This window comes from Serinus canaria, chromosome 4 (genome assembly GCF_022539315.1).
Source record: "Serinus canaria isolate serCan28SL12 chromosome 4, serCan2020, whole genome shotgun sequence".
Taxonomy (NCBI): Eukaryota; Metazoa; Chordata; class Aves; order Passeriformes; family Fringillidae; genus Serinus; species Serinus canaria.
The window spans coordinates 4,002,575-4,074,663 of NC_066317.1; the positions used below are offsets into that span (position 1 = coordinate 4,002,575).

At 43.5% G+C, this 72,089-nt stretch overlaps 1 protein-coding gene and 2 long non-coding RNA genes across 4 annotated transcripts; 1 reads left to right on the forward strand and 2 right to left on the reverse strand.

The window, feature by feature from the left end:
- The first annotated feature begins 314 nt into the window (after window positions 1-314).
- On the forward strand, window positions 315-2,196 carry LOC127059522 (translation initiation factor IF-2-like). Its single transcript, XM_050973654.1, has 2 exons — window positions 315-532; window positions 1,443-2,196. Exons 1-2 carry the CDS (start codon window positions 315-317, stop codon window positions 2,194-2,196), a joined length of 972 nt encoding a protein of 323 aa, XP_050829611.1.
- A 10,557-nt stretch (window positions 2,197-12,753) lies between these two features.
- Window positions 12,754-17,788, reverse strand: LOC127059493 (uncharacterized). Its single transcript, XR_007777407.1, has 3 exons — window positions 17,642-17,788; window positions 13,313-13,449; window positions 12,754-13,145 (listed from the first exon to the last, which is right to left on the reverse strand). It is a non-coding gene; the product is annotated as an uncharacterized LOC127059493 (long non-coding RNA).
- A 5,634-nt stretch (window positions 17,789-23,422) lies between these two features.
- On the reverse strand, window positions 23,423-51,382 carry LOC127059491 (uncharacterized). 2 transcript variants are annotated; one of them, XR_007777405.1, is made up of 6 exons: window positions 51,295-51,382; window positions 41,984-42,151; window positions 39,167-39,265; window positions 35,949-36,147; window positions 32,365-32,459; window positions 23,423-23,508 (listed from the first exon to the last, which is right to left on the reverse strand). It is a non-coding gene; the product is annotated as an uncharacterized LOC127059491 (long non-coding RNA). The 2 variants fall into 2 exon arrangements; XR_007777404.1 differs by lacking the exon at window positions 51,295-51,382 and adding an exon at window positions 44,155-44,281.
- Window positions 51,383-72,089: the final 20,707 nt, after the last annotated feature.

Consider the following 72,089-nt stretch of genomic DNA (forward strand, 5'->3'; position numbering starts at 1 on the left):
GGTCCAGGGTGGGAGGGACTAAGGGGGCGGACCCCCCAGCCCCTCCCACCCCGGACCCCCTCCTCCGGAGGGGGCCCGCCCCAACCCCCTCCCCAGGACCCCCTCCTCCGGAGGGGGCCCTCCCACCCCCCTCCCCGCCCCCTCCCGCCCCCCAACCCCCCCCCAGGGCCCCCTCCCAACGAGGGGGCCCATCCTGAACCCCCCAAGCCCAGGACCCCCTCCTAACGAGGGGGCCCGTGCGGGACCCCCCACCCCTCGCTAACCCACCCAGCCCAGGACCTCTCCTGAGGAGGGCCCGCCCTGACCCCGGTGTGATGCAGGGACGGCCCAAGGCGGGCGGTGTGGGGCGGTGTTGGCATCTGCAAGGGGGGACCCGCAGAGCGGGCCCCGACCCTTTTGGAACCAAGGGGCGCCGGCTCCGGCCCTCGGGGCTTTATTGTGCGGCGCCCCGAACCCCGCGGCTGCGGGACAACAGAGAGGGGGAAAGGGGACAGAGGGACAAGAGAGAGGCCAAAGGGCAGCAAGAGCGGAGGTCAGGAGGGGACACTGGGGGAATGGGGAAACAGAGAGGGGCAGAGGGCAGAAAGAGGAGAGGTCAGGGGAGGACACAGGGACACAGAGGGAATGGGGGAATAGAGAGGCCGAAGGGCAGCAAGAGGAGAGGTCAGGAGGGGCAGAGAAGGTGGAAGGAGAATGAGAAAAATGAACAGAAGCGGGGTCAGGGTTTGTAGGGGAGCGGGGGAGGGAGGTGCAGGTAGGAAAGGCAGGGGGGGAATGGGGGGCGGTCGGGCTGGGTGCCCGGGGGAAGGAGAGGGGAGGAAGGAGGGCTGGGAAGGGTCGGGACGGGTACGCAGGACGGGACAGAGGAGGGAAGCGGGGGTTCAGGAGGGGAGAGGGAGCGAGGTAAGAAGGAGAAAGAAGGAGAGACGGAGCGGAGGGTCGAGGTGTGCAGGCAGGGGAGGGACAGGGGAAGACCAGGTGCGGAGGAGAAAGAGGAGAGCAATGGGGGAGAGAAGTGGGGGCTCTGCAGGAGGCAGGGAGGAGAGAGAGCTAAGGCGGAGAAAGGAAGGGAGGAAAAAGGAGAAGAGAGAAGCAGGGCTGGGAAGCCGAAGCTCCCGCCCCTCACCTGGGCCCCGCCGGGGAGCCCCGACCGGCCGCTGCCGACACCACCGCTCGCCGGGGAGCAAATGGCGGCCGCAGCGCTTTCCGGGGTTTAAATCACCTCGGGCCCGCCCCGCGCAGCCGCCCTGGAGCCCCGCGCACCTGCCCAGCCCCGCCCCGCGCACCTGCGCTGGCCCCGCCCCGCGCACCTGCGCTGGCCCCGCCCGCCCCTGAGGCGGGGCCGCTCCCGGCCCGGGGCCGCCGCTCGGGGGCGCTCTCGCCGGTGCCGCTTCTCCCCGCGGGTGATGGGACTGCCGTGCCCCGTCCCGGCCTCTCCTGAGCCCGCAGAGCCCCATCCCGGTGTCACTCTCCGTGTCCCGGTGTCACCCTCCGTATCCCGGCGCCGCGGGCGGGGAGCGGGAACCGCCGGCCCCGCGGTCCCGTCCCGCTCTGTCGGGCCCGGGGTCGCCGAACGGGCGCGGCGGCTCCGCGCAGGCACCGCAGAAAGGCTGGAAAGGCCCGGCCGGGGCCGCCCCCGCACCGTGTGCCCGGGCCCGCCGTGCCCGCAGCGGGGTCCCCGAGCACCGTCCGGGACCCGCCCAGGCCCGGGAACGGACACCGCGGCTCCCGCACCGCCTCCTGTCCCGGCACCTCCCCGCCCTCCCGGGAACGGCCCTGGGGCCTCCGGCACCCGAGACCGCGGCGGGGGCTGGGCCCGAACCCCCAGAGGGCGGCCCCACGGGCCCCGCGACGCCGCGCTCCCGGCTCGGCACCCACCGCCCATCGGCACCGGGGAGAGGCCCCACGAGTGTCCCGGCTCTGGGAAGAGCCTCGGCCGGAGCTCGGGCTCCGCTGCGGAGCCCCACGAGGGAGCGCCTGAGCGCTGCTCTCAGCCCCGAAGCCGCCCCCGTGAGGCCGGGACCGAGCCCGGACGGCGCCGGGCCGGGGCTCCGTGCTCCGAGCACTCGCACGCAGGATTTGGGCTCTGTCCCTGGGCCCCGAAATGCAGGACTCGGCCTCTGTGCTCAAGGCCTGGGCGAGCCTCGTTCTGCGCTCCCAAAACACCGGGCTCAAGTCCCCGTGTCACAGCCCTGAGCCCGGCCAGATGGGACTGGGTCCGAGCGCCAACAGCGGAGCGCCTTGTCCCTGAGCCCTCCTCACCTTCACCCCCACCAAAAAAAAAAAAAAAAAAAACCAACAAAAAAACCAAACAAACCCCACAGGACTTAAGACTCCGATTCTGAGGCCAGAAAAATGCCCAATTTATTTAGTCTCAGTTCACAGGGTCGTGGAATTGGCTGTGGACATCCCCACGGATGGTGACGGGGAATGGACCTCTCACACATTTGATTCTGTTGTGAGAACTGCTTCAGACTAGCAAAAAACCACACGTGGGACAGATAGGAAGGTAGGAAGCCTCCCCCGAAAGGATGCCATAAGCTGCAGCCTATCTGCAATACTCTGTTATCCCAGCAATGAGATATCCCATTATCCCCACCCCGGGTTTGCTGTGCCGCCTCCAGCTCACCGAGCGATGCCGCTCGTGGCTCCCGGCGCTCCCGCGGCGCAGGAACACCCACGGATCCGCTCGGCCCGAGGGAACCGAAGGGGTGCCAGGTGCCCGGTCCGGAGCGGGCAGCAGCCCGTGACGATCCGGGTGCTCCTTCCCGGGCCCTGAGCTCAGGCTGAGGGAGCTCCCACCGGCCGCTGCCGGGAAGGAACACCCCCAAGGATGGCCGCGCTCCCGTGCCACGGCAGCTGCCCTGCCTCTCTCAGGAACAGCGTGTGCTTTGGGAGAGGAACCGGAGCCCCAGCGGTCGGGGCTCGGCATCAGCCGGCACTGAGCCCCTTGCACCGAGCAGGGGCAGAGGGACGTGCCCGAACCCGGGACTCGCATCCTGCACGGGGACTCGGGGACGCGGGGTCCCTGCTCGGGCTCCGCCAGGAGGAGGAAGAGGATGGGAGTGCCCGGGTGGAGCCCGGCACTGGCAGCCGACAGGTCCTGAGGGGAGAACTTGCTCTGTGTTCCTTGAGCGGGATTAAGGAATAGGATGGCCAGAAGCTTTATTATTCACTTTACAGAGTATCACACTCCGACCGATACCAATGTGCATTTTGCTAAACAGCCACAATGTCTGCAGGCTTCAAAACAAAGATAAACAATGCTGTTCCTTTCCTTCTTTATGCAATTACACGTAGGTTAGATTAATACACCTGATGCCATTTTCTTTTTAAAACTCTGGCCAATACCATGCCACTGACTAGGTTTCAAAAGCAGAAAGATGACAGCCATAAATGAAACCCGATGCCAGATCTCTGCATATTTAGCTTTCCATTACAGTAATCCCTGGATGGATCCATATGCTCCTCTGCTCCTATTATCTGAGATTTTGTCTCACTCTAATCTCATTAGAATGCCCTAAATCCAACCTGTTCTGCTTCTCAGACCAATGCCTGCTGCCATCTCTGCTCGTGACATGTGCATGGCACACGTTGTCACCACACAGATAATGGCAAAACAAATTCCATCTCCTTCGTTCTGCAAGAAACAGTTCAGCTTTTGGGGAGCTGGAGTGCTCTCAACATCATCTACACGTGGAGCTGCTTTTTTTCCAAGTCTTCCCCTGTAGGAAATAGATATTGCTGTACAATGTCACCAAAGCAGGAATTGGTGCTGAAGCTCTCTTAGCACACAAGGGAAGAGCCATTCATGGGGCTAAAAATGTCTCATTCCCACTTTTCACTGCTCTTGGATCAACCTATGTACTAATTTAGATCTTTCTGTTAAGTCTCGATCTTTTGTAGTGGAAAAGACATGAAAGCAAACCACAGGTGAGCAAAACCCCACCTGTTGGTATGATCCTTCCAACTGCTTATATTTATGTGGTTCCAGCTGTATTGATTCCATTAATAAAAGGCAAATTAAAGAGTCTTTTTATCTCCAGGGTTTATGTTGTCTTTTGCTTGCTTGGGCTTTTGCTTTCTGCCCTTTGCCAGTCGTGGCACGTTCACCTTTCAGGATTCCCATCCTCTGCCCTGCCCGGGCTGCCTCCGGCTCGGCTCCCTGGGCAGCTGCTGCTTTCACCTGAGCTGTTTTCCTTTAGCTCGTGTCCCTTTCCATCGGCCACGCCTCCCAACTGCTCCAGCCCGGGAATTCCCGCCTGTGAACAAGCAGGGATTCCCTACCCGGGCCCAGGGAATCCTCCACCCCTGCACACATTGCCAAGGGTCAGGGGGCTGCTCCAAACCTTTGGTGTCCCGGAGCTCCCGGATCACTCCCAGGGCAGAGCTGGGAGCCTGTCCTAAGGACCGGGACTGACGCACGCGGTGACTGCAAAGTCACCTGTGGATGCTGGATCCGGTTGCCAGGAGCAGGTGCAGCCAAGGCAGCCCAGTTCCTGCCCACTGAGAGATCTCCAACACTTCGGCCTGGTAAGGCTGGCACACAAATCCCGGCCCGGGGCACGGCAGTAACTGCAGCGCGTTCAGGAGAATGCAAATGCAACGATCTGGCTCTCGGTACTGAGGCTGTGATCGAGATTCCTTCTCAGTCATTTCAGTGATTTCAGCCCCTTGCTTAGTTCTTTCTGCAGCTGGGACTCCAGCAGGAGGAGAAAGGAGGCAGTTTACTGGAGTCCCTTTCCTGCTGAACACTGAGGCTCGTTCAGTCCTGAGAGAAAGCACAGCCAGGGAGAGCTGCCCTGCTCTGCTGGGACTGCACCCTGCACTCACGAGGGAGAGGTGTCTCTGTGAAAATCGGTCTCAGTATTTCTGTGTCTCATAGTTCCCACTGAAATGATTTTGGCCAGAACTGAGACTGCTGAGCATCACTGAGCAGCAAAGGAGACATTCAGCAATCCCCATGACCTGGCAGAAATTATTGCTGGTGATGGCCTGAGCCCTGGGCTGAGAGTTACAGTGGTACCAGCAGTAACAGCCACCCCGATATTCCCCAGAAATACGGGAAATTGCCTCTTCCCTTTGTTGGGAGAATGTCTGTTGTGCATCTCCCAGTTTCACCCTCAGCATTCACTTGGCTTCTACAGACATTAATTCCTTATACCTTCCTCACAAGGCATCTCCACCAGTTCCACTGTCTGCCTGCTGGGCAATGCTCTCTCCTTATTTCAAAGGTGAGAGCGAGGAGCTTTGCAGTTGCCCCTCACTGCGCTCCTCTCACATCATCTCCCACTCCTTTCACTTCCTTAGCAGTAAGGAGAAACATTAAAGGGGGGAAAAATGTGTCATGATCTATGCAAGGCCTGAAAGTGGCCTGAAGAGACAGATTTTGGAATAACTCTGCTCTGGCTGTATAAAACCAAAGTCAATTAGGATTTCCTCCAAAAAAGAAATTCAGTGAGGAGATACTGACGTTATTTAAATAGACTGATTAGGGCCTGCTCTTTGTGTTCCTCAAGGTTTTGGCTTTTGGCACTTCTGTAAGCAACACGAAACAGACTGTGGGCAACTGTGACAGACTGCACAGAGGAGGACCCGGAGGAGGAATTCATTCCCCCATCCAGATCAAGTGAATTGACTTGGACAAGGACAGGAATTCCCTCTGGAGTGTCAGTGCTGCCCAGGTACTGGCAGGGTGACTCACAGTGCCACCCCTGGCACCTCTGGTGCTCAGTGGGCCCGGCTGAGGGGCTGCTGGGCCTCACTGAGCTCGCTCCTTTGAAGGGAAACTTTGTGGCATTGCTGAGAAGATGCCCTTTCCTTTTTTCCTTGTGTCTCCCTCCCAGAGAAGCCCCTGCTGCTCCCACAGGGCCCAGCCTGCTGCTGTGAGCCAGCAGAGCAGAGGCCTCACTCCCCTGCAGTTCCCGTTCCCCTGCTGGGATGTCCCATCCCAGGGGCTGGGCGGGGGGAGTGGCACAGGGGGAATGACCTGCTCGGGTGTCCCTGACACTGCTGGAATTCATTGTCACAGGACTGTGTGGGTGTCACCTCACCATCAGAGGGACTCCATGGACCCCATCCAGCACTTTAAGAGCCTCTGCCTGAGGGCTTTTGGCAACGGGGACACGGCTCTGACTGAACTCCTTCTGAACTCCAGTACAGGAAGGAATTCCAGTGGATGGCTCCTTTGCTGTAGCACTGTCTATCAAGGGGCCCAGGTAGGTTTTTCTGTGTCTCAGTTTTAGGTTGAACCTTTATAGAGCTAAATTCCTTTTTTGTACAGGATGATGTGTCACATCACTCCTGAGCTGGGCTCAACTTTGAACAGCCTCAAGTGCACGGCGCTGCCGAGACCCAAGGCAATAATTCCTTTGGAGGCAGCCCAAAGCCCATTCAGTATTTCACCACTGGACCCAGTGACCATAAGGGGTTTTTTCCAATCTAAATGATTCTATGATTCCATATTCCCAAACTCTGAGAAGCCCAAACATCCATATTAATTTTACTATGCCTAATTTGTCTCTTTCTCAGCTCTAGAAACATAGAACAACATAAAGTACCTTTTTTTGGAGCTCCTTTGCCAGTGAGGTCCTGCAAATCCTGTTCTGTCTGGAGGGCACCTATGCAGATTTAGTGATGCAGTCAGGTTCATTGACAGAGTAATCCTAAGTGACTGGGAAAACTTGGCATCTGCCTTGATCCCCCAGTGTTTCTCAGCCATGACATTGATCAGCTCTGGTCTGCTTCAGCAAAGCTCAGGCTGAGCTTTTGACAGTCTCACAAGTGCCTGTGGTCCATGTCCCCAATCCCTTTCCAAGAGCACCCTCCCAGGCTCAGCTGATAAAGAGCAGATTAACCCATCACAGATATTCTCATTTGTCAGATGGGGCTGGCAAGGAGCAGCTTTGCCCTTTAAGGCAGGAATGTGTCAGGTGCTGTCAAAATGAATCAGAAACTCAAACCAGCTGTGATACAGCCCTTGCAAGACTGGAGAGAGATCACTCCTCATGCCCCCCAGCAGACCCCTTCTCTAGGAGCAGCAGTGGCAAACACCACTAAATCGCTGCTTTACTCAAATAGATCTTGGTGGATTTTACTGTGCTTGCAAGGAGAGGTGACACTAAAACAATGAGTGGTGCAGACAAAGCTCTGTCCCCTGGCAAAGGGACCTGACCTTCTGCAGCTCTGTCACCTCAGCCCTGGAAGATTCCAGCCTTGGCACTGAGGATTGCTGTGTGCCCTGGGGAGTTTGTAAGGTGAGTTACAGGAACTGACAGGGAAAAGCTCTGCTCAGGTATCACTGAGTTCCACACGTCCTCAGGTTTCTGTGGACAGAATCTGTTTCTCCTGGAACTGAAAGGACCCCTTTTACAGCACCCCCACCTCACTGGGCCCAGCTGTGCCCTGCTGAACAGAAATCCTGCCCAGAGTTCTGAATATTCCTGCAGGCCCAAGCCACAGCACGTGGCCATTGCATCTCCAGCCTTCAACAGCCCCTGGGGAGCAGGGGGTGATTCCTGTTCCTGCCTGGGAAATGTTCTCTCCTGGAAGGGGAAGGCAGCATTTCCTTGCCCATCACGGACCATGGCAGCCCCGCCCCTCTGCCTGCCAGCACTGACACCGGCGCTGCTGTGGCTCGGAGGGAGCAGAGGAGAGGATGGAAGGTGCTGCTCCAGTGGGGTGCCCACAGCTCCTGAACTGCCTCTGGCCCTTCTCAGCAGAGGTTATGGGATCTGGGGGATCTTTCAGTAGGGTCAACTCCTTTACCTTCTCTTCTACCTACTCTAAAAGAGAAGAGTTACCAAGGGGCTGTGAAGTGTTAGGGCAGAGGTGATGAGCTGCCTGGATGGGACCTCTGCAGGCTGCCTGACACCAGAGGTCTCGAGGCACTCTTCAGTGCTCTGTGCCCAGCCAAGGTTCCCAATCCCCAGCTGGAGGCACATGGAAATCCACTGCTGCCACACCTGAGGCTGTCAGGGGTTTTGGCTGTTACCCTCAGTCATATTTACCCTATTTATGGTAGCCCAGTCTTAGGAAGGACAAGTTCTGTCACCAGTCCTGGTTCCAGGCTGTGCTTTGCAGTGTGCAGAAATTAATGCTGTGTTTTCAAGGCAAAAGATCTATGTTTCCCAATTTGATTTGTAAAAATCTGTTAATTTTAATTTATTAATCCTAATTTTAATACAAGGTAAAACTAAAAAAGGCAATACAAAGTAGATTAAGATGGAAAGATTAAACAGCCTGTGAGTGAATCAGGAGCTTGGCCTGGCAAGACAGGTGCTGAGGGTGCCAGCTTCAAGTAAAAAGTCCCAGACAGTGCCCAAGAGATGCTGTGTGTGCAGGGGGTCTCTTACTCACATGGCTGGAGTTGTGCTCTCCTGGTCAGGACCAGAGTCTCCATCGCTGCTCCAAGGCTGGTAGGTGAAACCAGAGAGGAATTATTTGTGGCTCCAACACTGAGGCAACAAAAGCATAATGGAGAAGTGTTGTTCCTTGTCCTTGAGGCAACTGTAAACACAGCTATGAACACAACAAAGCAGGCATTTGTAGGAGGATGCTTGAAGCTGTGTAAAAGATAATGCAACAGTTAATTTTCTGTTTAGCTGCGCTTTTCCTCACCATCAGTTGCTACTAAGTAAGCCCCTAATATTTTTCAGGGGCATAACTTGCAACAAGACAGCAATAACCATTACAATATTGTTTTCAATAAGATGCCATTTTCCTTTCTGGCAGGCAGTGATGGGCTTTTAATGGGTAACATTTGTTTCATAAAACTCCCAGATGCTGCCTTGACAATTGCAAGGGAAGAAAAGAGAAGAAAACAAACCCAAAGCAAGGGCAGAAAACACCAAGAGCAAATGAAATTTTCAGTTTCCACTGCAATGATCTATATTGTGGCCCAGGCTGATGCAGAATTTTGCTGGATCTGACATCTCTGGTGGACCTGTGCTGCAGAGCTCCACTGAGATCCTGGCCCTCCAGCCATTCTGAGCCACAATGGGAAATATTGGAAGGGAGTCACCATGCAAGTGGAACCAGTCAAGTAAAACCAAAAATCATAGGGGATAAGCTTTCCAAACTATAAAAAATTCCAAATATAGAAAAAAATACAGATGATGAATGAATGGCACCAACCTCATTCCAGGAGATGAAGTGCACTGTGAAGTAGCAGCAGTTTAACCTGAGGAATGGGAAAGCCAACATCTGTGAAGAGCCAGGACAGAAGCCATGGCCATTGCTTTTCCATGTCTATTTTTTGAGCCCTCCAGCATATCTGGTGAGTGGCAAGAGGCACATTTTTTTTCCCTGAACAGACCCAAACCACGAGACTTTGAAGAGTCTGTCAGCACTGCCTCATGACTGGTGCCAGGGAACTAAAGACAGGCAACTGAATGCCTTGGTCTGAGTGGCTGGACAAAATCCAGGGGCTCCACATTTTCTGTGCTACAAAGGAAAACTGGAATTGCTACCACATCTGTTTGAAGCAGTCCTGCTTACCTGCAGAGGTTCTGTTCCCCAGGTCCATGGGGAGGCAAGCCACAGGAGATGGATTTGTTTGCACACCCTAGGTCAGGTTCAGCCAGCCCTGCTCCCCCTCAGCTTCCCACACTTAGTCCAACCAGACTGGAGAGAGAGGGAGCATTTCCACACTCGCTGCTTCTCTGCTCCTGTTTCTTCTTTTATGCAGAAACAGGAATTTCCAGAGAAGAGCTAAAAGGGTCATGACTAGCACGTGTCCACACCTTTGTTTTGGATGGTAAAATCTCTCACACCTTGTGAGGTGTCTGAGTGTTACACAAAGCAGGTTTGTGAATTTTCCCTCATCTAATCCCACTGTCTTTACTCTGAATGACTGTCTATGCAATCCAGTATTTACTCACCACAGCAGGTCCAAGAAATACTGCACCAAGAAATACTATTTCCTAAATTTGGGTACTCTGCTAAAATTCACAAATTCAATTTGTTTAATAATGTGATAACAGCACATCATAACTTTAAATTAAAAACCTGTATCCTCTCATTACGTCTGCAGGTCTTTCATATGGATGTCACCCAGAAACAAGGCAGTGCAAGCTGATCTCCATGGAGAGAGAGACACTGCACCCTGACCTTGGTGCACAGAGATTTTTTTTCACTTGTCACACAAACATTTTACTGGCACAAAAAGTAACTGGAGTGGAAAGGGAGTAGTTGCCAACTGACAGAGCAGCCATACTTCCTTGAATCAGCCCATAACTTGGGATTAAAAAATTGTAAAAGTGAAAGTAGACTTTTTCTTAAAGCAGAAATGCCCAGTAAAGCCCATGTTCTACTTCATGTAAGTCTGAAGAATTTTTAAGCCCTCACATGCTGAGGATGGGACAGGGGAGCATCAGCCAGAGTCACTGCTGTCCTCTGAGGCCTTGCTGCTGTATCAGCCTGTAAGATTCCCAATAGTTTAATTGCAGGCAGGATTTAAAGCTCTGCAGATCACAGCTACCTGAGCACCACAGCAGATTTTACAGGACAAGAACAGGTTCTGTGTATGGACAATGGACATTCCCACACAGACACAGTCCCTGTACTGCCATGGCCAGGCCACGCTGCCTCCTCAGACTCTGATTTCGTGGAGCTTTGCCTGATGCTGTTTTCATTCTCCACACTGAGGAGCTCCATCACTCACTCACCCTGGGAGATCATTCCACAGTTTAGTAGACATTACTCTGGCAGTTTCACCCCTGATATTCATCCAAAATTCTACTTTTCCTAATTTAATTCCATTCTCTACTAATCTTTTTTTCCTCCATGGGCATTAAGGAGTTCCTTTCTTATTCCAGATAAAGTCAAGCTATTAGCAACTAGAAATCAGTCTTACTCCTTAGCTGGGGAGATGTAACCTTGAGCAAGTACAGGTAGGTAATTATGGACTGCACTTAGGGGTCTGCTAAAGCTTTCTGCCTGATTTCCCATCCCTGCAGGGATGATAATTGGTGTTCCACATGGAAGTATCCCAGCCCCTCTGGCAGCGAGCAGGGCAGCACTGAGAGGCTCCAAGAGCAGCTGTGTGCAGCCCTCCAGGCTGGGAGAGGAGAGGGAAGTGTGTCCCAGCTCTGCAGAACACCAGAGACCAAACAGAGCTGGGAAATTCACTGCCCAAGGGACCAGGGTCAGATGAGCTTCTCTGCAGGCCGTGGTGCCCCGCTGCAGAAACAGGGCAACGTGACTCTGGGAAGGGAAATTCCTCAGGAGAGGAAGGAATGGGTTCTGTTCTGATTGCACACTGGCTTAAATCAGGAGCTGCTGATCCCATCTGTGGAATGGGATGGGTTTGAGTGCCAGCTGAAGTGAAAGGCAGCTCAGGCTGAGGCCACGTGTGTCCCAGGTTTTCTTTTACTTTCTACATTATTTTTCCTTAATATAAATATCAACCACAACAGGTACTAACAGAAGACTCTGGGAGCCTTTCCCAGCTGCTTTGGGCTTCGTTCCCCAAAGCTTGCCTCTCATAATTCAGTTTCACCTTCAGGCACTTTAAAGTTAATAGACTCATTTGAGCAAAGGGCTTATTGGAAATCCACGTTGGAAAATAGTGAGTGTAAGTGTGCTGGTGCCAAGCTATAAACACATTTATACAGTGCAGTAAATCAGTGCTGCTGCCTCTCTTTGGAAGGGCCAGGCCAATTAAGCTGAATGTACAGGATATGAGGATGGAACCTGTTCAGCTGCAGGCAGGTAGCAAAGGCTGCAGCCACACCACCCTGCTGGGCCTCATTTTGACATTGCCCTGCCTGGCCAAATTTGATACCATTTGCTTTTGGCTTGTCATTCACTGACTGCTGAGAAAGAGCAGGGGTTTGGAAAGGCACTGGCAGCATTGTGTGGGTGCTGCACGAGGACAGGCAAATGGAAGAGGCAGGAAAGGTGATGCCTGTGGACATCTACTGGTACAAGGTCCACAAATGAGCTTGGGCTCTGAAATGCAGGAGTGCTGCTGGACTCACTCTCAGAATTTCTACATAGGTAGATGTTGCATGATTTGACCAATGACTTCTTACAAACAAGAAAATGTTCTTTGTTATCAGAGCATTTCATCCAACTACCTTAATTACTCCCCTGCCTTTTAAGTGTTATCTAAAATATAAAACGAGGTACAAAAATTGGATGGGATGTTACAGAGAACTGGTTGGCTTTTAGTGTGTTAAGTCTCTGGATATTATTTATATTTTCTGCTTGTGTAAAACCTGTCACTGACTATTTAATGTAAAGTTACCATTGCCTGAATAGGTGCTCAGATCATAGAAGCTGTAGCTGGAAGCGGACAGCTGGCAGAGCTGTCTTGTAAAAACTCTAAAATGCATTAGAATGCACACAAAAAAGTAATTTTTTAAATGAGAGGGAAGAAGAAAAAGAGCCCTTTGTCCCATTTAAAAGGGGAGAATTCAGACTTTAGGAGAGAATTAAAAAGGGGGATTTCAAACATTCTTTTAAAGGTTTTGTTTTCCTTTTGAGATTCAAAAAAGTCAAGCACTCTTGCTGCTGCCCCAGTCCCTCATGCAAGATGGTCTCGTGCTACTCTGCCAATACCTAAAGCAGGAGGAGGAGATTTCCAAATAAAGTGCCAAAAGCAACTACCAGGTCACCAGCAGTGCCTGCCCAGGTCCTAACCCATGGCACTAATTATCCATCTGCCTTGTCAGCTGCCTGAACAGATTCTCCATCCTGTGGCTGGGCACAGGAACAGGCTGCCTTCCCTCTTCTCACACATCTTACCAGGGTAGGTTTGTTTGGAATGATTTCTAAACTTTGTTCTTGCTATTCTGTTTGCACCTTCACTCCTCTCATTACTTGTTTCACTGCTCATTTACTCACTGGAACAAAAATTGTTTGAGACAAGCAGTAAAGAAGAGAATGTCTGTGAACAGAAACCAAACTCCTTCCCCTCAGGAAGTTGGCAACTCACTGCACCATGATAAAACAGAGGTACTCACCTCTAAATCCTGGCATTTGAAAGCAAGGAGAGGATCACATAAGCACAAAGCCCACAATACAAAACCCCAAATCCACAAATATCTCCTGCAAGCAGGGCAATGCACTCACCATGGTGGGGAGCAGCATTCATGAGCAGCTTGGCACTTGGCAGTCCTTTGCACAGGAAATGCTGTCACCTGAGCAAATAAAGGAGATATCCTGGCATGGGCCATGGAAGCCTTTCTTTCTGACTTGTATCAGCATCATCTGGGGGAAAGGGAACCACAAAGAGGTGGGAAGAGCAGTGGCCTTTGACTGCAACTTCCCTCTCACAGCCCCCTGGTCACAGGCTGCTGCTGCCTACCTTAATCTTTTCATTCTTCACCAAGGTAAGGGGATGTTTTCCACCTTCCCAGCTTCTTCACAGCATGAATTATTGAGCTGACTCTACCCTAAAGTACATCCCAGCTCCCATCCTCTCTGCACCAAAGGCATCATTACCTGCAAAGCAAACAATAGCACAGAGTGAAGGGTAAAAATCTCTGCTGAGATGTAGAAAGTGACTGCTCCTGGCTGCTCCTGGCTGCCTAAGGGGCTGTTCCCCTCAGCATGGCACTGGCTGTGCAATGCATTTCCTTTCACACACAGTACTCTTGGTTTCTTAATATCTCGGCTGGCTCTTCCAGTACATTAGTCCCATTTGCTTCTACAGCCACATCCCTAACCAGCCTAATTTGTCCTCTTTATCATCTTGAAGAAAGTTTGAAAGGCAGCTCAGAAATTTTTCTGTCTGAGTTTTCCAAGTGTGTTTCATTATTCCAGTGTCTGTCATACAGAGCTTGGAGCATCCTCATATCTACAAGGTGTGAGAGATTTCATTCAGTGCAGATCCTTTATAAAGTCTAAAGGCTCCACTCAAACACCAGACTGGGGTGGCTCCACATTTGCTTTTTCACACTCACATTAAAGAGACTTTAAACAGTTGACTTATTTGTGGTACATGATGTTGCATGATCTGGAAATGAAATACCAGGATTGTATTTCACCCCCAAGTCCCAAGGGGTTAATAAAGGAGTCTGTTTGCTGATTGTTTTCCTGATATATAAACTTATAAAAGTACATTAGTTCCTCATCAATTTGCAGTTTATCTCCACATTTTCCCTGATGCCCTCCCAACAGCATCCTGGGGAGGAGTGAAAGGGCTACAGGGATTCCAGAACAAATCCTTTGCAGAACAATTTACAATATGTACATTTGTTTACTTCTGCCATAATCGCTACATCTGCTTTCCTGACACTAATTAATTAGGCCTCGTTTAATTAATTGTGTTCTCTGAGGAAGGTGCTGTTGACATTTTGCAGCTGGTACTTGAGGGGGGAGCTGTGCAAGGCAGAGTTCCTGACAGCATCCCTGGTTTGAAGTCCTGCAGCTCCCCACACCCTGCCAGTGCCCGCTGGGCCACGCAGCTGGAAGGAACCCTCTGGATCTGAGCCTCCAGCCCTCCTGGAACTGCCAAAAAAACTTCAAGTGGAGAAGTAACAGCCCAAAATCTGACTTGAGTCTAAATAAACCCCAAACACAGAAACACAGATGTAGATAGCATACCTTGAGTTTCCTCCCAGAGAGGCCTGCTCCTCTGTTTATTTACTTACACAGATTTATCTCAGCTTCCTTGGGTCACACTTGGATGTGATGGGACAGGGCTTGTCCTGGAGCAACTTAATAAAAGCCCCACAGGTCTGCCCTGCACATCATTCCTGTGTGTGACTGCACGTCTTGTTTTGCACAGATGGGCAATCATGCATACAAATGCTCCTATAATTCATCCCAGAGTTGCTGAACTGTTTGTTCAGGCAACTTTCCATCTATTCCTAGCACTCCACATGCAACAGAGGTGTTTTCTCTTGGTCCCAAAATATTATTCTTCATTAATTGAATTTTGGTAAAACAGCTATACCTTTGAGAGCTGGAGATTCTTAATCTCCTAACAGGCTCTTTGAGGTCAGGGGAAGAAGAAAGTCTAACATTTTCCACAGTGCTATGGAACCTACTAACTTCTTGTCAAAATGGCATGTGTTTACCATCCCTCACTGATACTCTGACTGGACTTTGGCAAGGAAACCTTTGCCAACAACCACTTTATGAGCAAAACCTGCACATTTCTCCCCCAGAGCTATTTTTTAAGAACACTTCCTCTAAGGAAAATTCTTCTCACAAAATTTCGTGGCTGACTGAGGTGTCCTGCTCCCAGCCTGGCTGCACCATTTCAGCAGCATCACAGCAGAAATAAACGGGATTGTTTTTGGTGGCACGATGTCACATGCATTGGCCATATCCCTGGCAACAGCCAGCCTGCCCTGTGGCTGTTTGAGAAAAAAGAAATGGAGTGAATCAGAATAAGCCACAGTCCCTGCAAAAAGGGGGAGGAAGAAAAGAAAGGAAGAAAGGATCAGCCACAGAGTGGGGTCTGGGAAGATTAGGTGCTGGTTTGAAAACACTGAGGAAAAGGACTGAAACCCAAAAGATTACTTGTCTACTTTCTAGCTGCAGCAATAATCATTCTCTGCTAATTACCTTCCCTTTTGTGCCATGGGTACCATTAGCAGTGTCCCAGCAGTGCCCAGGGGTGCACAATGCATGTGCTGGGGGATGTGCCATGGCATAGCCACATTTCAGGAAGGAGTTTCAATGCCTGAGTTTATTTTGTTTTGCTTGCAAACATCTGAGCTCTCTGTTTTGAAAAAAAGAAAAAAAACCAAAAAAGCACTGCATGTCATTCTCTTTAGGGCTCCACATAAAAATCCTATCAGTGCTTTATAGACAGCAGCATGGTGGTTTTCCTAGCTTCAAATGCTTTCCTGTTCCTGCTACTCATCCAGATGGAAACATTCTGCAAACAAAAGCAGTACAGTGAAGGCATGTGTGAGTTTGCTCCCAGACACTTCAGATTGCATGTATTTGTCTTACTCTCTGCTGTTGGCCAATCTGTCACTGAAGGCCATAACTACAGGTTTATCAGAAATGCAGAAAAGCCCTCTGTTCCTGTCTCTTTCACTTTGTTTTTCCTGCCAAGCAAGTTGTCAGCAAACAGCAGACAACACTCAACTGCTGTAAGACAGGTGATTACAAAAAGTAAAATATTTGATTTTTCTGAATGTTTTCCATCTTGGTCTGTACCCAGGGTGCTGCTTCCACCTGAAATTGTTGTTCATGGCTGTTATCTGAAGCCCACAGCTCATAACAAAAAGAACAGATTATGTAAAACCAAAATGCCATGGGGCTGTCAAAGCCCAATACCCTGAGTTCAAAGCCGAGGCTGGGCCTGGAGCTTCTGCACTCGAGTTTCACAAGGGCTTTTGCTGGCTTCCAGATCAGAAGGGGCACACAATGTAGGGAGCACTGGCATCCTTAAATTTTTAACTGCTACGGCATCTTAATCTGATGTTTTGTTGGGTGATTTTGCAGTACTCCTCCTCCATGTTACCATAAACAGTCTAAAAATGTGTGAAACTGCTCCCTCTTGCAGGATAAGGTTTGAATTTTAATTTTTAACTCATTACTAACAGAAACTACCTTTTCAGAAAGGCTGCTATTACTGTTAAATTAGGAAGTCAAAAGTCACTTTTACATAGAGGAGTTTGGTTTTTAGTGGAGCTTATTACTAGAATGAAGGCATGGCTTTGATAAATTTGGGAACACACCCAAACTACAAATCAGAAGTTAGCATGCAGTCAGCTCCCTTTGTTTTTTTTGGGTGTTTTTGTTTGTTTGTTTTTTCCCAGAGCTTTGGTAACTTCTACTCTAGTTATACAAATTAAGAGTAGTGTTACCAGCAGGATTACTGCCAGAATTATAAAAAAAAAAATCATCACTTTAGAGTTTTGCATCAGAGAAGCCCTGTCATGAAATGCATCTGAAGAGATCTTTCCCCTTGAGTAAAGCAAGGGAAAAAAAGCTGAGAAATGCTGTTCAAAGCCAACATCACACCCTGGGACAAGATCAAGACTCTGGAAGGTTTCTATGTCTTGGAAGGCTGGGTTCATAGGAAGGGTGGTAAAATCCATTTTAATATAAAGAAGAAATCTCTCAAAAAAGAAGATTGAATGAGTTTAGGTAAGTACATTTGCTTTAGGCTCTCTTCAGGACTTGGATGCCTCTCTCATGAAAGCTCCAGATGCTCCTACCTCCTGCTTGTCTCTGGAAGTTTCAGCTCCAAATTTTGAACATGGTAGTGAACATCAGTGAAAAAAAAAAAAAAAAACAAAACAAAAAAGGAATAAAGGGCTTGACTGGGAACCAGGCAGAAACTCAGGCAAAGCACCTCCCTGGTCACATCCCACTGCTGCCCAACAAAGGCCCTGTCTGGGGTGAGGTGCAGAGGAGGGGCAGCAGAGAGGAAATCCTCTCTTCCTGCCTCAGCACCATGTTCTGCCTCTGCAGACACCCCTGGTACTCCTTGGCAGCTCCTCACACTGAGCTCACCTCCAGTTTGTACTGACTTGCTGTAAACACCAGCCCATGTCCCAAAGCTGGGCAGGAGAGATGTTTTCTTTACTCTCTGTCCCACCAACCCTTGTCTTTATAGTTACCTCCAGTGCACTTAAATTATATTCCTACTATGCTTGCACAAAATATTTATGCAGGAATAGGAGGGAATTAACAAAAAAAACCCCAAACAAACCAACCAACCAACCTCAGGCTATGCAAACTGCTCCTCCTCTCCCTTGCTGGCAGTTTGGAGGAGTCCTGACAGTGTCACACAGGTGGCACCTGAGCAGCTGCTGCACTGCCATTCCCAGGTTTCCACAGATCAGGCTTTGCTTCACCTCCAGCATGGCTAAGTCAGCCTCTGTTGAGCAGAAAATACACAAGATTTTGCTTCTTTGCTTCTTGCAAACAGCTCCTTGCTGCTGGAAACTGTCTGTGACATGCCCAGCCCTAGAGGAGTGCCAGGCCCAATTAATATTTTTTTAACAAAGCATTTGGCTCGCCTCTGATGAACAGCAGAGGTCAGAGGGCAGGGACCTAAGCTGAAAGCTAAGTGCTGAAGTTATTTGTCTGGCTTGTGTTAGGTGCTGGGGTCCTGCTATAGAAGTCAAAAGTGTAGAGTGCCCTAAGTGCAACAGAGTAATTTAAATGCTACTAACACAAGAGAGAAACAATTCACTGATCATCTCATTAGAGGCTTAGCTATTTACATCTGGACAGCTTCTCCTCTTTGATCTTGTAAGAAAAGGGAATGGAAGTTTAAGACACATTCAATTGCTTTTGTAAAGGTTTGGATCCAAGCAAAACACACTTAGAATCTGGGAAATAACAATGAGGGGTTATAAACTTATTCAATACCCTCTGACCGGTTCTAGACCAGAGAATTCCAATGTTAAAGAATACAAGAGTGCTGACTCCTGGTTTCTATTTGACTCCCATGACAAACCTCATCTGTATGCTACTAAACAAAACAATTTCCTTCTCCCTGTGGACACATGAATGAGTTATATTGACACTGCTTGGTTTTATTTTTTGCCCCTCACAGTGTACTAAAAACTGCAAGTGCCGTAGCCTGAAAATTTCCTGAGTAGAGAAATCTCTGCTCCCATCTATTGGTGAGCAAGAGAAGAATGCCCATAAAACCAGCAAATCTCTTTGGTTGTTTTACCCAGGTCCCTGGATGGACAGATAATCCAGGAGTAGGGGCTCTCTGCTACCATCTGCTTGTTCATAAATGTAGTGGCTTTTCTTTTATTTCACTCCTTATTCTTCCAGTGGCCCTTTTGGGGATATGTCATAGTTACATTTCAGTGACCACAAAGACCTACCAGTCTTCTCAGTATCCTATACTGGCATGTTGGAACTAACTCTGTGAGTTCTTCCTGAAGATTTAATGAGTAGACAGGATGGGGAAACAGATCCATGATGGGGCTGAACAAAGGAAAGGGTTTTTTTAATGCAAACCATGCTAACAGCAGCAGAAGTGAGACATCTTGGAGGCTGGACTTCCAACCCAAACCATTCTGTGATATTCACTGAAAATTCTTACTCAATCACTAAATGATTAATTTGATTTTAGATTAGGTTTTAGGAAGGAGATTCCAAAAGCAAGAGAATATCCACTTGCAGCTGGCTGGCCAGGCAGAAATCAGAACTCTGGGGCTGTGGTATCCAAACTGTTAAACAAGGAAACAAGGAAATTTAGCACAAGGGCAAGGAGAAACAAGGCTCATAAGGAATGTGTGCCTACAGAAAAGTCATGGCATCAGCTGGAAACCAAATCACTGGAGCGTTGCCAAAGATGCTGAATGAAATAGATGGTTCTGTTTACTGTGGACTGTTTTCCCAAAGTCAATAGTATCTTTGCCTTGTCACTAGCAAAGGCCTTGTGTTTTCAAAGAGTTTCACACTTGGAAGCGATGAACTGTTGCCTGAAGGTGCTTGGAAGACATTCCAGGTGGGAAGGGACACAGTGCTGTACACAGCTTTAAAGGGCTGTCATTTATTGAACACAGCCTGATTGCTAGCAGTTGAGCTCTGCCTATCCACTGATTAGGGGTGATGGCAAAAGTGGAGGAGAAAGCAGTCAAAAGGAAGTGAATTACTGGATTCATATGGAAGGGCTGAATTTCTGAGCTCACCAGCATCTTTGCTGGAATTTTCTCAGCATCTGAATCTCAAGTGAAGCCTCACTGCCATTGTCATGAGCAACATTCAGTTCTTGCCATGCTCTCATTGGTGGTCACTGCTATTCCCAGATCATTAGGAAGAGGAGCAAGCACAGTAAGGAATGTGAAAGAGGGCTGGAGGGAAAAGATGCTGCTGAATAAATCCATACCAGGGTGAACACAGTGCTGAGACAGAATATCATTCAGCAGGAAGGTTTATCACTACAAACTGGCATGGTGCACTTGAGCTGGGGTTTTCTAAAGAGAGCTGCACCCACAGACAGCTGACTGATGAGTTCACTGGATAAAAGACTGTTCAGGAGTTCATCCACTGAAAGGCTCTTTACAGGCTCCACTTTCTCACGGTCCCCCTCTGGAAAGAGTTACTGTGTTTGTAAGAGTTCCACAGCCCATGCCTGTCCTCCCATTGTTTCAAGTTAAGGGAACATCAGCTGGTTTTGCTATTGTGAGCAGGGGCCACGATGGAGGGCTAATTGCTTCTGTTCAGCTAAATGTCTGTTTTATGGGGCCAGGCTATTGCAGGCACCCAGCTGGACAATGGGACAGCGGCCTGAGCCTGTGATCTCCCTCAGACAGTGGGCATTTAGGCCACTTCTGAGGGAGCTGGCAAGAAAACTCCTTGTTTCTTTTTCCACACAATAAACAAAACTCCCAAAAGATAATTAGGTAATTCAGAGAGGATAATGATTATCCATGGTTTGGGAGGAAATTCTTTCTGACAAAGACTCCTCTGCTTCTGTAGTACAAACTGATTTTACTGGGAACTTGCTATCAGCCAGAGGAAGCAAGCTCCCCAGAGGGAATCTGTAAGGTGGGAAGCATTTGTTAATGCCAGATGCACACAAGGATACCTAAAGGTTATTCTTAGCAAGCTACATTGCATCCTTGCTGCAGAAAATGTGAACATTTCTACCTCTTGGTGAGATCAAGGTACAGAAACATCTTTTCCTTAAAGAATGCCTTTCTCCAGGGCTTTGGGGTTTTGTCTTGAGACCAGTGCCAGGTTCTGTAAGAGGCAGGCTAGAATCATGCTTTATTGCCTCTGTAGCAAAGAATGGAATCCTAACACATTTTAACCAGCCAGCTGATTCTGCAGCACCAAGATACAGAGCTTCTTCCAGCTGCTCTTCCCTTCTTGGATACTCAGGTGATTGAACACCATGACTGAGCACAGCATCTCAGGGATGTTGAGGAGCAGGGATGAGATAGCATGTGCAGGCTGCTTCTCAATGCTGGCCTATTTGAATGATGAAAATTAAAGTAGCCCTATGGATGTTTACTGGCATCCTGTAATGGGCTCTTCACAGAAAGTCAACCTAAGCAGGCCTGGATACTGACTTGGAACTCAGCTTCATTCATTACTCACAGGTGAGGGTGTCAAGACACTTTTCCAAACAGAGATGGCTTGCCTTGTGGATGACTGGCCTGGTCTCCCTAAATTCCAAGGCTTGTAGATCTCTCCTATTCTCAGGTCATTTTTTAATTTGAATTCCAAATATTCCTGCCTTTGTTTTTCAATCCAAAATATCTGGACTAAAGAAGGAATTCAGAAAAATTGTGCTTTATCTAACTTGCAACGAAGATATAACTTTCAGGAAACACCCTGAGTTTTACAGATTATTCTAAAATAGCAAAATTCAAGCACAACTGTTCTTCACATCTAGTGGGCCCAGTTATAACTACAAGAAAGAAAATTAAAAACAGGAAAAAAAGGCCATATGTGACTTTTGTCCCATTTTATGCCTGTAGCTTCATTACAGAGCTGCATTGTGTGCTTAACTAAAAAGCAGTAAAGGCACTGCAAGAAGTACCATTAATGAGTCAGCATCACCCCCTGAAGATCAGCTTTGTTTCTGGAATTTTTCTGCTGAAAACCCCTTTAATTCCTTAGGTTCACCTTTCCCTCCAGAAGCTCCTACAAGTACAAACCAGCAAATGCTGAGGACAGGTAATAAGCAAGATCCCAATCAAATCCTACCAGTTCAGCAGTGTGCATCCAGCAGGCAGAGGGTGAACTGGGTGAGGAGGTGGGAGCTCAGAGATCCTTGTCCTCACAGGAGATTTGGAAGCTGAGAATGGTTCCCCATGGGATGAAGGCACAGGGGGCAAAAAAGGAGAAAGCACGTGGTGAAAAAAATGCAGAATGGAGGTGATGCAGAGAAGCTGAAAGTTGTATTTAAGAAGTTCATTGTGAACACAGAGTGCTGCAGGAAGCAGCAAACTTATCAGAGATCTTTGCATTGCCTGCAGTATCAAATGTTATGTTCATAGGGAGAGCAGACAAACAAATTGGCAGGATATGTCAATAGAGTCTAGACTGGAAAAGGTCTCCTGAGAAATTAATTTCCAGATCTTTAATCTACCCCATTCTATATATTTTTATCTACAATAGTGCAGCTTTTCACACATCCCTACTTCAAGAAAAATGTAGTTAAATACTGTTAAATAAAATAAATATTGTGTTCTTTTCTTTATGTAACTTCACATTTTCCCAAATGCAACTTGAAGCCTCACCCAGGGAAATATTTACATATGTGCTTGTGTCATTCTGACTGCCCCCACACTTCCTGTACTCACTGGAGCTCATCTGAAGCTTTAAACTAGGTGTTGAAATGCCCTACTGAACCAAAGCCACTAATTCAGATTTTTTTTTTTCTTTTAAGGTGGAGAACAAAGAGGTATCTCCCTCCTGGAAACCTCAAGGGTTGGCAAGAAAGGAGATGATGTGGAAAACCTCATGCCCCTCTTCTCCCAGGTGACATGAAGAGCACTGCCAGATGTACCATGTCAGAAGTACTGCAGAAGTGTTTTCTTCCTACCATGTGCAACCCTCAATCCTTGGGTCTTCTCAGGAAAAAACCCCACTTGATCTGAATGCAACAGAGAACAGGTATTAGATTGTTTTGAAATGTGTACACTGTGGCAGCTCATGGGCATTCTTCTCGTATTTTACTCCCAGAGCTGTCACAGCATGCACATTAAAAGAAGAAGCAGAAAAAGCACAGCCCCTGAAGAGATCATCCATATTTCTTTCCTCCTGATCTGGCTCTTTCTTTCATTCCTTTTCCCTTTCCCAGAGAAGTGTATCAGATTGTTCTCTGAGATGCCTCACCTGTGAGTCACAGGACACCCAGCAGGGCAGAGTATCTGCTGCTCAGGCTGATGCTGAAATCACTGTGATTTCATGCCATGATAAAACCCACCCCAGTGGCAGAGCACACAGGCACTTATTTCCTGTTGCAGACAAACACCCATTGAGCACTCCCCACCACATCTGGGGAACCTGTCTTACCCTATTGCTTTTTTTGCTGCTTTTCAGGATATTTCACTGAAGGAATGAGAACAAATCAACTACAAACTTGCAGGGAAAAAGCACACAAATTTTAGATGTTTATCTCCAATTACCAGTGACTGAAAGGGCAAAGGACCCTGCTCCAGTGCCACACTCAATATTCCTCACAGGTGAGCTCTTTCTACAGCCCTCACTTTTCTTTGCCAGCTCTTTTCTGACAGCAGTTAGGAGTTTTTAGTTTTATCTCTAAGATTTTTCTGCATTTAGTGTTTTCATCTGTTCATCCCCTCTCTGCTAGAGAGAAATGACTCCTTACCTGTGGTGCTAAATTAGAGAGTCCTTCCTGTGATTCTTGGAAAATTACTTTTATGGTTCTTTGAGGGAAGCATTTTTTTTTAGGGGTGTCTTTAATGTGGCCAGATTGCTCTTTCATTGCAACACAGAATACTTACTAAAAAGCAGCAGTTTATTTAGAACATTATGCAAAGGAAGGCACATCAAAATACCTGGAATGATGGTTCATCAAAAACTTGAAATTGCCCAGTCCTCTTTTTGGTGATATTCTGGAATCTTTTCCACAACAATCTTTGCCTGGAAGGCAAATGTGAGATAGTTAATAGAATTCCTACCAGCACTGGGCACCTCTGAGTGTCTACTGCACTTTTGAAATTCACATTTTTGGGTTGTCATTCCCCAGGTCACAGCTCCTTAGTGTCTGTGCTTTAGCTTCCTGATGCATCACTTCCCCAGCACCCCTCTCTTTGAGCTGTCTGTGTCTGAAGGGTGGTGGAACCAAAGCCAGAACCACAAAGCAGGGCTGGTGGAGTACTGGTTTAAACACAGCCAAAGCCTGTGTCTGTTTCATCACTGCATTTAAGGAGAAGAGTTCTTTCAAGAGCTATTTTTGCCATCCCTGTGAATCTGAGGCAATCGTGGTGTTTTGTGAGTTTCTACCGTGTAATTTCAACATGCAACAATCTCTCCAATGGAATAATTTGGAATCCACGCACGCTTTGCAGTTCCAAGATAATTTGATCTGAATAGCAGCTTCATGTAAATGTTTTGGCAGCAGTGAAAAAACCCTCAACATTACTACTTGCAACTTGAAACATCAATAACTATTTTACATGCTGGCAATGAAAGAGCTTGATAGGCAGGTTAAAATCATTAATTCCTCCATCTGAAACTGATATTTTCTCACTGAAAGGTTTGAAAACAAATCTACTTTCAACAGGTTATTTCTGTATTAATGTGATACCAGCAACATCTGTGCAACTCCCTCTTCTCCTGTGGGCAAGCACTGTTAGGGGAGCTGGAAGGAACACAGCTCTTGCTTGCTTCACCCCACAGCTGTGGGGAAAACATGGGATATGATGTTTGAAGTGCTGGATAATTGGAGGAAGTGGATGGAGAATGATAACAACAGCAACAGGGAAGTTTCTCAAGCGATTTGAGAAGGTTGTCTGGTGCAGGCTGCATGTTTGATTATCTGTGCACTGGATACCCACTTCTCCCTACTTGAATAATACATGGGAACCAGGGATTGTTTACTTTAAAATACCAAAATGAGAAATGACCATGTTCTGAAAATAAAACCTGCGAGTTTCAACTCTGCCACCTCTAAGAAAGCCCAGTGGGAGGGATAGGATTGCTAGAACTAGGGGAGGCCTCCTTTTCCTTATTTGTTATCATTTAACAGAATCTGAAGGCATCTTCCTTTGCAGAGAGCAGGAAATCATTCCTGTGCAGCTGAAGGGCCACACAGAGGTTATGGTGCCCATTTCACTTGTGGTGTTAAACAACAGAGGGTTTCAGAACTGTAGTGGGGCTGTACCAAGTCACCAAACCCTGGCCAGCAGAAAACAGAAGAGCACGTGCATAGTGGAGAGTTTCTGACTTAGCAAGAGATGAAAACATGGTGCTCTTTAGCTGCCTTCTCCCTCCAGTGTCCTCAAATCCCACTGGTTGTGTTCCACCACAGGGGAGATTTCTCTGGGTTAGATTTGGATGCACGTGGTCAGCAGAGAAAAAATCCCAGCCAAAACATTCCTGTTGATTGGTGATTGCTTTTTGAAACTTGATCATTATGAATCCGTGTTATGCTCTCAGCCCTTGCTCAGAGTCTGCTTGGAAACCTGAAGTTTTGTGGCAATGAACTGTGGTGTCCTATTGAGCAGGACTAGTGTGCATATTGTGCACAAGCTAACAAACACAACCTGACTCCTGCATGTCACTGGAAATGAAAGGGATTGTGATTATGCACATTATCTGTCTATACTGCCTGCATCTGAGACAGAGTAGAGCTGCCACTTCAGCATGAGGCAGCCCAAGCACTGCCAAGATCAGCAAGGTGCTTGCCTTACACAGAGCGAAATGTGGTGTCACTGACTGCAGCAGTGAAATTCTCAAGGAGCCTTGTGTTCTGCCCAAGATGCACTGATATTCCCCATACATGGAAGCAAGTGTTTTACCAGAACAAGCATCATTTGTGCTAATCAGAGAATATGTAATCACTGAAGCAGAGTGATATTTATGAAATGTGAATCTTGGATTTATTTTGCACAGACCATCTCATTTTTCTCCCCAAAGCTGCTGGTTATGCAAACTCTGAGGACTGTTAAATATCCATGACATTCAAAAACCAGAACTTTCCAAAGCCCCATTTTACTGGCTTTTTTTTCTCTCTTGGGCTAAACCTATTCTGGGTTAATATTATTTTCCAAGTTAACCCTTCTTGATCAAGACTTTTAATGCAGCTGTTCGAGCCAGCCAAGGAAGATGTTACAAAATCTTCTCTCCCATTGCTGCCTGACCAAGGATGTTTCATGGTCCTTTTGATCTGATTTATTTGGGAGTTCTTCTTGTGCAGCTTGCATCTCAGCAGAAAACCTAACAAATCTGTTTGCTCTTACTAGGAAAAAAAGAGACTGTCGCCCTGCCAACATAACTACATTGGTGAGTTAGGGAATAATGAGTGAGAACAGATGAAATATTCAGATATAAATAGTCTGTTTTCATGTGCTCTGATTGTCACTAACAAGGCAGGGATGTGTGGTTTGTGGTTCAGGGACAGGATGAGGAACCAGGACATCTGGATTCCTTTCCTAGCTTCACCACAGTGTATTGAAGGAGCCATCAAATCTCTTTGTGCCCCATCAGCTGGAAGTGGATAATAATGCTCTGGGGACTAATTCTTTAATGCTGTCATCTTCACATGTTCAGGAGGGGAGAGCAATACAAGTGTACACTTTTTGCACACTACAAGTCAGTCCAACTAAAACTTTAAATCCAGATCCCTAAGAAGTTTGTGAATTAATTTCTCCTATCCCAACTTGAGTAATTTGACACACTTGCAATGAGGGAAAAACAAGAGAAGATTAAAACCAGTACAGAGTGTTTGAACACAATCCTATAAGTTTGTGATCTTAAGTTTTCTGGGACAAGTTTTTTGGGCTTTGCACTTTCAATAAAGAGTTGTCAATCGTGTCCTTGACTGAAATGTCCTCATTTGTTCAAACCCTGAAAACTACTTAGGCCTTAACTCACGAGGCTTGGTATCATTTAAAAGAGGCCCACAGTGGCCACCTACACAAGGGATGTGTTTCCCCCAGCCTGTGTCTATTTTGTTCACTGCAGCTGTAAGTAATAGATCACTAAACCACAGATTAAAAGCATGTAATTGCTATAAAAGTAATTAAAGACAAGATTAATCTACCTAGGAGTAAATAAGCAAATTTGGCATGTAAATCATAGTGAAAAAGAGCTGAGGGGTTTTTTAACATGCATATGGTAATGGAGAGTCTTAAAAGCAGAGTTGCTTCTTCAGCTGAGTAGGGGAAGAAAGAAACTGTGCTAGGGAGTTGAAAGCCTTGAGTTTAAACCACTTGGGATGAGCAGGGTATTATTTTAAGGTTTCTACTACTTATTTAAATTTCCAATTTACTCAAAATGAGAGTCTGTAATGCACTAGTGTTTCACCTGGGTGTCAGATGGCTCCACCTACACTGGAAAGCTAAACAGGAGCAGATCCACAGCTGGTAGTAGGGACCCCACACCCACATTTTGCATGTGGCTGAATTTTCCAGTCTAGCCTCTTGTCTGGACTGGCTGGAGCACAGGAAGCATGTTCCTGGAGTACCTTTCTGATGTTGGTTTTATCCAAAAGCCCAGTTCCTATGTTCTGACCTGAGGTGCAAGGAAAAGCACAGTAAGTGGGAGAAATCAGGAAATTCACTACAGAAGTGCCCCTCTGATCTGACCAAAAATGCCAGCCTACCCTCACTTATTTGTACTGTTATCCCTGAATAAGGGCAGCACTAGGGCTTGATTTGCACTTGGAATCCAGCTGGCCAGGCAAGCCTGAGCACAAATTTCCCTTTGCTTTCATGGAGGCTTTGCTCTCAATCACTGCAGTTGGGCACTGCTGAAGCAGCAGCTGGAATACTTATCCTGCAGTATAATTTCAGATTTCTTTGACAAAAAGGCTTAAGGCTATGTGTAAGAGAAATTGGCTTCATTTTGTTGATTTTAATCTCATTTGAGACCATTTTTGGGAACACTACAATATTGGCACAGGAGGCACAATTATAGGGAGAATTAGCTCTTCACCATCACTCTAAGCTAATTCTGTGTGTTCTGTGATGCTGAGGGGAAAGCCAACCTCCTGATGCACAAGAAATGCTCCAGGAATCTCTAGGGATTCATTTATTTCCCAACTGACTGGTACATTAAAACACAGAATAAAAGTCTATGGTTAACCAAGTCCTTCCCCTTTCTTATATCCAATCTTTGCTTTCACCAAGAAAAATGTGGGCACATGGCCCGCCAGGAAATCCTCAGCATGGCCTGCCTGGGTCTGCAATAAGGAGATGCAGGGAGCAGCATCCCAGGGTTTACTGCTGAGATCCCTCATCCACCTCCAGAAGCTTAAAAAATGAATGCACTCAGAGACAGGGAATGGTACCTGGAGGCTCATATTCTCCTCCATAAAAATTGCACTTAAAATGATTCACATCACACTAATGTTCCTAAAAAGACCCAAAGCAACACACACATGCACATAAGCTCTAGCTGTGTGTCTGTGTATGTATGGCCATGTAAATAACTTATCTTTATGTGGTGACACAAAGCAGCCTCAACTACCAAAAGATTTAGCAGCACAAATTCTTTTCCTACAGCACAAATCCCACTAGCAGTAATTTCATCTCGAAATGGAAAGCACAGCATTGCATTATTTGAGCACAAAGGCCAAATTTCCCTGGTTGGCAGTTAGACTCCAAGCTCATACAAACACAGCAGGAGAAACCTGAAATGATTTTGTTTCCTGGTGGCACTAATTCTATTGCTGGAGAAAATGTAATTATATTTATGTTGACATTATAATGGTAACTTTGCAGGCCAGACTCCACCCTGTCTGTTAGGCCACACAGAGCTGAAACAGCAGCAGAGAGCTAAGGAATGCCTGTTCCTTGGTAGTGCTGTGCCTGGAGCCCAGGCAGTCATTTCAACAGTAAAAGTTCATTTTGTGTACAAGACAGCTATGATTTAATTGTGTCTCAACTACAAAACCTCTCCTTTTCAAGGAGGTGGGAATTGCAGCCATTTATTGGTGATACCTTATTAACATGTGGTGGCATTTTTAGGTATTTATTTTGGTTATCTTAATTTACTACGTTACAGGAGATGTGCCAGCCCATCCCATTGTTCTCTCAAGGCACTGTGTCAGTGTGAGATGTCACTAGTCCTGAAGTCTGGATCACATTTTCATTCACCACTTCTCTTGCACAAATGGTACCACTGCCCTCAAGAGAAGCAGCACTTGGGGACGGTGTTTCAATTCAGGGCTGAAAGATTTCTTTTTCCTTATATAACTCATAAAGAACTCTAGAGCTGCAACTGAACTAAATTAAGCAATTAGAAGACAGAAAGAGCTAAAAAACTTATAATTTTCAAAACTTAGACTTTGGGTGAGAATAACATTCCAGGACAAGTGGAACACATTGCTTTTTTAACAGGTTAAAAAAAAACAACTAAGCACAAAAATCCACCCCCTTATTGTTTGTGTCTGCTGAGCCTAATTTTCTTTATCTTTTCCTTCCCTAGTCATACAGCAGGACAAAAGCCCTGGTTACAGTATCTGTAATTAGGATACCAGCAGATGGAATAGTTAATCATGCCCCAGCTAAGCATTGTGTGTGTTGCTGGGGAAGTCAGCTAAGGTAGATTCATTTTTCCTAATTTAAGCATAGAAAAAAGAAGCACCTGGTTTAACCTCCCATCCCACCTCCCTCTGCCTTCAGTGGGGAGGGAGAGGAACAGACAAGGCTGGGCTGTGGGTGGAATCACTTCTTGGTGGTGCCTCCTCCACCACTGGGGAGGGAAGTGCTGGTCTATCTGAAACTCAGTTTTTTTCTGTTAAACTGCAATTTTATCCTGTCTTACCACACAGAAGAGGCAGGAAGATGAGTGCCAGACATGAGGGCAGCCAGGGGCACACAGGAGCCACTGACAGCTTGTGCACTTCTTGATCTCCCCATCTACTACTGGATATAGCCAAGAGAGGTGCTCACTGCTCACATTCCAAGCCTGGGGCACAAATCTGGCTCAGCTTGGTTTTTCCATTTTCATCAATATTAAAAATATGTCCTGTACATGGTGGTACTTCTGGCATTCACCACACAAAGGCCTGTGCAGGCACCACATTTTCATAAATGCTGCATGCTAGCCTGCAGATTTCATGAGATTACATTGGCTTGAGCAGGAGGAATTTTATGGGCCTTACCAATGTTACCTGAGGAAATACAGCTCCCAAATGGTGATTCAGGGTTTTTTTTCCCCCCTCAAAATACAGTTTTAATAGGGGGATTAATGTATGTGAACACCAGAATAAAGTTTTTTAAAAGACACTTGAAGCATTTGAGATATGGAGCTTTCAACAGCCTTAGCTTTTGCTGAACTTTTTCAATTTGGTTAGTATTTTGTTCAATTTTTTAAAGGACAATATAATACCAAAGATATAATTCTGAAAGCAACAGAATTAAATTGCCAGAAAACTCTGCTATTGAAATCACCTTTAGTTGCTCTCAGTTTGTTTTGGTTAGTTGATTTTTACCTGGGAAGGTTTAGGAGGTCAGTTTTCCTATATAATACATTGAGTAGATAATGGAAAATAAATGTGAATAAATTTATTTTAGTCCAAATAAATAACTCTTAAGTTTGAGAGATTAACTCTTAAGTATAAACTCTTAAGTATAAAGTCACTGGCACTGTTAAATTCTATAATTACTGCATGAAATCTAATAGGGAACCAGTATATGAAAGCACTCAAGTTGAGTATTATGGGTCACCTCTTTCCAACTTCATTTGGAATTATTTATCTGCTTGCAAATTTAATTAGATCCATAATATGCAAAACATATAACATACAAGTTAGAAATGCATATATTAATTTGAACAGAAGAGCAGACAATGTAAACTTCTTATTTTAATCCCCAAATCAGGCCACTTGGAAAAAAAATTGCAGACTACTTTCCCATATTTTCTGCCTCTTTTGCACTCCTTGCCAGAGCTAATTCTGCAGTGCAAGGAAGAGCATTTTTGCATGGATCCTGCCCTGTCCAGAGTACTGGAAATGTCACAGGAGCACAATCACAGAGTCCCACTTCCTTTACTAGAGGAGATTGGAACAAACATCTGTGCATTTGGATGTCCATCTAAATGAACCTGAGTGTGGCAGGGCCCTCCTTCAGCAGTGTCCCTGTCACCACAGGAAATGAGGCTGTAATTTCACACAGCCCATTGCAGGAGGGCTGCTCAGCAGCCAAGCAGCAGCTCCAATGCACAAGGCAAACCAGATGTACCTCACATCTCTGGACTGGTTTTGTTGCACCTCAGCACTTGAGTACTCTATCACATAGAAAGCCTTGTGTTCCTCAAGCAGAGAATTCCTAATCTGTTTGTGTGACATAGAAAAGAAAAAAGGAGATAGCCTTTTTTAAAGTTTTATTCATTCTAAACCAGTCATCAACTGAAGGAGAAAATGTGCTTTTCATCTTGTTCACATGATTTTTTTTTTTTTGGGTCATATTTCCTGGTGTGCCATCTTACTATTTCAAACTGTGACACTACCAAGATAGGTAATTTAGGATTACATGGGAAAAGATGAAATATTAAACTAATTTATAGGTGCTTCAGGTTTTGTCTGAGCTGGGATGGATCACTCCTTCCTTCCTCCTGAGCAGTGACTTCTTTAACAAAGGTTTGCTGGGACAAAAATTCACCTTTTATCAAGTCTGTATCACCTTCACACACTGTCACCTGTTTCCCTGCTCTAAGCTGCTACACAGATACTGAATACTGCACAAGACCTGTTTACTGGGATGCTCCTTGTGTAAATATCCAGGTTTGATTTAGCTGGCTGTCAGAAAGGCAAACAGGAATAATGGAAAATATCTTCAGCCATCTCATAGCAAACTCTCATCATATAAAACCTGAGCTGTTCACAAAACTCTTACTTTTTTACCTCGGGCACCTGAGGGAATTGCTTTGCAAGGACTGAGCGCCAGCTAACCAAAAAGACTGTGGCTAGTAAAGATATCCTTCCAAGGAGCCACAGGGTAGCCATTCAACACCCCATCTGCTGTGTCCCTGTTCACCTTTGCCAGGTCTCCTCCACAGGTATAAATCAGGTGCTCAATTATTTCAGGAGAGCTGGGTCACATTGTGCCAATAATGACTTGGCAAATATTTGAGTATTTATGAGGTGCTAACTCTTGTCTCTATGTGTTCAGCTTAGCCTGGATTCAGCTGTGATACCCAAAGCCAAGTACTTAGTGGTTAAGCCTGATTTTGCATGCACAGAATGCACATAAGTGTCCTGGCTTTGCATCCAAAATCCATGTTTGACATCTACCCATCCAACTCACCCCTGCAGGACACTGCTGAGTCATTTCCCACTGGTCAGAGCCATACAATAACTCTGAACATAAAATCTAAGTGCTCAAAGCAGACAGGAGAGTAACAGTGTAGTCACTCTGCAGGAATGGCCATGGCTACAATAACTACAAGCAAGGGGAATTAGATCTTATGAGTATAAATGTTGAACTAAAGAATTAATTTTTGTTTCTCTCAAAGAGCTCAATGAGGCATAAAAATGTTCAGGAATGTTTAATCCTAGAGGGAATGAGATTTATCAAAGAAATCTAAAAGGATGATATGTTCACCTCTGATTCTACAGGCAAAGAAAAGCCAAGAAAGTCCAAGGCATTAACAGCTTGGAAGCTATTTTTCATTCTGCCAAGCTGTTTTTCATGCTGCTCTCACTGCCTCAAGTTTGATGCTACAGTGCAAGGCAAATCTGGTTCTGGCAAGCAATCACTAACTTGTGATAAGCATTAGGTTTACATTTGAAGATCAAAGCAAACATACATAAACCATTTTGTTACATACATATCCTGTGCTTTATGTCCTGGCCCTTAGGTTTATGGCCCCTCATCACTGTGTTTCCCTCTCACATTCTTAGTGGGTCCAGGGACAACTGGAATCTGTATTGAAAAGAAAATGTAGTTAATTTAATTTACAATAAAATGGAGTGGGCTAGATATTTCAGGCAGAAATTGTATCTATTGGTCAGTAGAGGAGGCCAGATCTGTCACTGTCACACTCACTGGAGGGACAATGAAGCACTGAAGTTTTTGAATGCTCACTGTGTTGTTTTTCTCCTCTCTGACAACAGCCAAATGATCAAACCATTAACAATACACATGTACTTAGCTAAAATGCCCATTAATCTGACAAATCCCAATGCTAGAGCTGCCCATAACTAAAACTCCTATTCAAACATCTTTGTGCCTTTAGAGGGTGGAGGGTTGGCAATTTTTCCATTTCAGGGTAGATTCCACCAACTCTTCCCAGAAGTGAGCCTGGTGCACTGCTAAGCAACCCACAGGCCATCCCTATGACCAAATCCTGAAACCCCTGGTCACGACTGAACTCCACCTGGGATCCATTTGCACAGGTTTTTACACTTCAATTAATCTGACCTTTTACTTCTGTTTTGTCTCCCCTTTTCCACTGGATAAAAATGAAGGTATCATTTTGAAAAGCTGTACTGAAAACTCATTTTTTCTGAGCATTTTATGAAGAGTTTAAGAGTACAGATTTCAGCTCAGGCTCTAAACAAAACTCTCAAGACTTTGGTTTGAATAAAATTCGGTCCACTGGAAGGTGAATACTGAAAGCATGCTTCATTTCATGTCCTAGGAGAAACTGCCAGAGATGATTTCTGCACAGTGATTTGCACAGGTTAGGAGCTATTTATTAATTTCTGTTCTATTTATTACATGTAACAGGTTCTTCTAAAGCCACATGTATAAACAAGCAAACTGATGGCAGATTTACAATCATTTTGCAAAAGGTATTAAAAGTGCGCTTGTTAAAAAGTATCTGAGCCTGTTCTATGTGTAGAAAACCACTGGGGAAAAAAAAATGGATACCTGACAGCTTGAAGAAACCAAGTTCATCTCTCTCAATTCTTGGGAACCATCTAATCCATAAATGAAGCAACACCTTGTGAGATCACCTACCACACACATTTATGCAGGCTGAAAACTGTATCTGTGCCTGGATTTACAGCAGGCTTGTTGCAAAACTTCAAGTTAGTTCCTGTCCACTCTTGCTAGTTCTCCTGGATGCCCAGTGTGTGCAGAAATCTCATCCTGACCCTTGAGTTTCCTTTCAACTGAGTCAGGGGTTTTTAAAATTACAAATCATAAGGTGAAAGGGTAGAGAATTACTTTTGTTTTCCAAGCACCTGAAGAGTTTTAGGTTTGGTTTCTAATAATTGTCCTTTATCTAGCCCAGAAGATTGTTTTTTGATGGTCTGAAGTGCACCATTAGTTCTACATGCTCTTATACACTGGTCTGACTTAGAACCAGTCTGTTTTGTTACAAATGGTTTTAGTTTCCAAGTAAACCAAGTGGCAAAGCAATTCAAAACATATTGAATTCATTTAACACATTAATAACCACAACTGGCTCTAAATCAAAAAGAATTACTCTAGACTTAGAGAGTTTTATTTCTGACAGTTCTTACTTTTAAAATAAAGTAAAACATATTGGCTATATTCACTTACTTTAAAATAGCAAATCAGTAACACAGGGATTAACATATTCCTTTTCTTCCTTATGTCCAAGACATTTCTTTATACAGAAGAAAATGCTTGATTTCTCTTCAATGCAAAAAAATAATCATGTAAATGCACTTTTCAAGTCCCAATGTGCAGCCACTTTGCTGAGCTTTTAGATTCTACAATTAGGTAAATCAGATTTCCTAGTGAAGATCTAAAGCTCTAAATAAAATTTCTCTTCACTTCATTAAGGACTGGGCTAATTCCTGTCTTGGGAGCAGATCCTGTCCAGGAACAGCTTCACCAGAGCAGCTGGTCCAGCCATCACCACTCACAGCTCGTGGAAGCATGAGATGCCTGTGTACCTCCTTTTTTTCCCCTGTTATATTAAAGATGTCCCACAGTGACAAGCACAGCCTCAGAGCCCTGATCTCCCAGCATCAACAGAGGGCACTTGGCAGCTGATGCCAGCAGCAGCGATGCACAACAGCACAGTGGCTCTGCAAACAGCATCTGCTGAGCTGGAGGCCAGGGCAGCCCTCCTGCCTGGGTGAAGGCAGCAGTGGAGAACAAGCCAAGCCAGCCCTGACAAGGCTCCTGGGGACTCACCAGCCACTCACAGAAACTGCTGCAGGGAGGGTACCAAAGCCCAGGTCCCAGTGCTGCTGAGGTGTCTGCACCCACCCTTGCCAAGAAGCCATGTTCCTGGCATGGCCTGCCAGGTGGGATGGAGCAGTTCCATCTGCCTTGTCATGAGCCCCCTGCTCCATCCCACCTGGCAGGCCATGCCAGCTGGCACTGGGTCACCAAGGTCCACTTCTGTCACCTTGGCATGGGGGAACAGCACCCTTCCCACGTGCCATTTGCACTGAGATGACTTGGTGTTGGAGAGGCCACCAAGAGTCAGGAGGGACCATTTCTGATTGTAACTGTGCTGGGAGGTTGGACAGCAGAACTCTGCAATGGTGCCCTTGCCAGACCTCTGTTATCCCAACCCATCCCCACTTTATCCTGGCTTTTGCTGCAGTGCTCTTGCACATCACACTTCCAGGACTTGACCCATGCAGAGGCTGCTCCCACAACTTGGCCCTGTAGCTTTTCCAGGAATGGCAATGATTTAATGTTAATGGCTATCCTCTTCAGAACAGGTCGTGGAGAGTGGGGCATAAGAGGTCATTATTGTTTAAACACTTTTGGTTTGCCTTTCTTCTCAGAAACTTTAAATCATGAGCTTCCTTACACAGAAAGCCCAAACTGACAGCTTTAGGATGTGTGAGAAAGACACAATTAATTTAGGGCAAAAGATAAGACATTTCCTTGGGGAAGCACTAACACCAGGCCTATTACCCCTCAGTGTCATTGCAGATTAGTGTTCTGCAGAGAAAGGGATTCTGAATCTTTTTAATTGAAAAATGTTTCTCTTTTCCTTACTATTATAAATTTCTGCCCAGAGGTTAAAGAGTTTTTAAATTATTTCTGAATTACATCCAATTTCTGGACAGTTTATCAAAAAAAGGAGGATGCAGTTTGTCTCTTGCTTTATTAATTTATGTCAGACCAGATAAAGGAGAAATATGTTCCCCCAGTGACCCAAATGAAATAGTTACATAAAGAGATGTTTAAAAATACAAAGCCCAGACATCTCTAATGTGTTAAGATTGGCAGCTGTCACCAACACATCCACATGTAGGAATACATGCCATAATTATGCAAAGTGGAAGGATAATTATCCAAACACGGGGATGGAAACAGTCAAGAGAAACATTTTACTCAGCTTCTCTCTCCCTTTTTCTGGCTTCAAATTTGAAAAACATCAAAACCAATGATTTTAATCCATGTAGGCTGTTTGACTGGTAAGTCACAAAATTACCTCAAGAAAAGAAGAAGATGCAAATATCCTTTTACCTTTAGCATATCCTGAGCAGGAACATTCAAAACTGTGACCTGGAGTTGCTCAGTCCTTGATCCATGGCCTTGGAGCAGCCCTCTTTTTATCCCAAAAATGAGATTTGATGAGATTTGAAGCAAAGTCCTGGCTTTGAGTGGTGTAGGCACTAATCCCAGGAGCCTCCTGGAAAGCAGAGCTCCCTGTGGTGTCCACAGCCTGCTGGAAGACAGGAAAAGCATCACACAGAGTTAGGTAATTCTCTGTTTAGATGTTCATTTAACTATAAGGCTGCCAGGCTATCTTTTCTAGAGCTCTAAACACAAAAGCAACTTTGTGCTTTGAGGTGCACAATTTGCAATTTGGGGGCAGCATATTTAAAAATGCACTCTTCAGGTGAATGTTTCTATAGAGACTGGTTTGCCACAGTCTTTGGGCAGCTGCACAGCCCACAGGTCACTTGTGTGTTAGGATGGTTTGTGCTTTTTTGTCCTTGGAAATCCTTCCAAACAACTGTATTCTTTCCACTTCCCCTGATTGTGTAATGGTTGTGTTTCATCCGATCTGTACTGAAGAAAAAATATTTTCCTTTTCTAATTCAATCCCTAACCCTTGTTTTCCCAACCTCTAGTTCTCAAGAAATGTGATTTCTTAAAAAAAAAAAAAATCTAATTAAGCCATTTATCAAATTTTTCCAAGTGGGTAGAGTGACAAATTAGCCCTATCTTCCACCAACAATCTGATGGATGGGAAGATAAAGATGCAGAGGCTGTTATTTTAGCTGGAAGCTCTCCACTATATCAATTGTTTGGCCCCAAGCCAAAAGACCCTAAGAGCTGACAAGGACTAATGATGGGTTCATGAAGTTTATGCAGTGTGAGGCCTGACATCAAAGGAATGCAGCCTGATTAGCAATATCTCTGTGCCTTCTCCTTGCAAAAAAAAAATACTCATTTGTTTTTTCAACAGATTTTACTTAATCATTCTATTCTTTCAGCAAATGGAAAGAAATTAAAATTGTAAATAAATTTGCAAAATAATATATGGCTGATGAGTTCTGCTCTTCTCTATAACTATGAAGTGATTCTTATGACTTTTAAGTAATGTCCACCAAGAGAGGCTAAGATAGGCAGACTGCAAATAAGTCTCCCTAGAGGTCTCTCCTTTTACCACCATTTGTTTGGGAATACTTACACTCTTCCCAAGTATGAACTCTTGGTGGTTTTAGGGCTGAGGTGGACACTGGGCCTGACTCTGTGACAGCATCACCTTCAATGCCTGTAACTTAGACCTTTCTCTCTTCTCCCAGTGTTTTTATTTTAATGTGCACCGTTTTGACATGAAATGGAAACGCTGTGGAGAAGGTGGAATGCAATTACTATCTGACTAGAAAGCAGGAAGGGGAGATATAACAACCAGGATGACTTCTAAGAAAAATCAAATCTACAACTCAACAACAAAAACCTCTCTTGATATCTTTGACAAAACAAGCCATTTCTGCAGCTTCTACGTAATACTCTCGACTAGAAGTTTAATCCATATATATTTCTACTGGAAAACTATTTAAAGACTCCTCTTGATGTCCCATTCTTTATAACCTTTTTTTTTCCTCTGGTGGAAATAGGACAGTCTTCAACTTGCTGGCACAATGAGAAACTTTGGTATTGCTTTATCAAATCCAACTGCAGCAGTCCTGCATATCCATATACCTGATTAACTTGATTTATCTTTTCAACACAACATTTTTACAGGATGGAACTAAAAACAATACTTCAATGAAATGATGACAGCACTGGAAGTCAGTGCAAAGCCACATTCAGCACATCTACAATATTTTACCTTCACTTTCCAGTCTGGATTTAATAGTATGTGTGGAAGGAGCCCAGTGCAAAACTAGGGATGTCATCCATCTTCAACCCTCCTGTGTCTCAAGAAACTGCCCTGGATTATCCCTCCTCTATTGCTCCCAATCCATCACCAGCTTGCTCTGAGTGGCTGGGCACTCCTGCAGCTTTTCTTTCTTGTTGCTTTTCCAAAGGGGATGTGCCATTGCATCTGCAATGCTGCTTTTGACCCTGGGACATCAAGACAATTTACATCCCACTGGGACATCCACAAGCTCTGATGGCTTTTGGGGAAATATAAAAAAGCTTGGAGTCTGTGAGGTCCAACACAAACAATCACAGAAAGAACAAAAGAAAACTTTTAAATACCACAACCTTACCTGACAATGTCAAAATCAGGAGTTGAAATTCTGGTTGAAAAGACCACAGTAATTAAATTTTTTTTTTTCTTCTTGATGAATTTAATATCTCTAAGTTCCTGATGTACTTTCTTAGCTACTTATTGATAACAGGGCTGTTTAGGAACCCTATTCTCTACATGACATTCCCTTCAACACTTGGAATGAACGTAAGTAAAGAAAAATGTACTGGTTGAATTTTTCTACTTAGAAATGGGGTCCTTTTTACAATAAAAATGAAGTGAAAGTACTATGGCACTATGCAATTAAGTGTTCAAATGTCATTGCTTCTAACTTAGGAAGAGGATTCCTTGAACAAAGAAGATGAAATATAAATTGGCTGGAAATGAAAAAAAATAAAAAACAGATCAGTGCTGAAGTGGCCAATGAACAAAATTGTTTGCTTACTTTTAATTAGCTGCATGGTCATTGTCTGGCTGCCCTGGCACTCTGTAAATAAGCCTGGGCAGACTGTGATTTAAGATTATTTAGAGGATTTATTTATTACTTAAGATTTATTCACTGCCTCAAGAGCCAGGTAAAACAACAACTTTCTCAGTCACTCAGCTTGGTTAGGGGGTAGTGGCTACAATTCAATCCTGTTTATCCTTTCTTCAGTAAAATAAAGGATTTTTCTTTTCTTTAAACATGGCTCCAATTACTGAATAGAGCAAACTCATTCAGGCTTACAAGCTTCAGATTTTTCAAAGGTTCCTGTCTCTCACACATTTTAATAAACAAAGTTAAGAAATTTTGTTCTGTAATTTACAATTTATTGCACAATTCAATAAAAGACCTTAAAAAGGCTTAGCTACAAAATAAATATTAATAATAATAAGCTCACTCCACCCTGCATTTGTCTTTTATTTGCCAGATGACCAGTTTGTTTTACTCCTTTAACACAACTTGAGAAAATACAGCAAGTCTGTACATGTACACCTCCCACCTGGAAACACAAACTTTAGCAGCCAACCCCAAGTTAAAACATAAACTCACCTTTCATTTCTGCTCAAAGGTAATGTATAATTCAGCTAGAGCTGAGGGACACTCACATAATTTGCCTTTAAATGTTGCCCAATAGGTTCTGTGGCAAGTCTGGTAGAAGGAAAGCGAAAAACAGATGAGCAAAGCACCACACTGCTACTACAGCTACAGAGGGAATGCACAGGTTTACAGATCAGCTGGAATTTGGGCTGTTCCATTGTGCCTGTGAAACTGAAGTGGAAAGATGGCAAATGAATCGGAGTGCAGACATACTGCTCAGCTATGGCAGTGGAAATACACATTTCAGCCATCAAAGGGATCTGCTTTGCACTGCTCTTGATTTTTTCTTCCTCTAAATCATACTAATATTAAGTCTTTTCTCAACTTCATTTCAGTCTCTTGCATTTGGGAACAGCTTCTGATTTCAGGATGACTTCACATGAGTGAAGGACAGAGCACTGCTCACTAAATGATAGATGAAGAGAATAATGATTTCAGATCTCTGTGTCCTATTTTAGCTATTTCCACTACCAGGAAGCAATGGGCTGACCTACTTGTGTGTTACAAAAATAGCCAAGGATCTTTAAGCAAAATCAATGCTGCTGAGTTGAACAGAAATGGAGAGGAGCAGCGTGCTCACAGCATGAGCCCTTTGGTGCCCATCCCAGCACTGCTGTAAGAGAACACCTCCATGCATGGCCCAAAACAACCTGGGCATTGCTGAAAAACTCAAACATTTCTTTCAAAAAGTGACATTCAAGTTCTGGGCTGAAAATCTACCGAGGATTTTGGTGGGCATCACTCTGCAGGCCTGAAGATACAGACTGGAGGCGGCAGATCTGGACCCCCAGGGAACCTGAGTACTTTCTACCAAAACTGCCTAATTCTACACCATTCCACCAGCCTGCAGAGGTTTTGGTGCTTGCTTTCTTTCCAACTCCAATCTAGGTGCTGCCAATCACTTCTGCAATGCTGATAACATGCACAAATCCTTTCCCTGTCTCTGTCATCACAGCCATTGACAGAATTCTGTTACCAAATTTATTGTACCTCCTTTATGTTGTAGTGTTTGCTGTTATCTCAGGGATGAATACCAGACTCTCTGCGGGCAACTGGACTTTCTGTGCCACTAAGATAAAGCTCACCACCAGAATGCTCAGCTGAGTCTCAAAGCCTTTCAGAGCATTTTAACTTCACTAGATGGCAGTGGAGAGAAACACTACTTCATATCTATCTATTTTTTACTAGGAGAGGGACACATCCCAGCAAGTCCTGCAGTTTATTAGTGCTGTCTGTGTTAACACTACATCACAAGACAGCAATTCTCTCACCCACACAAAAGTCCAGGGGCTCCTGCCCAGCTAAATCTCCATGTAAATGTTTGGGAAAGCACAGACACTCTTCCAGCACTAATGCAGAGAGGCAAGGAGCAACATGAACTGCTCTTTGAAGGGTTTTTCTCATAAGCTCAACTGTACCATGGTCTTTCCTGAAATCCCAGCAAAAGACAAGTTCCAAAAAGAAAAAGTTCCCAAAAGAAAACTTCCTGAGAAGTCAGAGACACTGTCCTTCAAAGAATCTTAACACTCATACCATAGACATGATGAAGAAAATGAGTGAAGAGTGAGAATGAGAAAGCAAATGGTTCAAGGAGCTCTGTGAGGACTACTGGGCATTCAATAAAATCCTTTTCCTTCACAAGAAATCCTTACAAATACATGTTCCTTGAGAGAACTCTATGATCTCTTACAGCTAACTCAGGAAACAAAATTAGTTTTCAGACTTCTGACAAAACTTCAAGATGAAATACTTGAAGCAGCAAGTTCTGTAACTTCTAAGGTTCAAAACCTTCCAAAATTCCATCTTTTCAATACAGAGAACTGATGCCTGCCAGTCTTTGGAAATTGATACACATGGACAAAACTAAAGAACTAAAATAAAATGGATGATTTCAGCCAAGTGCATTACTTCAATCAAGAGTTTATCAGTAAAGTTCTCTAGAAACAATGGAGCTGTCTGGCTTTATTTAGAACTCTCAGAAAACACAAACTATCATTTAGTAGAGTAAGGAGACAAAAAATATGGTTTCATCTAGCATCAGATGTAAAAAAAAAAAATTCTAAAGCTTGTTTCTTGCTGTGGGAGAAATATTAAAAACTCAATTCACGGCCTAAATCACACTTCTTTAAGCTATTCTTGCCTTTATCTTAACAATTTCCAAGCCTTTCCCCTCAGAGAGCAATACATTGTCCTCTGGCATCTCAGCTGCTCCCTCACCAAACTGTTTGCAATAGCAAGCAGAGATTCAGGATATTGAAAGTGCTGATAAAAAACAAACCCAGTTGTGTTGCAAGTGACTTCTTGACTTATGCCTGCTAAGCACAATTCAAAGGCTTGAACTTTTAAAGGCATCATTCTCTCTATTTATTTTTGTGTAAATACAAGCAGATGAGGAACAATTCCTTATGGCATTTCAATCTAGGAGACTTCTCCTACTTTTCCTCCTCACTGGCAAAACAAAAATACCTGGAGGTGCAAAGCCCCAGGGTTTTGTCAGTGACACAGGGAGTTGTATTCCCTGCATCTCTGGTCAAACAAACACACACAATACATGAGGCTGTCACATAAAGAACAACTTGTTGCCTAAATCAGCTTGGTAAAGAAATAAATTACTTCTCCCCAAGCATCAAGAGATGGAGATTTCTAGAAAAACACCCACATTTCAAATTATCTCAGTGGGTTCCCCCAGCTGTAGATACTGTAAACAAACACTATAATTTGATTTATTTGTGGAACTAAATACATTTAGTAGAAATACAAAAGACCAACCTGACAGAACAGTGATGCCACTTGTGCTCACTCCAACCCCAGGCACAGGGAAATCATTTTCTTTATCATTAACACCAGAGATCTTCATGTTGGATGCCCTGGATGATACCAGTATGCAATAAGACAGTCAGGTACCCTGGAAAAAAGCCAGCAGTCCTCTCCAACAGCCTAGATAATGACATAACAGCCCTTTTAGTTTATTTATTGCAGTCACTCAGTTCCTCTTGTTAAACTCTTTAATTTCACCTCACACAAAAAGATCTCAGTTGCAGAGAAAAGAGAACTGTTGCACTGTGTCCTTCCCACTTTCTCCCCAGCACACTCATAAATCACAGAGCTGTGGCTTTGCCTGGAAGCTGTGCCATCCTGTTAGGTTTAATTAAGTAGCCTTAAAGTAAGTGGCCAATCAATATTGATTCACGTGGGTCTCACTGCACTAAGTCATCACAGTGTCTGAAGGCATTGCTGATGTGAATATAATACCCTGGCTTGGCCTGTCCACATTCATGTCAAATGAAGATTAAGAGCAAAAAGAAAACACTCACTGAGCTATTTTCTCCTCTATAATGTGCATCTGACTGAATACAGAGCAGAATCCATTCCTTTTCAAAACTCTACAAGTATTTCCCAGCCTATTTACTTTGCATTTAATTCCTCTGCACAGAACTTGAATTTTGTACTACCACAAAAAATGTCATGACCTGCATTTCCTGAAGTTTGGATTTGAAGCTGACAGATACTGATTAAATCTGACCATAACCTGCAGAACACACAGCTTGCAATGAGGTCTGGAAATTGCTGTATGATAGTTATGATAAAATATCATTACAATAAAATCTTCCTTTTCAGCTTCAAAATATAACAGTGTAGCAATCAATTAAAGGCATTATTGACTGACACTTGCATATCAATACCTAAATTAAATTGATCTAACTCTGAGGAACCTGCTCTGATTTCCTAGCACTTCAAGCAAGTTTCTCTCTTCTCTAAAGGGAAGCAAGGGTATAATTGTCCCATGTCTATAGGTGATTTTTTTTTTGCCACAGCCTAACTAGCTGACATGGGCCATGAAGACCATAATCTAGTTTAAAGCATCTCATCTAGTTTAAAGCACCTGATAGGTGCACAATCTATTTTTATTCCCCACCAGGCCACGCCAAAGACTGCTGAAGTCTGAAGCTCCACTTTAAAATTACTGCATACTTTTACAGCAAATTATTGATGGGGTTCTGAGGCTTCATAACAGTGAAACAGAGCTGAACACAGAGTGCCAATTTACAAACTAACCCCAAGTTTTATACATCAGTAAACCCATAACCAAAGTGGATTATAACATAAAACCCTGACAAACAAGTATTTACAACATAAGCACTAAAATTAGGCATTTTTATTATCAATCTCAAATCAGGTCTCTCCTAGAAACATATTTAATCTCACAGCCTCTGATTGTATTTGTATTACCGTTTCTAGCTAATGTTTAAAAAGAAATATTTGACTTAGGGATGTATGGAGCTTATTTAGTTCTTTTCCTACCCCTTTCTTTCAGCAGCAATGAAAATCTGCAGAGCTGTGCTGCTTGCTACAGGTTGTAGATGTGAGTTTGCAGCTTGTACAGTCACACTCACTGTGTTTACTATGCAAAACAGTTGTAACAGTATGAGGGAATGAAAAACCCTAATTTTTGTGGAATTGAACGATTTGTATAAATTTTACTTCTGAATTGCTCTGGAAACTTGAAATTGTCACATAATTAAGAAAGCCATTCAGATGTCTTTCCAGTCTTTCATTTTCTGGCTTTGATGCATTTGCCACTGGGGTTTTCACAGAATATTCAGCTTTCCAGATGGTTTCGTTTACATCTCTAAGTCTGCCATGGTGTGGAGCTTGGGTCTCAATTGCAGGTCACACCTAACGAGGGGACATCTAGAAAATGAAAAATTCCTAGCACCTCTCTGGTTAGCCCTGCTGAATAATTGCTGCAGTAGCTGAATTTTGCTGTACAGATGTTGGTAATTTGCTATTGAAAACCACCAGTATCAAACTGTCAGAGTCAAGAAATGGCTTTAATTATTTCCTCCCTGGAGCAGTAATAGCCATTACTTGAGCACTGCCAAAGCTGGAATGTGTTTGTGTGGGTGATTTCTTAGCACATGGAGTGCAGGCAGCTTTACCTGCACTTGCCAGCCCTTTGCTCCCTCCTTGTGGAAGGAGATTGCTTCAGTCAGGGCCAGATCATCTGGAGACCACCACGAGTTTTCCTCCTTTTCCCTGGCCACCAAAGACTAACATTGTTTTTCTGCTTCATTGAGTCCTGAAAATAGAAGATAAATCAGACAGAAAGCCCTTGGAACTAGGGATCAGACGAAAACCTCTTCTCTGGGAGGGAATAATTAAACAAAAATATCAGAAGCTAAGGGAAATTTGATGAGAAATTGTACTGAGAGAGAAGGTGAAGTCAGCAGGGCTACTGCAGGAGCCTCCTCCTCACTCTGCTTGAGCACTGCCTGGGCTCTCCCTTCTTGCAGATTGGGCACAAATAAAACTATAGTCAAAACCACACAGCTTAAAAAAATATATTAAAATTCAGGAGCAGGTCAAAATACTTTTACCATTTTCCAGCAATTTCAACATTATTCTCTCTCCTTCATCAAATAGATCCAAACCTCAGAAAAATTAAAAACTGATGTTAATGTGAACATTTCCACAGGAGCCTGCAAGGGGCTTTGGCTTGTGCTTCAAAAGAACTAAAACCCCTCCAAAATAACTTTTGGGCTAGGATGTTTTATTCCTCGTTCCCATGCTGTATTGATTTCGGAAGACAATCTAACCTCTGTACCTCCAAAAGCTGTCTTGTCTCTGAAGTGGGATAAGGTTCTTGTCCCTAAATAATTGGAGGACATTTTGTGCCTCTGACAGAGAAGTGCTGAAGCAAGGTTTTCCTGAAGCCTGGGGGAGTTTGTCTCCTAGAAGAGCAGAGAACACCGAGGGTGTTCCTGCAATATCCATGTGCTTGGCCAGCAAGGAGCTGCTGCTCCTTTGAAGTGCTCATTTTGGATATTTGTGGATATTTGTGCATATGGAGCCAGGGTATGTTTTCCCACATGCAGCAACCTTTGCTTCTGCTGAGTGCACAGCCCAGCCCAATGTGTGTCATGGATGCTCTCTGGATAGCTCCAGAAGGGAGAAGCAAACATGGCTTATAAAAAAAGAAGGAACATGATAAGGAAAACCAGTCTAATGAAATATACTAGAAATACTTGCCAGTTTAAAAGCTTTTAAACTGTTAAGAGCTCACCTTTAAGTCGTGAGCACGTTTGCTATTAAATTATCTAATGTTTTTAAATACTAGCAAGGAAGAGGTCAAGAATGTTTTAACTACATAAGGATTTCCCTAGATTTCTTTTAAATTTCCTTTCTTTTTTAGGTCAGCAATAAAATTTAAAAATCTTGGGGGTAGAAAAGAGAAACAGTCCCTACTTTAAAACAAGCAGCTCAAAAGGGAAGAAAAATGGGATTTGTTTGCATCCCAGTGAAGTCAGGACTAGCAGGGTTTGCTGAGTTTGAGAGGCATTAAGATATCTTTTCAAGCCAACTTGTGCAGTGACTATTTCTGTGAGGTGATCACTTCTCATTGCTGCTGCTGGTGCCACAGCACAGCAGAGATAAGCAGCACCATCTGTCAGCAGCACAGGCTGACTGACCATCAGAGAGGGAGATTCCAATACTGCCCAATAGAGGCTGATGATCAATAGCTATTCAAGTTCTGCTCTCCCTGCATGACAGCCAAGAGCATTAATGAGTTCTGAAAAGCTCCCCAGTGTCTCTGCATGGGCAGGAGCTGTTCTGAGTGCAACAGGCACTTCCAGTGTGTGGCACATCTTAACCACAAAACTGATACCTATGGGCAGAGTCTGGTGTCATCAACACCCAGCTCGCAGCTGAAACTATTTTGGAGTTTTGTTAAGAATGACAAGATTTGATGAATGGAGATTAATGATTAAAATGTTTCAGCCTTTCTAAGTCCTCACACAATGTGATGGCAAATAAGCCTTCAAAGAGATTTATTTTTGTTCCTAGCAGCTGGATATCTAGAGCCTGCCGTTCCTGAGGGAGTCCCAGAGACCCACTTGATGATGGGAGTGTTTCACAGCTGTAAGAGACTCGGATTGTTAAACAATGACTCGAGCTGGAACATATTTCAGTGACTAGACTCTGCAAGCCCTGAGGTCCCTAATTGCCTGCAGGCAGCCTGCTTATCACTGCAAACCTGGAGCTCCCATCTTGTAACATGAGGCACTGAAAGCCTGTCTTGAACATGGAATTCAATTACAAGGAAATTATTCCAGGAAAAAACCCCAACAAGAACACACCTTTCCACCCCATTTTTCTGCTGGCAGAAGGGCAGCTGGGCTGGGGGCTCGCTGACATCAGGAAGATGGATCCTTATTTACACTTCCACAGGAAAGCTGCTGTGAAAATTAATTGTTTTCCTTACCTACAGACAACACCTATTTACAAGGCAATTACTCCATTACAAACACTTCCATTTGGAATTTGAATGGAAATTCAATTTGGACAATGCCAGAGGAATATTTGGGAAGTCACAATGACAGAAGCAAAGCTTTTGTAAAGCACATTATAAGCCACATTTAAAAATCACTTTGAAACACTCATCAAAGATTTAATTATGGGCTCTGTAGTGATCTGTATTACCAGGCCTTGATTATTTCTGCAAAATATGCTACATTAACTTACACATGATGGAAATGTAGATTTAAATAGCTTTAAAGTATTATAATTAAAATTAAGTCGCCATAAACAAAATTAATGAACAACATTTTCTGGTTCATAGCCCTAGTTTTTAGGGAATTTGTTCACTATCTGATTAGAATGCCAAAAGTGGTCATTTTCTATCATGTAATCAAAATCTAACTATGCAAAAATCCACTACAGCCTTGAAATAAAAAAAAAAACTTACAATCTATTTTACTTTGATAGAAGATAAATACATCAATAATGATTTTTAGGAGGCAAAAAAAAATCCTCACTACATCTGGCATCTTTCTAAAATTTCTAAAAATTATTTAAGACAGTTTCCTAGATTTCTTCTTTAATTTGGTTGTAATTCTGTAGCAAGATATTCTGGGTGATACTGTTCACCTTAAATGCATTTGCCTTAAAAACCCCGATTTTACTCCTGTTTCAGGCAGTGACAAAAGTACAATTAAAAGAAACAAAAGAAATAGCTACAATTACCCTTGAAAACTCAATTTTTTTTACATCACATCTAATTACCATGTGATAAAACCTGGCGTGACACTTTGAGTCAAGGTGAAACAGCATTTTGGATGACAATAATGAATTATACCCTTGTTTTGACATATTTTAGTGCTATGCATGTTTTTGGTTAGCTATTTTCAGTGAGCATTGTGCTGTCCTGCCTCAGTCCCATACAGCAATTTGACACAAAACAATTCAAGTTCAACTTTGCCTTTTTTGCTTCCCCAGAAATACAGATTATTTGGGATGTCTGACTGACTGTACAAAGAATAATTTGTTTGTACACTGCCAGTAATCTCCAAGCACCCATCACATTTTAAAGGCAAAAATATTCAATGGGTTTGAATTTTAAAAATGCCAATAGTGACAATTTTGAAGTCATTAGGTCTGTATCCCTGTGCCAGACATGAGACTGCTGTGTCTGATTCAGTGTGCATGTTCACAGGGCAAGAGCAACTGAGGGAATATGGGGAAACTTCGGCTCTGAAGGGAGGTGAGATCAGTGTGTTAAGAATTACCTGAGCAAAATAATGGAGAATAAAAAAGTTTTTCCTATGAAAGAGGGAAGATACTTCAAATGAAACCCACTCATTAAAAATGCTACTGCTCATTTCCATGGAATGAGTGGTATCCCTCATACACTCTGTGCACTTTAAACATATTTACAATAAAAGGATATGCCAGGAGAGAAAATGACTGGTCCCATTTCTCCAGGGGCGACGCTGAACCAAGGTTTCTCCCGAAAAATATCTTAAATTCCTCAGAAAAAACATCACACATCTTTTCTGCAGTAATCTGGCATACTTCTTTCCTGTGTATTTCTTGATAGAATACTCAGGGAACCTCTCTTCCTAGCTGGGAGTGAAGCTGTCACCTTCTCAAGAGACTGAGACACAAGGCTGCTCAGAATGATCTTCCCTCCTCTGCAAGGCCTCAACTTCCATAAAAATGAAAACCAAGAAAAATCTCACCCATCTGGGGATGGAGACATGGGGGAGCTTTTATTCCCCTCTGGGTGACTCATTACTGCAAGTTCCAGTGACTGCTGGCCTTCAGGTGGCTTTTCCCCTCAAGTGTTTAAGTAGAAATAGATGTAGATAATGATGGATTTAATTACCACCTGAAGCTCTTACAGGACCAGGTCTGGAGGGAAGTAGATTTCAGTGTGTCCTCAGCTGTGGAACGAGAGACAGGTGCAGGCTAAAAAAAAAAAAAAAAAGGCCTGTTCTAATCACTCCTCTTCAATGCAGCTGGTTTAACAAGAGGTTTTTTGGGACCATGCTTGGAAAATGGGAATTTTCATCACTTTGCTCTTAACATAGTGTGCAGAAAGGTCACTTGTTCTGGCAGTGGCTAATGTGTGACATCTGAGCAGCTCCTTAGCAGGGTAAATTGCTGCAGTTCAGAGGTATAAATAGCCCCAGCAGCACTCACCAGCCAAGGAGCCGCTCAAAAACGCTCCTGATTAATTTCCTGTTACCGGGTTGGTCTTCCAAAGCCTCTAGAGAACTTCCTGGCAGCGCAGTGAAACCCCATTTGCAGAGTGGCATTTCCACAGTTTTGCCTTTGATTGCCAAGCCAACACTTGATGTCTCCTATTGATCCCATTCCCCCACCTCTGCCGGCGGCCTTGGCAGGGAGCCGCCTCAGGAACCTTCCCGGTGCAGTCTGGATGGCCCCATGCACAGGAGCTGCTGCCTTTCATGCCTCTGTCTGTCCATGGAGTCCTCTCCATGTGTGGAAGGACTTTGTGCCTCTCCTCTGGCACCTAGGGCTGCAGGATATAAATATTCTTCACTTCCCAGGGTACACATGTGGCTCCTAACCCTGAAAGAATTTCTTGTTCAGCAGCATCTGAGTGACCAACAAACACTGATTAAAATCCCTTGTTCAAGTGGAGCATTTTTTGGTAATTTGGCTTTAATACTGTTTCAGCACACGTGGCATTTACTGTCACAAGATTCATTCACTTAAAGCAGAAAGGTAGTTGAGCAGCAGAACCCAAAATTCACATGGCAAACCTTGGAGTAGGGTTTTTTTTCTACAAGGTTGTAATATCAAAGTTATGAGCTCCATTTTTCTGACACCCACATGAGTTCTGATGAAGTGCAACTAAACTCACTGAAGCTCCTGATGAAGAACTCCTGCTGTCCTCAGGACAGGCCAGTGCCAGCAAGTGATGTAGTTTAGGTACCCATGTGTACAGCTGAGACTTTACTTCAAGCTCTGGAAAATGGAAGCAGCTGGAAGGCAGAGGGACAGAAGATTCTTTCAGGGTTTCTCTCCTGAGTCCCAGTGACCAGCCCAGGCTGGCCAATGGAGGTGGGCCAGGAGCAGGACCCTGAGTCGGTGGTTTAGGCACAGTCCTTGCCACCCCTCTGCTTCCTGGCTGTTAGTTCAGCATCAGTGCCCAGAAAAGCAAGTGGCAGAGACATGGGTAAGAGGGCAAAAAGGAGAAGACAGCATTTTATGTCCAGTTTTGGGCCACAAAGTGATAGTGTGGAAATGGAAAAGCGTTCACATCCCAACCTGCGTGTAAATCCATCTGTTTGCAACAAGATACTCAGTCCCTGTGTAAAGCAGAGGGAAAAGGGATGGGTTTGTTTTTTTATGACACACTCATGTAGATTTTGAAAGAAGGAAACCAAGCAAGCCAAAATTAAATATAATTTTCTCTTTTTCCCCATAGACTCAGTCTGGATGGATGCCAAACCACATTTTGGAGGGGTGAGAAAGGCCCAACATCTGCTTCTGGTGTAACTGTTTGTATCTTCACTCTAAGAAAATTAGGTTTGAAATAATCTCAAATTGTCTGACACCTGTATCCTATTAGAAGTGACACATGGAAACACCTTCAGTGCACTGAATTTAGCACCATGTCAACAGTGTAAAGTGAACAGGAAAAAAAAATGGTAAAACTCATTGCTTCCCGGTTTCTGCTGGAGCAGACCTTGTGTCATTGCACAGGATCTTACTGCAAGCTGGATCCATAAATGTAATGGGGTTGGAAGCAGTAATTATAACATGGTTTGTATCCCTGGCTGCAGCTGGAATTAAATTCAGCAAGGCACCTCAAGGTGACTGGAGGATTTTGAGCTCAGTGCAGGCACACCTGAGGGCTGGGTGCCAGCCAGCACAAAGGACACGGACACACAGCAATTCCAGGGAAATTTTTTCCTGCACCTTACAAGACTAGAAAGCAGGGATGGATTTTAAACTCTCTTCCCAAGCCTATGTAACCTTCCACTTGTAAATTCCTCGCTTTTAGGAACAGATCTGGTTACCTTTTCCCAGATAACACACTGACAGTAAGATCCAAGTTATTCTGAGAAGGCCATTTGTTAAAATTCATAAAACTTTATGACTGCTATAAAATTCATACTACCTAAAAATACACTATCCATTACAAAGACAAATGTCTTCCCATTTATTTTTAAACACGTTCCTTGGAGAACTTTGAATCTATTTGTTTTTCATGTTAGTCTGGGAGAAAAGGAAACTGTTTACTTTCTAAATAGTATTGTTTTTCAGCAAATCTGCATCTTCAAGGAGCAATATCTAGAGTCAAGAACACAGGACACTGCATTTCAACATGAATTATGGCATGCTAATAAAAAAACATGTTAAAAATAGAAAAATGGCAATAATGGAAAGACAGACAAATAACGTTGAGCCATTTCCTAAGAGAAAAGTGTGCATGCAAGACCCTGTAACAGGAAAAGTCAAGTACAATTTAGGCTCGTTTTTTGCCCCAGGACAAGCCAAATGCATTTTCTGGATGGTGTGGAACTAGTGACACTAAACAAAGGATAATATGCAATATTTAACATGCACCCATAGCTGAAAAAGACCAGAGAAAATGTGGAGAGGTTAAACTTATTCTAAAGGCACTTCACAGAAATTTCAAGCCCACTTAGATTTGTTAATAATAGGAGTTGAGTCACTTCTAATTTATTGGTTTAATGTGACAACACTGCTAGGGTCAAAGTCTCCTAAAATGCTTTAAGATCTGTTACTGACCATTTTCTTACCTCACACATGAAAGCTGCCTTATAGCTTCCTTCATAGATGGCCCCAACACATGGAAACACAACCATCAACACTTTCTGATTTATGTAAATGTTATTCAGTTCATCTTCCTAAAAATTCATTGGCCTGGAAAAATAAAAAAGGGTTGTTCACCTAATATTTTCAGTGGAAAATGTTTATGACAATATGATTATGGAGAAAAATGCAAGCAGACCAAAGTATAATAATATATAAATGGACATTTTCAATGCTATTGATATGGGGTTTTTTAATCTAATTTACTTTCAGGAAGGCTCAAATGAAACAACCAATGCTCTTCACTAACTCAGTAAACTTGTGGTGTCACTCAGAGCAGTGCGAGTTTGAATTCCGATTGAGCTGGAATTTCAAGAGCGGTTCCTGGAGTTCCTTTGGAGAATAACCATGTCTGAGTAGGGCTGTGCTCTGCCAGCCAAGCTCGTGCTTGGTTTCCACAGAATAAATTCAGTGTACATTTATCTGGCAGAAGTTACTCAGCCATTTTGAACAACTTGACCGCAATGTGTTATCACCAGCAGAGATTTTTCTCCACTGAACATGCAAACACAACTTTTTTCCTGAGAATATGTGGTTTTGTTGATCTCAGACTCAATTTGAGGAAGGATCACTCATATGCTGACAATATGGCTAAACATTGATGTTGGTGTTATTTGGATAGCAGTCCCATACCATACTGCATCTATCAAACAATTACCTTGTCACTAGCTCTTTAAAGTCCAGAAAAAGGGAAGTGCACAAGCATTTGTTGATCCATGTCATTCCCCACACCGATAACTTGCAGCTGGAAACCAACAGCCTAATTTCTACCTTGCTGGGCCACAAGACCTTCTGAGAATTCACTGTGCACAGGAAATCCAGACTTCTGAAAGTGTTTCTTGGCTGATTCTCTGGGCTTCCGGCAGATTTTTATTGCACTCTAACCCAGGGATTGCATCCCTTAACCTATAATGCTGAAGTTATTCTGAATTTGCTTATTGGTTTCTGCTGAAACAGGACTGAACTTCAGCATGTATTTTTCCTGACATAGAATGGCTGGTTTTATACTATGATTACATACAAAGTCTTCATCATTCTCACCACAATAAATTAATTAAAGAGATGAGAAAGAGAAATCCATTGATGACATGAAACTTATTCCTTCACTTCTATTATTTCCATTTTTAAATGACAACTGTTTGGAACAAGGATCCTGCTCCTCAGCAACCTAAAAGCAGCCAGTGTTAACTTGTCATTCTAGCAGGAACAGTTACAGCCAACATATTAGGAACCACATAATGTCATTTGCTCTGTTATGGCATGTTTGGATAGGAACTGTGAAGTTACCATTTTTCACAGCTTTTCAGGATTTATGAAGAAAACCCCCATAATTTTACTATTTTCATTACCACACCATTTTTTCTAGTGACTTGCCCAGATTTGCTAACAGAAATAACAAGACCCCCTGAAGTCTGCCATCTTATTTTTCCAAGAGTGCAAAGGAACACAGACAGGGGGCTGTGTCAGCCCTAACGACACCAGGAGTCTCAAACATTGCAGTGGTCACTAAATTGAATTTAGACACGCTCTCAAACGCCATCAGTGACAAACTGCTCCAGAGCCATCCCTGCCTGCAGCAGCCTGTTGGATTGTACCTGGAGATAAGGGATGGACATTATCAGCAGCTTGGCCAAGTGCTGCTGGTGCAGTGCTCAAGGTCACTGCCAAGCCCACCTCTGCCCGTGCTGGGTGATGAACGGCCGCGCTCAGCCCTGCTGATGGGCCCATCCTTTTTCGCAGGCAGTGACCAATGCAGAGCAGCTGGCAGCAAGGCTGCTTCATCTTCCCACTGCTCACGGGGGAAAAGAAAAGAAAAAGGCCACTATTACAAAAAGATTTATCAGCCAACATAGCAGAGCCATGCTTGACCTCCATATCTTCTCTTGTTTCCCAAAGGCAGCACATGTAAGATATTTCCTGTCTTTCATGTTACTGGCTGGAATGCATCATGAAGCCCAAATTTGCAACCTGCTGTCTGTTTTAGTCATTAGGCATGACTTTCTTTGTCTCTTGAAATGAACTGCAGCCAACTGTTCACTGCTGTAATAATGCACAATTTCTTCAGTATTCCCCCTTCTCCTAGACAAATAAACAAAAAAGCCAGCCAGGCTAAAAGCTGCAGTTCAGTCATCAGCCGAGGCTGCTGTGTCTTACAGTACCTTATTCCCACACCAGCACACTACACCCTGCTCTAGCTCACCAAAACATTAGTCACACTAGCCTCCACACTAGCCTCCACCTGCTATTCAGGGGCCAAAATTCAAAAGTTAATGAACAACAATTAAAAGTAGCTATTAAACTTCAAACAAGCTTATTTGATGACATGGAAGATGGAGGTTGGTTCTACATTCACTCATCTGTCCATAACATCCAACCATTGTGAACTATCTATTATTTTTTAAAATTATATCCACTCTGTAGAGACATACCCCAGGTTATTAAACTACTGTATTATCTTTGCCAGCTGTGTATCTTGGAATAATGTTTTCAAAACAGTTACTCAGTATTTCAACCTCTGACTATCTTCAAATGAAATCAACTGAAGACAGTTTTTGTGAACATTAAAATACACATTGCCTGTAAAATGAAGGTCTGATTATGCCATGATGGTTGCAAGTGATCCAAAAGTACTGGTTATGTCTTTGCTCCCTAATTTTATATACACATATATTTAGTAAATGTGTTCAGAATGAAAAAAACTCCTGACTGCATCCATAACAAGCCTTCCACAGAACAGAAAAGAAGATCTTAAATAGGTGCACGTGGCAAACTGATAGCTGATTTGATAACCAGATGAGAGGGATCTCACCTCACAAAAAAGTGACCTGTGGGGCTGCTCTGCCACTCCAACAATAAAAGTTGACTCCATGAGGAGCAAAATCAGTAGAACTTGATTTCCTGCTAACTTTTGCCCCCTAAGTCTCCTTCCAGTACCCTAAGCCATCTGCTCTCCATGGGAATGTGTGGATAGCTGCAGTGGTCAGTGTGGAACTGGAGCCATGGGCTGGCCCAGCAGCTGCTGTCACACCCATGAGTTAACTGATGGGTTCTGCTGGTGTGTCAGCATGGGCACCAACAGAATCTTTTTCTTCCATCCAGCTCCCAGTGCTCCTAGCCATCACAGGCAATTAAGGTGATTAAATCCATCTCAGTTGAAATTGCTGAGCCTTTTCCAAGGTTATGAAGAGGACACTGCCTGACAGAGTGAGGTCAGACCACAGCAGGCTGCCCTGGTAGGTTATGAGCAGCCCACTCCCCTCATTCAGCACAAATACCCAAACCCTCACCATGAGAAACAGGTAAAACAGCCTTTGCCTGTTTGTGAAACAAACAGTTCTGCAGCTGCTTTTTAAATTATAAGACAATTCCATTTTTTTTTTTTGTATAATAATTTCATATGACTGCAAGCAAGTTGAAAAGACCCGAAGGTCAACTCACACATTCATCTCCAAATGCAATTGAGCTATTTATCCATGTCCCTCCTCTGAGTGAAAAATCAGGAACAGGCTTTGTTTTTTTCAATGGTTTGGCATTTGAAGACAGAAAACTGATAGACTCTCTGCCAGTTTTCTCCTTGTTCAGTTAAAAATGTTGGTCTGAAGGGAGGGAAAACACTGAATTCAGTTCTTCTACAACAGCAGCTTCACTCTTTCCCTTTTAGGAAAAGCTGCAGGATCCCCGATGTGAGTCACCTCTCTGGAAGAAAAGGATGGAATATTACAAATATTTTTTGTAATAATTTCAAGGGGCTTCACCAAGAGGTGGGAGATTCTAATGAAAAGTGTCTGGCCATGCCATGCATCTCCCAGGCTCACTATTTCCAGCTTTGCCTGACCATACCCATTTATTTCCATTTACTTTGGAAGCTGTGAGCTCTGGTGGAGTAGGGATGCTCAAGCAGTTTGTACCTTTGTGTTCCCAGATGCAGACCACACTGTGCAGTTCAGACCCTCAGCTCTAGATCGTGGGCTGACAGCCCAAATCAATAAGACAGCAATTACTCTCCTTATAGCTTGAAGTAATTAGTTGACTCCCACTACCTGTTTTAGTTCTGGATTTTCTCATAAAAGAGATCCTAAAAAGACCACTTTTGGGAAGCTTTCATAGTGAGAATTACAAACAGCTTTCAAGCAAGAAGTTCTTTGCTAGGAGGCATTTTCCCTTAGTTCAGTCCATTGAATATGTCTGAAAGCAGACAGAAAAATAATAAGATCTGCCTGACTGACAGACAGCTAAGCTATCTTATTACTAAAAATTATTTACCTACTTAATAATCTGTGCTCCTACCAGTCAGAGGAGTTAGTTTAACAGCTTTTGGGTTAATAAAACCCAAAGAACCCCCCTATCTTTAGACTACATGGACAAACCATTGTCATACACAGAGATGCAACTACAAACTTATGTATTTTGGAGCCAAAGTAATGCCTATCTTCCATAAATTGCATAACTCATACCAATTACTCAGTGCCCACAGGTTGCAGCCAATTTGATAAAGGAAAAAGAACTTTCTGTTTTCATCACTAAGAGAAATACTACTGGGCTGAGGGGCAAACTAGACTGGCACATGGAAAATCCCTGTTAGGAAAAGCACTACTGGCCTGACTGCACCTCCCATGGGATCCAGTCAACTGCCTGTAACCATCAGATTGGCACTGCTTAAATTCACAGCTTTCCAGAAGGATGAAGCTCGCTCCCTATTCATCTTTGCCAGCATCTAAAGAATTACGAGAGTGGCTGGTGATGAAGAGCACATCAATCATGTTTATTGTGACAACCATGACTGTTATAAAACAGACACTCCTAGAGCACATTCTAACCTCCCCCATGCTTTTTCTTTCTTTATTAAAAACTTGTTGAACATTCAGTTCAAGTCTCCTGGGATAGATGCCTAGAAAAGTGCTGACTGCAGGAACCAATCCATTTCAGGAGTTTCCCACAACACATTATTTGCAGGTATGGATCAAGGTGTAGTGCTGTTCTCACTGCTGCACTCAGGCAGTTATTTCTTAGAGAATGGCTTTGAACAGTCTTAGGAACAACCAGCTGTTAGAAAAACAGCTAACAGAGAGATATACCTTTGATTTAGCTCAATATTTGGTTCATCTGAATCTTTATCCTTTATGGTGGAATGACTAAGCAGAGGGAGCAATTGGGCAATTTCTGAACCAAGGTCAGCTCAAGCACAGTCAATAAGAAATTACTGTCAAAGCTTATATTCAAAGTTTTCAAATGGGCTAAGGAAAGAACACTGAAGAAATGCCTGTGGGCTGAAAAAAATGAGAAAGCTTCAAACTATGTAGTTTGAACGGATACAGAACTCGTGTTCTGAAAATAACTTCTTCCTGGACACTACAAGGTGTTAACACCCTTGGTTCAAACGAACAACAGTGGAAGAATGGCTGTAGCTGCCCCTTACCTTCCCTGGCTAAAAATGTACCCTGGATTGATTTGTTTCCTATGCTCAAAAGCTGCACTGGGAAATAACAGGACAATCCTGCTAAAAAATGCAAGTGAAAACATGGTTTTCATGAAGTCCTCACAAAAAAAAAAAAAAATTAAAGAAACAAGGACTCACCAGTAAGCATTTTAGATGTACCTTGCCACTGAGGAAACTGGAGAGGACTCTGTTTGACAGATCATGAGGAAGAAATTGTCTAGGCAAGACAACCCAAAAAAAATTAGTCTCTAGACATTACACCCAAGTTATTCTCCCTTGTGTAGAGACAGAGAATCAGAGGCCTAAAGTAAATATTTGAGTCATCTGATCCACATGCTATAGCCACAACTCATTAGATATCTGCTAATTACAGCTTTGAAAGATGCCATGGAGTGACACAAGGCAGTCCTAGATGTATTTAGTTAGTTTTAACAACTGAGGAGTATAACAAACCCTTGGGTTCTTTCCTACAGTCAACAGCTCCAACAAAGAGCTCTGCATTAATTGCAACCACATCTTGTCTATTTTTATGTATGAGAAACACTACAGTCCTTATAAAAACCATAAACCAGCCATTGTCGTTTAGGGATGCTATTACTCATGGCCTTCTCAAGTGCTTCCCCTTCTCAGCTCCCTTGCCCAGCTCTCAGCCCACTGGTTTTTAACTAAAAGCAGTGTGGCCATGTGCAGCCCTTGCAGAAAGCTCAGGATTTTCATTGCAATACAGGAAACATTCAGCTGTGATCCCTCTTGCAAAGGGGAGGCCCTGAAGTGTTTGCAGGCATTCCCAGCAATGTTAATGACAAAAAGAATAAATCTGACAAAAAGAATTGAAAATACCCACTTTGTTCTGAAAGTACCTTTCATACTTTACTTCCACTTCTGGAAAATCTGCAGCAAGCAGAAGACAAGCTGAATACTTTTGGCACTATCCCAAACAGGTTATTTCAGGGATCCTGGAATACTTAGACTCAAGTTTAAGAAAAGCTTTCCAAGGGTTAAGGTTAAGGGTGCCTAATGAAGCTGAAGGGTTGCCACTATGCAAGGACAATTTAGACAAGCCTCTGTTACCAGTGTAAAGATTCTTCTTTGGGGCAGAAGCATAGATATTCTGTCTGTTTCTGGATGCTCTACAACTCAGAAGCACCCCCCTTCCAAGCTGCCACCCTGTTTTTTAACAACCTTCTGTATAATTTTTAAACTCCTTTACAATTCTCTCAGGAGCTCTGCACAGACATACTTGCAAGCCCTGAAGAAGACTGAAAACTCAGTTACTTAGTTGTAACAAAAGCAAAAAAGAAAATAAAAAACCCAAACCCCAAATGGGATTTTTATCTCATCAAGAAGTAAAAATTGAGGCATAAGACACACATGATAAAGAAGATAGCAGAGCCCCAGCAGTAAAAGTTACAAGAGCGATATAAATCCTGTTAGCAGGTTGGCAGAAACCTGACATTTCCAATTCTCCATAAAGCTGTTATACACATCTACTGAACTACAAAATTAAGACTAGTTCTGCCAGTTTGAGTCATGGCCAATTCAGGCAAGTTGCAAAGCCGACCTCTTTTTGAGTCCATGTTAGACACCTTCACTCTGCAACAGCTAATTTAGTGCTGCAATAGATAAGCTTTGAAGAATTACTCTGAAACATTTCTCAAGGTGTCTAGAAAACAGTAAAGTGTTGGAGGAAAACTTTGGAGTGCCTTAACTTCTTTTCTTCCCCCTCTTGACAAATAAAACAGGAACTTCTTAGATTCACCCCTTCAGGCTCCTAATTTGAGATGTGCTTCTGAGAATTGCCACTGGCAGCCCATAGCCAGGTCACCAGTTATCAGAAACACAGAGAAGAGAGCCACAAGGGACCCTGGGTAGTCCTTTCCCCTGCCCAAAAGATCCAGCACACAGAGGAAGAGGATAGCTGAGTAGGGTAAGCCAGCAATAGCATGGTTCATCCATGTGGTTTTATGGGGCAGTTAACTTTTATTACCTGGTAATTACTGAGGAAGGCTTCAGACAAGCTGACTCTACAGCCCACATGGCAGCAGACTTGTGTGGGCAGTCAGCTCACAGAAATCATGCTGCAAGACTAATGTTTCAGAGGGGAAAGCCAGTCCATTAGGAAAGACAAGTTCAAGACGACAAGTTTAGCCATATTTCAATAGTAAGAAAAGAATTATAAACACCAACTCTTAAGTTAAAACAAAACAAAACAAAAAAAAAAAAGAGAAGAAATTGCAAAAGGCAGTTGAAGAATAAGAAGAAGTTACAAGGTACAACAACAAAAAGTATGAAATATCTTAAAAATAAAAAAGGCTGGCAGGCAGGGATCCGATGACAAAAGAAGTGTTTGTGAACAGAAAGGCAAAGAGTTTTAAAGTTGAAGTAGGAAAACTAAGCTCCATAGTGCAGAGCAGGCACTTGTTTATGGCATCACCCCTGAAGTGGGTACGAGGAGGAGTGAAGAAGAGGGAACAGAAGGCCTTAGGGGAGGAAAAAAGGAATAAATACTGAATATGCTCATTTTTCTAAGAAGAAGCACCACAATCCAGGTACAATGGCTGTTGCTTTAAAGCAGTGGGAATCATTACCAAAGAAGTCACCTGATATTTCCTCCTCCTTTACTGCTCCCTGCTGTGGTACTTTTCTTCACACAGGTAGTATGTGTGAGCAGATCACATCAATACTTGTAAAATCAGTGCATTCTTCTCTGTAGAGGCACTGAATGTTTGTGAAATGAGCACTTTGGTGAACCTCAGGCTGCTTTCTCTGAGCTAATACCAGTTAATAGGTTTTGATCCTCTGTACCTGTTTTAAACTTCATTTAAATCTTAAACCCAAAAAGATATCAAACAATCCTGAACCAGGTGATAAACATATGCCAAAGTCATATAATTTCCAATCTCTTCTGTTCATTCTCTGCAATAAAAAGCAAAAATTACAGTTGATTTACTGTGCAGTCAAACACTGGGAGAATACAGGAACATGTGGGATCAGTTTAGGTCAGGATCAAAACCCCATAATTTAGCTGAGAGCAGCTTCCAAACTAAGCTCATATTTTTTCAGACTATATTTATAGTGCAGTTACTATGTGCCAGTACATCATTAAATGTCCTAAGAACTAAACCCACCCTATTCTTTATGGGGAGGGTTTTTCCCCTTAAGTCAGAAATACCCATTTCAGAGGAATTCTGAAGGAACCAGCAGCACTGACAGCATTCTGCCCCCATCCATCTCCAGTCCTGATGGCTGCTAAGCTGTCTGCAGTCTTTTCTTGTTGCTGGTAAGAGCTCGCAGTCTCCTGTTCTCACTTCCTAACATGCACTTTGGCCTGGAAAGAATCACTGCTCCCTCGGCCAGTTTGAATTGGGAAGTAGAGCTGGCAAAAAAGCAAAGGAGATTTGGGATGAATATGAGTGTCTGGTTCTACCAGCAGCACATAAGCCTCGAGAATGCTGTAGAGGGGAGAGAAGGATAAGTTACAAAGGCAGAAAGAAATAAAAAAGAAAAACAAAAAAACCTCAGAAGCTGAACAATGCAACGCTGAACATTCATGCTGTTGTCCAGTCCACTGCCCAGAATTCTGGATGGGGGGGAGAGAGGACTGACCCCCATTTCCACCACTACATTCGTGATACAGAGCTCTCCGGTGGGCTGCTCTGCCTGCATGGCACAGATAATGATGCAGTTGTCAAACCTGCTTCCTGCTCTGTGTGCTCAGCCACACGGTCCGGGTTCAAAGCCTGATTATTTCCAACCCTGCTGCATTAAAGCTGCAAACTGAGAGGAACATTGCGCAGGAGACAAATTGGCCATGCATCAGAGATCTCAGTTTAATGCTCTTACTAGAGGAATGGTGTGTTTTGATGAATGTTCAGAGCTGAAAACTTCACCTTATCACACAGAAGTTGCTGTCTGCAGGGAGAGGCAGGGGGAGAGTAATGCTGCCTGGAAAAGCAGCCAGCTGACTCTGTATCTCTCCCAAACAACACTGGGACATGCTGAGCTCAGGAAGCAGTGGGAGAATGAGGAAAATCACATCCCAGACTAAATCAAGAGTCATTCCACTTTGCAGAGTCTACTGTGCTGCAACATCCACAAACACAAAACACCAGCTGAAAATGAACTATTGCAAGACTTTCTTTTCTTTTTTTCCCCCTTCTTTTTTCTTTCTTTTCTTTTCTCACTTGAATGTGTGCAGAAGATACAGTCTGAGCATCAAATGTGGTTCTAAGAAGAAAATGACAGCCCCAGCAATAAATAATCTGGGATTTATGGAGCCTGTGCCCATACAGTGGCAGCAAACTTTGACAGGTTGCTGTAAGCATTTATGAAATGGTCTCAAACGTCTGACTGGAAAGCACTGCAAGATTCAGTGGGATGGACTGAAAGGCAGCCAACACGGCAAACATCTTGGGTGTTTCTATGCCAAAAGAAACCCTTTATCAGACTTGAACTAGTGCTGTCAAAATATTTTTGGCTTGTAGTCATGGAATGGGCAACAAACACAAGTTTGCTACTTCACACTAACATGTCTGGTCTTAAGAGGTTAAGCACTCATCTGCTTCCAAATCACGTTTAAAATTTAAAAAAAATAATAACCCCAAACCCCAAGACAAGACAGCACAACAACAAATACCCTCCAAAAACCCCTCACAACCTTTTCATGTCTGTCCATGCTGTTGAAACATATCAGCTTGCACATAAATGATGGTTTGTCAGGACTTCTTATCTCTGATATTTCTCAGGACACAATGCCTCCAGCGTAGACCTGCAAGGTAAAACATAGTTTTTAAGCAGGATTAAAAAAACTGAGCCTTCCATCAGGATTTGTTGACAGGAGGAAGAATGTTTGGACACAGAGATAACATTTGGGCTGGAAATAAGTTCAGATTGCTGTGACACTGACAGCAAGGGGACAGCAATATTTTGGCTTCACAGAAACAAAAGATAAATAAGGACTAGATATTTAGCTTCACTTTCAAACTCTGACTTCAGAACCAATTAAAAATGATTAAAATTATTTTGTGAAGACAACCAAACCTAAAGTCAAGCACAAGCCTCTCAGCTGATACTGATTAAAAGGGGCTGTCCAGCTCTTCTGATAGGCCAGTCTTAGTGACATTCATGATGTCAGCAGGTACTTTGGTGAATGTGGCTTTTCAATCTGAGCAGTGAGAGCACCAATAAATTAAATAAACTAAGTCTGCCAGTGATCCTATAGCACCTTCTTTTTCTTTTTATTAAAGCAGTCAGAAAGGCAAAAAAAAAAATCAAACCCACAAATCTTCCACCATTTCACTACTGAGCTACAATACATTAAATCATAGATATGAGTCAACAACATCATGCTGCTGGGAAAAATGGAAAACCATTATGGGAAAAATAGCCAAGTGTCATCTGTAGAACACATGGAGCAACACTCGTCTTCGCTCGCTGGGGGGAAGAGGAGGGCTCAGCTGTGGGCACCACCATCCCAGGAGGATGTGGGCAGAACACAAAAATCCTGGAGAACAAGGACAAGGACAATGAGGGGCCTATTAGAGAAGACTTAGGGCTGCTTGTGTTGAGGAGCAGAACCCTAACCTCAAACCCCTCTGTGACAGTCCTGGGACACGTGAGGAGCAGCTGGGAGGAAGGAAGGGTTTCCTTCACACCCCCAAGCCTTGGACAGCATTAAGCTCTCTGAAGAGCAGGAGTGTCAGAGACAAGACTGAAACAAGCACCCCTGCTGTGACTTCCAGTGTAGCAGGGATTATAAATTTGTGCAATACAATTTGGCTAATTTCTGAGAAGTTCATCATGTTCTTGCTGTGTGTGCTTGCTCTAAGTTTTCTTACCCACTGCCAGAGTGAGAGCGCTCACCTCTTCCTCCTGTGTCCACCTGGGCCTTCCTTCCAAGCAGCTCCACTTGGCTCTTCCTCCTTTCTGTTTACTGGTACTGGCTCATCAGTGGTTTGCCTGTCTTTCTGCTGAGCCTTTCCTCCTGGTAGCTGGAAAAGGTGCTGGGTTCCCTTTGCTGACTCAGAAACACTTCCCTTGGAGCAAATAAAGAAAGAGAAGAAACCCAGCAGGTTCCACAGACTGACCAGATTGCACAGAAGATGTGCTGCAAATTTAACAAACAATTCAGTTAAAATAAGTGGTAGTAACTGAAAGTGCTTGTAAGGACAGCAGTGCTATTTTAAAATAATTATTTCTTTAATTTTTTAAATAACAACTTCACACAGTAACAGTGAAATGCAAAGTTAAAATGCTTCCAAGCACCACTATTCATTTGAAGCAGCAGCATTCCCATTAGAAATTTTAAGCAGAGGTGAGTATGGAGAGAAAGAAAAGTCTTTTTCAGAATTATGTGTTGATAAATCCAAAAATAGAAACATTTTCCAAACAAATTTTCTACGTGCAAGTATCCCAGTTTCCCAGCAACTCTGTCAGTGAGTTTATGGTAACTTTGTGGGAAAGCAGCTCTGGACAAGAAGCTAAGATCTTTTTGGAGTCTATTCATAACCCTGCATTTGCATTTGATAAATTGCTTCATTGTTATAACAACTCCCCTTCAACATGATGATTAATTCTTCTTGTTTTACACAAAAAACATTTGGTTTAAAATGCTAATTGTTCAGCAATTTCTCTATCATTACATCAGAAGTTCTGTCAAAATATTTCAAAACTTCCAGAAAGTTTAAAGTATTTTCCTCAACTAAAACTTGAATGGGCTAAGGTTCTCTACATTTTCTATAAAACTGGCTCTACTTTTTATAACATGGTTTTAATAGGTTTAAAACAAAATGCGTAATTATCTAGATAATTATTTAAAGCTAAAAGAAAGTAAGTTGGAACACTGTGGCAGCCATAACAAAAAATACAAAATTTTGTCTGCTGTTTTCAATTAATACTCCAGATATTTGTCAATTCCCAAACCACATTCACAATTTCTTGAAAGAATGGCACAGGATCCAAGTTTCTTCTAATTTATGCAGTCATAATTTTTTTTACATAGTGGAGTTATTCATACCAACATGAACAGGACCACACTCTGAGCAAGCTGCATCTTAAAAGTATTTCAACCCAGTTAATGCCAAGGTGAAGGTTTCTTTAGAACTCTTGAACAGAAATTCATCCAGGCAATTCCTCTGCCACAGTTTCAGCAGCAGCAAAGAGCTCCCCCAGCACACTCTGAGCTACCCAGGCAAGCAAGTTGAGCAATCGAGGGCAGATCTGGTTTCTGCCAGCATCCAACAAAGTTTCTACCATGGCACTCCTCCTGATGGGCACAACAGAGCCCAGCCCCAGGGTATTTAACAAAGAGTGGCCTCCTGTCCCCGCCTGGGCAGAGCCACCCAAGCAGCTCCTTGGGAACTGGGTACACAGCAAAGACCTCCACCTGCAGCTTGACAAACACCCAGCCCACATGTGCTTCAGATCCTCTACATTCATTTCTACTTAAAATTCAGCTTTTCCCCAAGTAGTCTGTAAAATTTTTCTCCACTTAACCTCAAATTGCCTTTCTCCCCTGCTCATAACTTGAGCTGAAATGAAAAAAAAAAATAAACTTGGCTTGTCTTGCAGTGTCAAGAAGTAAAACCAGCTTCAAAACAACTGCAAAATGGCAGAAGTGGGTTTCAGTGGGACTTCTAATGTGCTGTGAATTACACTGGTGCTTAATTAAATTACCTTGCTGAGCCTGGGCCTAAATTAATGTGAGACACACTCCTCAGTGTTTATTTGGCTTGGGTAATTAAAGGAAGTAACAAAATGAGGGTTTAGAGCTAATGGAAATGAAAGTTTCAGTAATTAAGTATTTCTTCACTCAAGCACCTGGTATAGACTGCTTGGTGTATATAGTGAACATAGGAATAGGTGAACAAAACTGTTCCGCTGCAGTCCTCTACTACAGAAACCAAATGGGGCAATTCTTAAGAACCAATCCCTACCTCATCCTCATCCATTTGTAAACTATTTCCTTTCAAGCCATTAAATGATTTTCTGTGCCTCTTTTGTACCCCCTGGTTCTGGGTTCTATTGGAAGCCAGCAAGTGGGAGCATGAGATATTTACTTATTTGCTTTAAGCCTGGAAAAATGAGGGAGACTTTGAAAAGGCTGGTGTCTTCTTGAAAAGTGGATGAAATTTCACACTGGTTCTTACTGAAACCAATTCACATATCCCAGGCCTTTCCTCTCCCTACTCCATCTCTCCCCCACCAACATAATTTGCCCATTTATGCTTTAGATCTGGTATAATAACTCCAACTCCCTAAAGACCCTGAACCCATTTCCACTCTGTAACACAAGGGCAACTCCCCCCGGGCTGTGAAATGGCATTAGGGTAGTGGAGAATATGCTTTGCAGTATTAACATGAATTAAACTGGAATTGAAAATAAAGACCCCTGAACAGAGTTTCTTTTTGCAGCACTAATAAAATCTGCATTCTTGGCAGCAGCACCCAAAATCTGGCTGGTGCACTGAAAACAGAAACCCTTCCTCTGGCTGGTGTCGCCCCTTTCCTTCCCAGGGCTGCCAAGAACCACAGGTCGCTGCTGGAGGGGAACACCCATCAAGGTCTCTCTTAGTTTGGGGTCCCACCAGAATGAATATTAGCTCAGGGATACCAAATCATCTGCCAATGTCCTCAGCTGATGGAAGAAAAGGACTTGAACAGGAATGAGGGAACAGGGGGAAAAAATCCTCATAAAGTTTTGAAGTTGTCAAAGGTTTTGTTTTGATGTGGAGTTCAAGGCTCCAATAAAACTTTCTGCAAGTTTAAATGAAACTGAAAATATGATAAGCTAGACTCTGGGCTTTGCTGGAATAACCAAAATCTATGGACCACACTCGTTTTTACTGAAGGAGACTGAGTCAGTGTAGTAGCTTTCTTACACCAAGTTCTTATTGATGTTTCTTTGTTGTCACCTGCATTTATCATCCACTGTATACATGTGATTCTGAAATCCATTTCTTTTCAATGGCATCTCTTATGTTATTCTAGTGAGACACCTGTGAGGATTCCTGTAATGACCAACTACATCCAGCAGCTCTCTGTCTCCCACAGGACACAAAGAGGAATGATAAGCCATTCAAAGGGAGCCTTGAAAATCTGCAGCAGCAAGTCCTGAGAGGGAAAAAGTACCTGATGATTTGAAGAGCTTCTCTTAAGTTTCCTGCAACATGGCATCAGCTTTCAGATGATCTGCTGGGAGCTCATCAGGCCCCTATGTGCATCATTATTCACAGTACTACACTGTTATGGTCTTCCCACAGCCAGCACAGGCAATGCCAGTCAATAAACTATGGAAGCCAAATCAGTATTCCTTTAAGATCTAGGAGAAATATTGCCACAGAGGGATCATTGTCTGCTGTACCTGACCATTACAAAAGTTTCATTGGAAAAAACACAGATGTTGAAGAGAAAGTTAAAAACAAAAAAAGGGGACTCCAGGGCTGTTTCATCTGGATTGCTATTTCTTGTATTCTACTGTCAAGTCTCCTGTCACTATCTGGAAACTTTTTAGGATCATTAGAGTGATCTAACACCTTCTGCTAAACTTGAACTCTCTTCAGTTTGCAAACAACTCTGTACAGGCAGACCTGCCTTGTTTCTTCCTGTCCCAAAGAAAACTTACTGAATACCTGGCCTTTCAATCTCATGGATATCCCCAGTGTCCAAAGCCCTACCATGCATTATCCCTCAGTCTCCCAACCTAGCAAGTGGATCCACTCAGGAATAAACCCATCCAGCTGAGTGGTCCATTTTTAACTCCTTTGTTCAGATGACATAAGCAGGTTAGCAATCAGTCACCTTTCTAAATGACAAATATCCTGTGCTACAGACAGGAAAAGTGCCTGATCTCTTACATCAGTGGATTTTAAATCCAGCCCACTCAATCTCCGTCTTTAGGACATCACCCTATTAACTGACACAGAACACTTCAGAATAACCAGAACAGCCTCCTGTCAGAAGAATTTGCTTTTGTTGCAAATAATATCAGAGATTTCTGTAAACAAAACATTGCAAAGGACCACCCATGGGTGTGATCAGCTACTTCTTTTTACCCAGTACTTTATCAGTGTCTGTCCAGATCCCTCCCGAGTGCTCCAGCTATTGCCATTCTCAACTGCACACTGAGAAATGAGTGCAGGAAATGGACTTAACTGAGGCCACAAAACATTTATCTTAATACTAGTCTGCTAGATTACCATGTTTATTTAAAGTGGCATAATAGCCTACAGTTGGGAAAAAAAAAAAAAAAACAACCATAGGGATTTCCCAGTGCTTTTGAGTTCTCAGTGCTTTCCCCCCCAGTGATTTTGATTTCTCATCAGCAAATAAAAAGATGAAACACTGTTCCATGTGGTACTCTCTTCAGTACCAAAATGTATGCAGTGTACTGGAGGATTAACTCACATCACCTACTTCCCTTGGAAAATTAGTAGGCTGACCAATAATCCTTACTCTTTGGAGGCTTTAGGAATGCAGAAATGGCATTGTTTGCAAATGTCTGTTTAGCTCATGCAGCTTGTGAGATATTTTTATATTTGCTACCCACTTCAAACATGTGAGTTATTTTCATACTTCAAGCAGGAAGTAGCTGGTCTGATCAATATACAAGCTTTTGTCCCACACCTACTGGAGAAAATATGTTCTTGTCCAACAAAATAAGCTGCTTGAGGTCAGGATCACAGAATTGTATCCAGGAATCATTACCTGAACCCAAGAACACTAAACTTGATTACTTGCTATGAGACGCTGAGTTTTACAAATTAACGTGGGTCATGGTCTGCCAAAGCCTTAATAAACTCCATTTATATCCCATTATAAATTTCTTTCAGAGTCTTGTGGAAAAAATTACTTTTTCTACTAAAAAAAAAAAAATCTCTAAAATACCAACTTTTAGTGAATCATACTTGCCAGCTGTATGAAAGCCCACCAAGGATATTACTCTAACCACAGAAGTCACACTTTTGAAGATCAATATCATAACAAATCTCACATCAGAAAAATAAACCAATCCACCTAAAAGTCGTGGATTTTGCTTTGAAATCCATTCCCCTGGTCTGTCACGTTCATTTCTCTGCTGAATGAGCTTCAGTGTGAACGCAGCTTTTTTGCAAGTCAGAGAAAAATGGCACAGCCATACAGAAAAACATTCCCCAAAGGCTGCCTTGTTGTATGTAGGAGCATTAATAATGAGTTATCTCTACTGGTGGCATTTCAACATGACACACCCCAGTGTCACTCTTAGGTTTCCTGGGGATTTTTGCTTTGTTTTTATAGCCACATAACCTCTTTGTATCACCACAGTATTGGTCAATCACATGCAGAAAAAAAACCATCTTCTTCTCCAGTGTTACAGCATGCAGCATAGTGGAGGGATAATTAACTCACAACTCTCCCTATTTCCCTTGGAAAATTATTATGCTGGCTAATAAACCTTACAGTTATGAGGCTTTTATGAACTTACAAACCCTGCAGTAATTTCAAGGGCATGTGTGGTTTGTTCAGCTGTTTGAACACTTCTCACCTCAGTCACCCTTTCTCCCTGTGAACTCACACCCCAGAAATGCTTTGCATCAATGAAAAAGAACTGTGTGATTGGAAGTGTATGAGATTCCTGCACATTCACTCCTTCCATGACTAATTAGAGGGTTTGAGGATTTTTTTCCTTTTCTAAGAGGAGCTATACTGCCAGAGGCTCAGAACTGGAGAGTTTGGTGCTTAACACACTCTGGATTTATTATTTGATCGTCAGGTGAACCACTTAAACCTCCAGTGGTCTAATTTTACCAACTGTAAAACACAAGTAACAGTCATCACCTACCTTTAGGTGCCTTTGGACATTCCAGGGAAAACACCATCTCAAGGCCATGGGGATGTGCCAGACTTGTACTCAGAGATCAACTTCTTCCTCCAACTTTCCAAAGAAGTTCTTGCCATTAGAAAAGCAGAAAATGCAGAAAACCCTACCTTATTTCTTCCCATTAAAAAGGCTTAAAAGATAAATACACTACATATAGTATTTTCCAAAACACTGCACCAATTTCAGTAAAGACCATGTAGAACAGTAAAAAATGAATAAGTCTGAATACAATTCAACACACAGTAACTTGTATGTTGTTCCATACAATAACTTGTCCCAGTTATCTCTCTCCACCTGAAAATACCTGAGAAAACTGATGGAGATCATGGGTGTCCTCAGGACAAGACAGAGCTACAAGGCATCATCCTGTGATTTTTCTGAACAGCATTTCCCTCTTAGGCTGCTGATGGGATCCCCTTGGACACACAGTCAATAAATGTCCTGGAAAGTATTTTCATTTAATGAATGATTTCTTTAACCAGTGTGAAAATGTGATACTTGGCTCTTTCAGTACTGTGAATAGCTGAGAAAAATGCATCTTCACCAAAGCAGGAATGACATGAAATTCATTCTCACCAACACATGGGTACTCCAGAATGTCAGAAAACACACCAGTCACCAGCACATTTGGGGACTTGAAAACTTGTCTAATTCCAACTGAACCAGTCCAGCTGCATCACTTACCTGGTATTTAATGCAAAGAAACACATTGTGCTATGTCTCTTCCCTGGCATTCACTCTCAGCAAGAGATTTTTGTTCTTTATTTTTCATATCAGAATTAAAAAAAAAAAAAGAAACCAAAAAAGAAGAACCTTGTAACACTACCTCTCCAGTAGATACTCACCATCACTGTTCCTTTTTGAATAGGTAGATGTGCTTCACTTAGAATCTCTTAAAATGTTTTGCCAAAGTCATTGCAAACACCAATCACAGAAAGGAAAGGAAGCTCTGTTCAGCTTTGCACATCTATATTTCAGTGCATACAAAAATCACAGAGATTCCTCAATATATTTTCAGAATACTTGGCAGTAATGTATTACATATAATCATGGCTGCATGTTGGCTCTTTGTTCTTATACTCAGAGGTGGAAGATTATGAAGTGGTGTCTTTCATCTTCTGAAGTTTGTAGACTTTCTTCCCTTTAAGTATACACATTACAAGGTTTGCAGAGGGTAAAGTCAACAAACTGTGCCCAGCAGCTGGAACCCAGAGCAGAGGAACCAGTTCCTGTTGGGGCTGAGTCTCCAGCTCCAGATTAGTCACCAAGAATGCTGAGCTCTCAGACAGAGGTGCTTTGTTCTCATCCCAGAAAGTCCCAGCACACCCAGGGAAGCTCAGCTCACAGAGGCCTCAGCACAGAGTTCTGCAGTTGTGTTCAAGGCTCAGTGTAAAGCTGGGAAATTCACAATGACCTGAAGTGCTACGTGCCAGCATTCTGCTCTCAGTGCTCAGCTGGGCTGTCTCTCAAAGCTCAGAGCAGTCCAGGCTGCTGAGATTTAGAGGCCTGGGACACTACTTTATTTACAGTGCACATCAGATGTTGGTGATCATCCCATAAAAGCTTTTTATATGCATATAAAATAGATTAACTCCCCACACCAAGGGTTGCCTTGAACATTTCCTGATCTATATTTACATTTCTTTGGCCTGATGAAGAGAAAGTCAGCACAACACAGAAAGGTTCTTATTTATACCCCACAAAAGGTGTACCTTTGGGGAAAGGGATACTAAAGTTCACATACCTATGCAAGGAGAGCAGTGTTGACAAGCTGGTATTGCTGCTCCCGGGTCTGCTTTTTAACTGGCTTTCTTTTAGAGCAAGACTATCATGTCAGCTTAAAACATTATAGTCAGTGAAAATCATCCCCTTCACTAGAAGAAAAAGAAGACATCCAAATTAATTAAGGAGACAAAAGAAAAATTTTATACCAGACTATTTAGAAATTCACACCATGAGAAGCAGTTTAATTTACCGCTCTCAAATGTGAGTAAAATTGAAGGATCTGACTTGAAAAAACAAACTGTATTCTTCACGCTGCAAAAGCGTGGCTGAATCTGCTTTACCTGCCACTTACAGAAAGGATGATAACATTCTCTTCTCCACACAGAAAGATGGCATCTTCAGAGCAGACTAAGTCCGTGTCCTCACACTTGAAGATCTCTAGTCCATGACTGGGACTCAGCCCTGATCAAGCAGTTAACTTAGGCAAACTTGTCACCTTGGAAGGTAGGGCCATAGCACAGTCCAGTCCCTTGCACACAAAATGTCTTTTCTCTAGCTCCTTGCCTCAGTGGAAGTTCAACCTGAACACCACATGAAGGCTGAGCTTTCAGAGCCAGGAGGAAGCAATTAAAAGATGTATCCAGCACATGAATGCTTCCAGGGAAAAAAAATGAATGCTCTGAAGCAATCCCTCACCTCTTTAGGAACAAGAGTGTAGGTTTTGCCCAACAATAAAAGTTTAATGGCAGTTATTTTACACGGTGTCAGAGTGAGCCCCACACTGATCATCTGCTGGACTGAAACTCAAGGTATTTAGATGCTCACCACTGACCTGCAAGACACAGACCAAAGCCACACCTGGAACAACACCTTGCTGTTGGGTTTTTATCAGGGCTATGCAGCAGAGCACTGTACAGCATGCATGCTTTTCAGGGAGGCAGAGAAGCTTTGCAACCCAAAAGCTCCTTGACATTAAATGGGATCAGCTTACAACACTACAGACCTCACAGTCAGCAGGAGCTGTGTGTGCCCTACAAGAGAGCTCAAGGCAGATTTCAGTGCTGGCTACAGACCATCCTCTCTGTGCCAGCACAGCACAAACACACCAAAGCAGAGCTGGGCATCCCCAGAAGAGCACCTGGGCAAGATCAGAGGCTGTTAGTGGACGTGCTGCTCCTGCAGTCCCAGCAGAAGGGTGTGCCAGGGACAGAGGACAGGCAGTGTGTGGGAAGCAATGCCTGCAGCAAAGGGGCTTCCAACCAGAGCACCTTGGCTGTGCTGCAACAGTTAGTCATTTGGTACTTTCCCACATGGTCAGCCAGCTCTCCTGGCCAGCAGGACAGAGATGCAGCAGAAAGATCATCCTTTCAAAGGATTACTCCTGGCTCTGGAGAGGTTTGTAATTTTTGGCAGTCTCAGGATGGGCTGTGCAAAGGGAAAAGGAACTTCTCTGCTCCCTCTCCCACACTGCAGCCACGCAAGGCCCAGCCATAATGTAGCTCTTAATAAAAAAGCACAGATGTGCCCTGTAGGCACTTAAAAGACTAAATGAAAAGAAAAAGAAACAAAATGTTCCTGTGTGTTTCATAAATCGGAAATAAGCATAATGCAACCTACTATCCTAGATAGAAAATGAAATATCATCAAAAGTATTGAATCCTTGGTGAATTTCCTCAGTGGATCGGCATGAAGCTATTTAGCCC

Coding starts and splice junctions, on each gene's coding strand:
- LOC127059522 (XM_050973654.1), top strand. CDS start 315: ATGCAGGGACGGCCCAAGGCGGGCGGTGTGGGGCGGTGTTGGCATCTG. Junction 533..1,442: donor AAAGGGCAGCAAGAGCGGAG/GTCAGGAGGGGA, acceptor GCCTCTCCTGAG/CCCGCAGAGCCCCATCCCGG.